Source organism: Notamacropus eugenii, chromosome 5 (assembly GCF_028372415.1).
Source record: "Notamacropus eugenii isolate mMacEug1 chromosome 5, mMacEug1.pri_v2, whole genome shotgun sequence".
Taxonomy (NCBI): Eukaryota; Metazoa; Chordata; class Mammalia; order Diprotodontia; family Macropodidae; genus Notamacropus; species Notamacropus eugenii.
Window position 1 is genome coordinate 447,531,625 of NC_092876.1, and position 72,089 is coordinate 447,603,713.

Consider the following 72,089-nt stretch of genomic DNA (forward strand, 5'->3'; position numbering starts at 1 on the left):
TATGATAGAAAACTGAATGCTGAAACATTTACAAGTGTGGAAGTGTTCAAAGCATGATTGAGAAATTGTTCTGTTCTGTGACAAGCATCTCCTTTTATTAAATGGACAAATTAATGTTGTCATTCTATTTATTTGCTTCACTGAGCTTATTATCAAATAAATTGCAATAACAATGACAAATTCATTGTTTAAGATGTAAAGATAAAGTTATTATCCTGCAGAAAACTTCCTAGTTTCCCTCTGTGCCTCATTGTTCTCAGCAGGAATAGTGCTGCTTTGCCAATTTAAATGTTCCAGAGCTTTATGAACCCATAGAGGCTGGAATGCAGAGGTCATTTGGGCCAAAATTCTGGCTCTAGAGAAAAACCAAAGGAAAATTATTCAAAGCAGATAATTATCTATTTCTAAAAGACTTTAATGGAATCTCTCCTACTACCTATGAGGAGAGAATTTCCGATTTTCAGCAACAAAAAAAATGATCCAAGAGTTTAAGACCATTAACTGACAGGAAATTTCTTCCCCTTTATTCAAAATTCCTTTTGCTGTGTTAAAGCTGCTGGTTATAACCTCAGAGAAGAGGAAAAATATGTTTTGGGGAAAAGTTTTGGAGAATATGTAAAATCTGGTAAGGGGGAAATGAATGCTGGTGGCTGAGAAGTCAAGACCCTCGGATTAAAATCAAGATCAAGCATCACCATCATATTTATCTTACATTTGTTTTATATTTTACAAGAAAATTAATATTAATAGCAATAGTGATGAGTAAACAATAATAATAAATCTCTCCACAATCCAGGTCATCATCCATTCCATGAGCTGGGAGTTAGAGGAACAGGATGGCAAAGTATGGGATTGCCAGGCAAGGTGACATACTAAGCCAATTTGTTATGTCCTTCAGCTATTACAGAAGTTGGAAATGCCTGGTCAGGATCTTGAAAGGTGGGTGAATAATGCTCTGGTGGCATCACTGATTAGGATAGCGCTCTGGCCAGTATGATGATGTGACTATTCCCAAGAGTCAGAAATAGTGGTGGCATGGGGCTGCAGCCAGGTTCTAATTAAAACCAGCAGGTCAAACAGCTTGGCATGGAGCATCACAGAGTGAAAGGAACTCTTTCATGTTTTAGTACAATGAGAAGTCCAGTGAAGTCATCATAAATCAGAGCTACTAATAGCCTCTTGTTGAAAATGCTTCATTGAAGAGGGTAGATGGTGATGACCATTAAAACAGGCCAACCTTGAGTATGCATGAAATGAATTCGAAAGGATTACTTCCATCACATGCATATATTATATCATAATGAAACTGGAAACAGACCATATCAAATAACAGATAGAGGACTTTCTACTGCTTTTTGTCAAAAAGAAGTTAAAAATTCTACTAGTTCAGGGCAGGCATAAGAAATAATTTTCTCCTTAAGTGCAGGTTTGATAAAATAATAAATGAAATCAAGGAGTCACTAAAATGTGAAGAGGGAAAATTTAAAGTACCCAAAGTCGTTAGAAGTTTCACTGAAATTCAAAAGTAACATTCTATTTAAAAATGAAATACATGACAAAAGTAACATATCTCCAATAATTTTGGAAAAGGAGATGCCTATGCCTAGACTGGAATTTTGAAAAGCACTGAGTTTGATGGCATGAATTCAACTAGCAGACTAATTTTTACAAAATAAAGTAATTCAGAAGAGCCTGTATTTTTTTATAATCATCATGGACAAATATGATTTCCTATGATATTTGACAAAAATATAAAAATATTACGGGACTTCCACACTACAGTATATGTGTGTGTATGTATGTATGTATGTGTGTATATATATATATATATATATATATGTATATATATATATATATAGAGAGAGAGAGAGAGAGAGAGAGAGAGAGAGAGACAGAGACAGAGAGACAGAGAGACAGAGAAAGAAAGACAGAGGGAGAGAGAGAGAGAGAGATACTCTTGCCAAGGTAAGAATCCAAAAAAAAAAAAAAAAAGAAAGGTGAAATTATCATGCGGAAAGATAATTTGAATTCACTATGATTCTTCCTCACTTTAAATCTGTTATCACCTCCCCTATGTAAAACTACATGTGGTTTCCAAATTGAAGAGAAAGTTAAACCAAATCATCTGGGTAAGTATTTGATTTGCAAGAATAATGTGAAATCATATATGTTTCACCAAAAACATTTCTTTATGACTCTGGAGGCCCCTCCCATCTACCTAGTCAAGCAGGTTTACAATTTAGGTGTCATTTTCAATATTATCACTCAATAGTCTCATTCTGCACTCACCCACAAGTACACTGAATTGGGAAGTCCTGATCCTACCTCCGGAATATCTTATATATGTAAGGAATCCATGTGTATGTTGTATTTTCTCCATGTAGGTTATGTATGTCCACATGCTTCTGCCTAGGGAGGCCCAAATAGATATCTCTATAATCTTCTCCACAGATCTTTCTCTAAGAGAGACTTTTATTCCAGCCAGGAAGGGTATGAGAAGTTAGGACCAGAGGATGGCCACTCTGCTTTCCTCAAAGAAAGAGTAACAGGTTAGAATTACACCTATGAACATCATGAATATTATTAATCTAGAGAAAAATTTAGTATTAAATTGAGCTCTTTATCACTGTCCCCTCAGATGACTTCCTCCCTACAAATCTAGCTTCACAATGAACTCACAGAGCAAAGAGCAAATCAATCCTTTTATCTAAGCAGATGATAATCTCATAACAAAGAGGGTAAACAGGTAATATACAGAGAATGTAAAAGACAAAACAGAGTGTCCTATTGGGAGAGAGATATCTCAGCTCAACCTAAAGAACCCCAGAAATCACCTTAAGGAAAATTCTCTGAAATCTCTAGTTTATTAAGCTGGGGATAGGTATATTTTGGAGATCTTCTGCATGGTATCTTCCTTCCAATAACTTTCTCTCTTCAAATATCTGAAGAGAATTTGAATTCATTTTACTTCTCTCTCAAAACTGGAAGCCAGAACACCATGATCTCTTTGCTCCCAAACTCTTTCCAAATTTACCACTCATACGAACGTTGAATAATCAGTCTCCACCAGCAAGAGAAGAATGATGAAAGTATGCTTTAAGGTGCAGATGACATATACAACCCCATCTCTCCACTAATATAGCTGTCATCCTGCTCCATGACCTAATCACCTCATATCTGTACTATTGCAAATAGATTTCTGGTTATTTTCCTGCCCCAATACATCTCACCACAATCCATTTTACACTTTGCTGCCAAAATGTTCGTCCTAAACCACAAGTCTGACCAAGTCACTCTTCATTCCTTACTCAATAAATTTCATTGTAAGCTTATTACCTCCAAGATCAAATATAAAGCACTCAATTTAGCTTTTAAAGTCTGTCAGAAACTGGCCCCTGACTACAGTTCTCTACAATCCAGCTATACTGACCTTTTGGCAGACATTTTTTTTTCTGATTCCAGATCTTTTCACTGACTGTCCCTAAGTCTGTTTCTTCAAGTCTCAGATCAAATCTCAATTTCTGCAAGAACTATTCCCTGATGCAGCACTACCACTCCCCAATGTCTTTCCCCTAATATTACTTCTAATTATGCTGTATATTTCTTATTGTATAGATGTTGTTGACATATTGACTCTCATTAGGATGTGAGCTCTTTGAGGGCAGGAATTGTGTTTTTCACTTTGTTTTTTGTATTTTCAATCTTAGCATAATACCAGAACCATAGTAAATGATTAATAGGTGGATATTAGATTTGAATAACTGTTATTGTGTAGGTAATAGCTATTATTGTTCAATTTTATTTTTAATTGGGGAATAAAACAAGCATTTCCATAACAGTACAATAAAAAGATGATTGTTCATGAAATTCCAAATCTTGTACAACTTGCTAATCTTTTTAAATACATAAAAATATTAACATGTAAATTTCTTTTTTTCTTCCCTTCCCCCCCTTTAGAGATGGCTACCATTAGACACAAACAGGAAGATATGTGTGTATACACATATGTAAAATTATGCTATATATTCTTCTATTTATCAGTTCTTTCTTTGGATCCAGATAGCATCTTTTTTTCCATATGTCTCTTATAGTTAATTTGGATACTTACATTAGACAAAACAACATTTGCTCAGTCATTCTCAAAACAACATTGCTGTTACTGTATATTATTATATAGCTATTATTATTAATAAATATTTGTTGATTAATGAAATAGCTCCTTTCTTCCATGGAATTTTTCTAATAATTGCTAAAATTTACATGGTTTTCTAAAGTTTGCAAAGTATTTTATAATTTATATATATATTATACACACACATATATACATATATATGTGTATGTATGTGTATATATACATATGTGTATAATATATATACATATATATACGTATGTATGTATGTATGTATGTATCTTTAGACTTACAACTCTGGGAGGTGGCTCCCATTATCCCCATTTTGCATGTGAGGGAAGTAAGACAGATAAGGGTTAAGTGATCTGCCTGTATCACACAGCTAGTGTTTGAGGCCAGATTAGAGTTTTTGTCTTCCGAACTCCAGAGCCAGCCTTCCATCCATTATATCATGTAGTTGCCTTACCTCTAATGCCTCTATTGACATGAAAATGATATATGATCTCAAAAAGAATAAAATTTTTAATACAAACCAAAGAAGATAAGGACTTTAAACTTAGAGCTTGATTCTTGGGGTCAATTTGAACCAATGACTAAAGGAGATTTACAAATATATTCATTTAGGCTGGACACATGGCATATACATTTTTCACAGCGAAAGTTGTGGCTAAATTCATTAAGGAATTCACTGGCATCCTAGAGTCAAAGCTTAGTTGTGATAATACTTTCAAATAAATGAATAACAATACAATGACAATATTAATGTATACTTTTTGAATTGTACAATGAATCTTAACAGATTTAAGAAGCATCTTATAACAGGAAAACCCCAAATAGTACTGACAAAAAAAAGAGGATCCATCACTCTATGGTAATTAGACCAAAAATAAAAATCTCATGCCAAAAAAAGATAAAATTGATTCATAAACATTCTCAGAGCACATGATAAATGGAATATAAACCTACAGAAATATTTTGGAATGAATAAAGATTACTTCATGGATCAATAGTAAAAATTACATAGTTGTTGTAGGAAATATTGAGCAAAGTTTGAATCCAAAATAAGTGTAAGTTACTAGAGCTGTGTTAACAAAATACATAGATTCAAAGAATGCCACAGATAAATGCCTCTTTCACTTCAAAAAATTAAATTTATGTTTTATTGATCTTATTTTTGCATCACCTTCCTTGCCCAACATATCTCTTCTCACCTTAAGTACCTAATGAGCCATCTATAAGAAAGTCAACAAAGAAAGATAATAAAAGCAACATAAGAAAGTCAACAAACATATGAATCATGTCTGGAAAACTCTGCAAAGAAAAATTTCCTTTATTTCTAAAAAAATCACTACTGTTCCTACATATTGGCTCCTTTGCATTTATTTTCACCAAAGCTATCACTTCACTGGTACTAAGTACCCACTAGTAAGGAAATCCTCTCTATCAATACAAATGAACAGATTCTCTACAACTTATAGTTTTAAAGAGTTGCCTGGGTATAATGAGAGTGTGTATAACAAGTGGAACTTGGACCTATGTCCTCTTGACTCTGAAGAATGTTCTCTATCCACTAAGTCAATTTGCCTTTGGAGAATTATTCAATATAATGGACATTTTCTTATGTCATAATATATTAAGTTGACAGGCACATTCTTTTAAGGAAGAAGTTCCTACCCTGGGGAGCAAAAAAATTTTAAAAATTATTTTGATAACTGTGTTTGAATATAATTGATTTTCTTTATAAACATATATTTTATGCATTTAAATATCATGAGAAATCATTCATAGACTTTATCAGATTGTTAAAAGGGTAGATGATATAAAAAGGGTTAAAATTTTCTACTTTTGAACTAGATATTGGCTCAAATTTCATAACTGAGGAGAATAAAATAAATTTCACATGAATTATTTGAAAGTGTGCTCATTTATACTAAAATAAATGATGAGATCCAAAGATGTCTATTTCAGAACATTTCTTTTATGGTTTGTAGTTTGGCAGACACACAGGCAAGCCCAACTACTATAATCTTCTAGGGCAAATAGAAAGTAAGAAAGGAGTTGTTTACTTTATCTTTCCTGGGGGAACAAGAAATCCCTTCTTCAAAGATAACTGACTTCATTTTGAATTGGACTGTATAGCATTCATTGTATCACTTGTATCACTTTTTTAACAGTTAAAAAGGCAATTAAACCACTTTTATAGCAACTCAATCTAGAAATGTGAGACCATAATTTTATCAATATATTAAACATTTACATATTTTTTGATTGTCAGTAACCATGCTCTGAAAAAGGAATTTGACATTTAGCTATTTATAACATCTCAAAAGTACAGAAGATATATTGTCTATATGTGCTGCCTGTATTTTTCTTTTGTAGAAAGGCACACTAAACACAAATGGTTTTAGTAGAACAATAGGCTTATTTTTGGTGCTTCCTGTTTTTCAAAGGTCAGCATACTCTTAAACATAAGTTTAAAGGGAATAAAATTCAGGTTGTTAAGTTCCAAAATATATTTTCAAATTCTATCAGCATAGTATTGCAGTTTCCTCAAACTTAATTGTATGGTTTATTTTATTGTGTAAGAAGATTTTCTGATTTTGTCAGCAAGGCAAGATAATAAGTAAGAAGCTTTTTACTATCTCTTACTATCAGTGTTTAGTGCTGTGGAAGCCAGAAAAATAAAGATATACTCATATTAATGTAGTTGGAAATACTAAACTTATTTACATATGATGAAAGAATTTTGCAAGACAATATTTAAACAAATTTTGAACTGTAGGATTTTAAAGTACTCAAGAAATTTACAATAGTAATGACGTATATGAAATTCAATACTTGGGAAAGCTTGCTTTTTTTTTTGTTGTTGTTGTTCTTTTGTTAGTATTGAGAGGTGGTGCCTGTATGAGCTAAGCCTTGTGAAAGATTTCAATTGGAAAAGTAAAGAAGAAATATTATGAACAAAGAAGCATGGATCGAGTAAATTTGGAAAACAATGTAGAGATCAACCTGAGAGAGATAGAGGGTTTGTATTTTAGAACAAGGAGAGTCAAGGATAGATAAGCAAAGTGTACAGTTAGCATAACCTCACATTTCAAATAAAGAGTTTAAATCTAACTTAGCAGATCATGCTAAACCACTATGTGTTTGTAAGCAGAAGAGCAACATGATGAAAATGACATTTTAAACCAGTTAACAATTGGAGGTAGGCATGGTCAACAGATAGTTAGACTTGGTGACAAGAAGTTCTGTGTTCAAAACTTACTCAGGTAATTTCTTATAATTGGTTGATTGACTGTTGTCCTTTGTTCTTGAAGTGGACCAAAATGATGTCACTTTTTTAGAGTCAAGTTTCAGTGTGTCCAATTGTAGCTGATCAGAGCAATACAAGCTCAGAATATTCTACCACAGGGTGGGCACACATAGTCCATGTGAACGTTTTGGGAGGATTATCTCAATTTGCACATCTTGTGCTTCTTTTCAGTTATTTCAATTCCAGTTTTCTCGTAGAGCACAGCACCTTCTCTGATGTGGACATGTCATGCTTAGCAGTCCTGTGCCAGTGTCTCCTATGTCACACAATCAATTCCAAAGTTTTTAAGAGAGACCTTGAAAATGTCCTTGTATGGCTTCTTCTGACCACCATGTGAATGCTTGCCCTGTGTGAATTCTCTCTAAAATAGTCTTTTTTGGCAAGTGTTTATTTTGCATTCAAACAATGTGGCCAGCCCATCAGAGTTGCACTCTCTGCAATAGAGTTTGAATGCTTGGCAATTTAGTTCAAGAAAGGACCTTCGTATCTGGTATATTATCCTGCCAGGTGATTTTCAGAATCCTTCTAAGGAGAGGCAGAGCCAATATGGTGAAGCAGAAGCAGGGACCTGCTAGAGGTCTTCCCCCAAACCCTTCAAAAAACCTGTAAAAATTACTCTAAACAAATCCTAGAGCATCAAAGGCCACGAAATGATAGAGTGGAGCAAATTTCTAGCCCCAGACCATCTGGAACGGTGACAGAAAGGATCTACTGCACCAGGTTGTGAGTGGAAGTCAAGTTTGGTGTGGGCTGCACCAGAAGGAATGAAACTGGAACAGAGCTTAGGGGACTGAATTGCAGGCAGCTGCTTTTGTTTCTAGACTTCTCAACCCACAAAGGCTAAAGACATCTTCAAAGATAAGTGAGAAGGGTCTCTCACTTGGCTGAGACAAGAGTTGGTCTGGTCCCAACTGCAGCCCCAGTCTCAGGGTGACAGCAGCCCCTGTTGAAGCCAGTGCTTCCTCTGGAACCCTATACATAATGAAGACCTCAAAAGCTAAGTAATTGACTGAAAAAATGAAAAAAGAAACAGACTATATATTCTTACTTTCTCAGTGAACAGGTATTTTCTCATGTTGTTGGTGATGAGGAAGATCAAAACATACAACCAGAAGGTAAAAAAGCCAAAACACCTGTATCTAAAGCCTCAAGAAAAATAAGAATTGGTCTCAGGCCATGAAAGAGTTGAAAAAGGATTTTTTTAATCAAGTAAGAGAAGTAGAGGGAAAAGTGGGGAAATGAGAGTGGAGCAGGAAAAATCATAAAAAATGAGTCAACAGCTGGCTAAAGGAAACCCCCAAATGCTGAAGAAAATGACACCTTTAAAATTAAAGTAACACAAATGCAAACGAGGTCTAAAAATTTATGAGGACAAGAATGCCTTAAAAAGCAGAATGGGCCAAATGGAAAAAGAGGTCTACAAGCTCACTGAAGAAAATAATTCCTTAAAAATTAGAATGGAGCAGATGGAAGCTAATGATTTTATGAGAAACCAAGAAATTTTAACAATAAAACGAAAAGAATGAGAAAACAAAAGACAATGTGAAATATCTCACTGGAAATGAGTGTCTCTAAAAAATGGATCTAGAGGAGATCATTTTTAAAATCATTGGACTACCTGAAAGTCATGATAAAAAAAATAGCCTAAACATCATCTTTCAAGAAATTATCTGCAGGATAGTAAGTTTATTCTTATGTTATTCCAGGTGTCTTACTTTTCTCTTTGTATTCCCAACACTTAGCACAGTGATGAGAACATAGTAAGCATTAAATAAATGCTTTATGCATTCTATAAATCTAGCTTGTAACCACTTGAAATGTCAATCAAAGGAGTTTATATTTCAAAAAAACTGAAAGGAGGAAATCCCTCTAAAACAGTTCCAGTGGAAGTGATTCAGTTTTCTGGGATGATGTTGCTACAGCACCCAGGTTTCACAGGCATACAACAATGAGATCAGCACAACAGCTCTGTAGACTTTCAGTTTGATAGTCTAATAACTCTCCTTTCCCACACTTTCCTTCAGAGCCTCTCAAACACTGAGCTAGCTCTGGCAGTGTGTGTGCTGATCTCATTATCAATGTGTACATCCCTGGAAAGTCCACTATCAAGGTAAATAAACTAATCCACAGCATTTAAAACTTTTTCATTTGCTGCAACCAATGGCTCCACATATGGATGGTGTGGTGGAGGCTAATGGAGCACCCATGTTTTCTCAGTATTAATTGCTTGGCCAAAATTTGCATAAGCAGCAGAAAATCCATCCAGACTTTGCTGCATCTCAGATTCAGAGGATGCATTGAATACACAATCATCTGCAAATAGAAAATAATGCAGTAACATTCCCTCCACTTTGGACTTGGCATGCAGCCTTTTCAAGTTGAAGAATTTGCCATCAGTGTGGTAGCTGACCTTGATGGTGTGTTCAACCACCTTGGAAACATTTGACACCATGGCTGAAAACATCATTATAAAAAACATGGGAGCAAGCACACAACACTATTTTACTGCACTGGTGACTGGGAAAGCATGAAAGCATCGTCTGTTGTCATGAAAACTGACATACATAGATGGAACATGTTGTCATGAAACTGACATACATAGATGAACTTCTCTGAGCAACCAATTTTTTTTAAATTTATTTCTTTATTTAACTTTTTAACATTCATTTTCACAGAATTTTGGGTTCCAAATTTTCTCCCCCTTTGTCTCCTCCCCCCACCCCAAAACACCGAGCATTCCAATTGCCCCCATCACCAATCTGCTGTCTCATCTATCATCCCTCTCTGCCCTTGTCTCCATCCTTTCCTCTGTCCTGTAGGGCCAAATAACTTTCTATACCCCTTTACCTGTATTTCTTATTTCCTAGCGGCAAGAACAGTACTCGACAGTTGTTCCTAAAACTTTGAGTTCCAACTTCTTTTCCTTCCTCCCTCCATACTCCCTCCCTTTGGAAGGCAGGCAATTCAATATAGGCCAAATCTGTGTAGTTTTGCAAATGACTTCCATAATAGCAGTGTTGTATAAGACTAACTATATTTCCCTCCACCCTATCCTGCCCCCAATTACTTCTATTCTCTCTTTTGATCCTGTCCTTCCCCATGAGTGTCGACATCAAATTGCTCTCTCTTCCCCATGCCCTCCCTTCCATTGTGCCCCCCACCCTGTTTATCTCCTTATCCTCCACTTTCCTGTATTGTAAAATAGGTTTTCATACCAAAATGAGTGTGCATTTTATTCCTTCCTTTAGTGGAATATGATGAGAGTAAGCTTCATGTTTTTCTCTCACCTCCCCTCTTTTTCCCTAAACTAAAAAAGTCTTTTGCTTTCCTCTTTTGTGAGAGATAATTTGCCCTATTCCATTTCTCCCTTTCTCCTACCAATATATTTCTCTCTCACTGTTTGATTTCATTATTTTTAAGATATGATCCCATCCTCTTCGATTCACTCTGCGTGCTCTGTCTCTATGTGTGTGCGTGTGTGTGTGCATGTGCGTGTGTGTAAACCCACCCAGTACCCAGATATTGAGTAGTTTCAAGAGTTACAAATATTGTCTTTCCATGTAGGAATGTAAACAGTTCATCTTTTGTAAGTCTCTTATGACTTCTCTTTGCTGTTTACCTTTTCATGCTTCTCTTCATTCTTGTTTTTGAAAGTCAAATTTTCTTTTCAGCTCTGGTCTTTTCATTAAGAATGCTTGAAAGTCCTCTATTTCATTGAAATACCAATTTTTCCCTTGAAGTATTATACTCAGTTTTGCTGGGTAGGTGATTCTTGGTTTTAGTCCTAGTTTCTTTGACTTCTGGATTATCCTATTCCACGCCTTTCAATCCCTTAATGTAGAAGCTGTTAGATCTTGTGTTATCCTGATTGTATTTCCACAATACTTGAATTGTTCCTTTCTAGCTGCTTGCACTATTTTCTCCTTGACCTGGGAACTCTGGAATTTGGCCACAATGTTCCTAGGAGTTTCTCTTTTTGGATCTTTTTCAGGTGGTGATAGGTGGATTCTTTCAATATTTATTTTGCCTTCTGGTTCTAGAATATTCGGGCAGTTTTCCTTGATAATTTCATGAAAGATGATGTCTAGGCTCTTTTTTTTGATCAAGGCTTTCAGGTAGTCCTATAATTTTTAAATTGTCTCTCCTGGATCTATTTTCCAGGTCAGTTGTTTTTCCAATGAGATATTTCACATTATCTTCCATTTTTTCATTCTTTTGGTTTTGTTTTGTGATTTCTTGGTTTCTCATAAAGTCATTAGCCTCCATCTGTTCCATTCTAATTTTGAAAGAACTATTTTCTTCAGTGAGCTTTTGAATCTCCTTTTCCATTTGGCTAATTCTGCTTTTGAAAGCATTCTTCTCCTCATTGGCTTTTTGAACCTCTTTTGCCAATTGAGTTAGCCTATTTTTCAGGGTGTTATTTTCTTCAGCATATTTTTGGGTCTCCTTTAGCAGGGTGCTGACCTGCTGTTCATGCTTTGCTTGCATGTCCCTCATTGCTCTTTCCAGTTTTTCCTCCACCTCTCTGACTTGATTTTCAAAATTTTTTGAGCTCTTTTTGAGCTCTTCCATGGTCTGAGCCCATTGAGTGGGCTGGGATACAGAAGCCTTGACTTCTGTGTCTTTCCCTGATGGTGAGCGTTGTTCTTCCTCATCAGAAAGGAAGGGAGGAAATGCCTGTTCATCAAGAAAGTAACCTTCTATAGTCTTGTTTCTTTTCCCTTTTCTGGGCATTTTCCCAGCCAGTGACTTGACTTCTGAATACCCTCTTCACACCCACTTTGCCTCCAGATCCACCCAGCCAGCACTTGGGGTCTGAGATTCAAATGCTGCTTCCCAGCCTCAGGGCTTCCATGGGGGCAGGGCTGCTAGTCAGTGTGAGATCAAGTTGAGGTGCTCAGGTGAGAGCAGGGCTGCCTCTCAGGCTCAGTTTCCTCAGGGGGTTTATGCAGAGACCTTGAACAATGGATCCGGGCTCCTGCCTGCTTGAGTAGCCACTGTCTGCTCCCACCTCCCCTGCTGCCTCCCAAGGGGGCCTGAGTTATGGGGGCACCCCACTCCCCTCTTGACCCACCAAAGAGACCCTCTCACCAACCCTTGTCACCTGTGGGTGGAGGGACCCGCACGGCTGCTGGAGATTCTGTCTATGAAACCTGCTCTGATCTGCTCCTCTTGGCACCGGGCAGCCAACGCAGGGCTGGGCTCTGCTCCACGTCCACAGTGTGAAGAACCTTTTGCGAGAGGTTTTCAGTCTCTCTGGAACAGAAATCTCATCTGCTCTGCTGTTCTGTGGCTTCTGCTGCTCCACAATTTATTGGCAGTTCTTTCTTGCAGATATTTTATGGGCTGTGGGTTCGGAGGTAGCATATGTGTGTGTTTCTACTCCACCATCTTAGCTCCGCCCCCTGAGCAACCAAATTTTGACCTTATTTTCCATAAGCCCTAATTACTGACAGTATCAAAGCCCTTGATCAGGTCTACAAATGATGTTTACAGATGTCTGTTCTGCTCTTGGGTTTTCTCCTTGAGCTATTGGGCAACAAACACCATATCAAGCATTCTTCTCCCATTTCTGAAGCCACACTTGAAGATGATCATCTTCCAGGTTGAGTATAAACTTACTAAGGAAGACTCTGGCAATAATTTTGCTGTTAATAACTAAGAAAGAGAATTCCTCTTCCATCCTGTGATTGTCACAAGTCAATCTATTTTCTTTACCTTTACAGAGATGGACAGCAGAACTGTCTTGAACTCCTGGAGGATAATCTCCTTTTGCCACATAATCTGGAAAATTTCAGTCGATCTTAGACCATCCACCTTGTGAATCTCTGGTGGAATAGAATCAGTACCAGGTGCTTTGCCATATGAAAGGAGCCTAATGACATTTCAAATTTCTGTTTAACTCAGCTAGGGAGGAATTGATTAACTTTAACCTGAGGTAAAAAGTCAATAGCCTCAGCATTGATTGATGATCATATGTTGGAACCACTATGGAAGTGAACTGTTCAGCCCATCTCTCTAGGATTATGTCTTTGTCACTACTCAATGTGGCTTCATCAGAACTGAGGTTACCTGAGATGCACCATAGGTCTTTGGCCCATAAATAGCTTTCAGGGCATCATATAAATGTTTTGGATTGTTGCTATCAGCATAAAACTAAATTTCATCTGCCTTCTTACTGAACCAGGAATTCTGCATCTCTCTAAGTTGTGCTTGTAATTTTAATAGAATTAAATGTTGCCTTCTTAGAGATGAATGAACTATGCTGCTGCAAAGTTCTCATTTTTCATTTAGCAGCTTCTGAATTTTCCCTTCATTCTCAACAATTCTTGATATTTGCAAATGTTCTGACCCAAAGGAGCAAATGCAGTGCTATACACCATATCTCTTAAAGTTGTTCATTCCTTTTCTGCTCCACTGTTGCCAACTGTGTGTTGGCTCAACTTTCCCTCCAAATTAGCAACAAACTGTTCCCACTTAAAGAACTCTAATCTGTTTACTTTAATTCTTCTAGTGGCCATTTTGCCCTAGGGACACCAATTTTGCTGAATGCAAATGTTTAGCTTGGAGAGGATATGTCTATGATTAATCCAGCACTGCACCACACATTGGCTTCATCACTCTTATATCCTCTCTGTCTCTTCTTACCATCAAGTATATTAACAAGTCTATTAAATGCCAATGTTTGCTGTGATGGTGCATCCACAAAGTTTTACTGTGTTTAGGTAAACAGAAGATAGTGTTGGTGATGAGGTCTTGAGATGCATAAGTCTTCAGTACTAAGTGACCATTTATATTGCTGTTTCCAACTCCATTTTTCTCTAGGACTCCTTCCAAAGTCTGGTAGTGTGAGCCTACTATAACTTTAAAGTAACCCAGAATTATGCTTGTTCTCTTTTGGCACACTGATGACAAGAGTCTCCAGGTTTTCATAAAATTTTTCTTTGACCTCATCAGAGTTCATCAAGGTGGGAGAATGGGCACTGATGACAGTGGTGTGGTGTTTTCCTGAAAGTGGCAATCACATTGTCATGGGTCTGTCATTCCCTCCTTTTGGCAAGCATACATGCTAGTTGATTAGACTAGTTTTGATTGTAAAATCTACACCAGGTTCACATCATTCCCTTCACTGCAACCACTCCAGAAAAAATGTGTATCCAGTTCTAACTTCAGTAAGTTGACCTTCATTTGTCAACCTTGTTTCATTCAAAGCTACTTGAAGGATGTGGTACATAATGAATTATCTTGGAACAAGAGCTATTTGTCTTTCAGGTCTACTGTATTTTGTATTGTTTATAAGCCTGTGCACATTTCATATGCCAATGGTGAGTGGAATCATCTTTGCAGATTGTTTTTACTTTTTTTGTGTTTGTGTTTCAACTTCTGATTGGGATCCCCACCTGCAGTGGTAATCAGGCCAGGGTTGGGTAAGCAGACAATTTTTAGAGCCCATTTTTCTAGCCCCTTCCTCACACCAGGAGGTGAGCAGTGTAATCCTTAAAAGGTCTCTCAGACACCCAGGGGGCTGACAAATCCCACTTCTGCTTCCAGTGAGAAGATAACCCTAAGGCCTGGGTTACCTGTGTGCCGTATTGTGATGACAGTTCCCAGTGTATCTGCACCTGCTGCTTTGTCATTTACCTGTTCCCACAGGACTTTGAAATAGATAAAATGGTAAAATTGTATGGGTGATGTCTTTTGTTTCATGCATAATTAGATTTAAGTGAGGCAGAGTTACACTAAGTCGCCAGGAGCCTCTCTTCTCCGGAGTCATCACAGCCCAGTTTCAGTACAGAATCAAAATCACTGGTAATGGTTCAAGATTCAATGGATGACCTCGGTGTCTTTAATGTCTAAACAGGCTTTAAGCACTCCATAGCACCTGCTTCATGGTTGTTGGAACAGATTGTTCTCATCTGCCCATTCCACCAGGAGAAGTCTTCACTTGTTTGGAGTAGACACTCCCCTAACTCAGTAAGGGGTGTGAGACCCTTTGATGACCTTCAATCTCATTTAGCCCCTCTGCTGAAATGGTTTGCTGGGGTGTGGCTGCTGTACATATGACAACATCTTGGAGTCACAGGTGAGAGTTAGGTGAAATAGGTGGACCCCAAAGGCAGAAAGCAGCCCTGACAGGTCTTAGCAGTCATCACATCTCGTCTTCCTTGGATGTAACCTATACCCCAATTTCTTATTATATGATCGTAGGAAAGTCATTTAAATGATTTATTGTGATGGCTATCATTGGAGGCACTTTCCAAAGCAATGTAATCAAAGAACCTTGACTTGCTAGGCAAATGGCTGGCACATGGAGAGAGCTCTAGGCTGGAGTCAGGAAGAGCTACTTTCAAATAAGTTATCAGATACCGAGAAGCTCTATTACCCTCAGCAAGCCACTTATTCTCCATCTGCCTCAGTTTCCTACCTCCCATAGTTTTTGTGAGACTCAAATAAGATAAAGTTTGCAAAGTACTTAGTAAATCTTAAAATGCTGTGTAAATACTAGCTTTTGTTATTAATCGTCTACTCTTTAGGAGCCATGCAGGCTGATTTGGAGGGAGAAGACGCTGGAGGTAGAAATCCATTGTGCTTACCAATCCACGAAATGTTATAATCTGAAGCTATGATCATACAATCAAAGATTTAGAGGGTAAAAGAGACTTTTTACTTGTTATTGTTCAGTTGTTTTAGTCATACCCAAGTCTTCATAACCCAATTTAGGGTTTTACTTTGCAAAAATGGGAAGTGCGTTGCAATATCCTTCTCCTGCTCATATTACAAATGAGAAAACTGTAGCAAACAGGGTTAAGTGACTTTTCCAGGGTCACATAGTTAAAAAGTGTGTAAGACCAGATTTTAACTCAGCTCTTCCTGCCTCCAGGCTCAGTATGCTATCCACTGTACCACCTAGCTGCCCAAAAGAGACCTTAGCGATTGTATGTTTTAATTTCTTCCATTTTTCAGAAGAGAATATTAATGTCCAAATCAAGGAACTTACCCCAAATCACAGAGATAGAAGCTTAATCAATTAGGTGGAGCAATGGAAAGAAAGTGGGCCCTATAGTCAAGAAGATCTGAGTTCAAATTCAGCTTCAGACACTTACTGGCTATAGCTCTGAACAAGTCACTCAATTTCTGTGTTCCTCAACTATAAAACAGAGATCATAATAGTACCTCCCACAGAGTGCTGTTGTGAGAATAAAATGATGGAAGACTTATAAAACAATTAGCACAGAGAGTGGAACATGGTAGACACATAATAAATGTTTATTCCTTTCTCATTCTGCTAAGTAGTAAAACCAAGATCTCAGCCTAAGTCTTCTGATTCCTTTGATTCTGAATGAGAAAGGACTGGATCCAAGATAGCTGGATGAAGAATCAAAACATAGGAAAGTGAGGAGTCAGGAATGGCTCCAACGTTTCCCGATAACATGATCTTGTCATTCATTTGAGATCTCCATAATGAGCTAAAATACATTTTTAATAAAATGTCAATTAATGTGAACCCCAAAACTATTTCTCCCTCATATTCCACTTTTAGGAGATAAAAGGATCTCTGTCAAATACCTACAAACATTCATTCATAATCACCCCATAAATTTTATTTTTTAGGTCAGAAAGATATTATAGATAATTTCTTGGAATAATTAATTTAAAAAAAAACATATAAATGCTCATAGGACTTTAAGATTTTCAAGGTATTTTCCACATAATACCTCATTTGATTTTACTATTATCCCCATTTTACAGCTTAGAAAGCTGAGACTCAAAGGTTAGTAACTTACTCTGGATGGAGCATCTTCTCTGTTTCATGCACTGTTCAGTGACACTTGATAGTCAAAATACATACAAAACTGTCCTTTCTCAAATAAGATTAAATTTTATAAAACATGTAACAAGGCATGGACAATGACATATTTCTTCAAAATTTTTTAAAAGTGCTACAACAAAAGGGGATGTAATGTTAACTCTAAGTTAATCAGAAATTCAATTCATCAAAACATCACAGGTTCCCCAAGCATTCTAGTTAATAAAGGCTTCTTAAATTTTATTTTAAAGCATTTATGACTGTCTAAAGGATTGCAGTTGGGAAATATGCTGTGCTCACGATGATCCCAAGCTGCTCTGCTAAGCAGCTACTGACACAGAAACCTGTCTTGTTAATACCAATATTCTCCTGCTGATACTATATGACTGTGTGTGAGTCATGGAACAGCACAAACTTAGAAGAATCATATTTTCAGAGCACCCAAAGGATGATGAAAAGATGCGTGATGAGTACATATAAACATTAGAATATTACACACAACTAGCAAGTAAAACAAGGAATAAAATACATAATTATGGACATACGTAAGTGAAAAAGGAGGTATGTCAATCTTGTACTGAGAGTGAGGGAAAACAGCTACATAGCTCAAGCAATATAATGGTTGTACCACAAAGACAAACTTTATGTAGTTCCCAGAAAAGATAAACCAGCTTCACAGCATTTTGTAGTCCCATATCAACACAAATATCATAGGTCAGAACCCTACCGATTGTTTTAAACTTTACTTGTCAGCCAGAGGACACAAAGAATTTTTTTTAAAAAGCTTTTCATGAAACTGTACAGAAATCAAAGTATCATTCTAACACTTTTATCATATAATTGGGGCATAGTCTCCAAAATTATACATATTATCGGTGAGAAGAATGATCTTGCCTAGGAAGCATACATGGAAGGGACTGATATAAGCAATATGTATGGTCAAGGAACATGTGGATGGGCAATTAATATTTCCAATGTTAACTGGAAATTAAATCAAGCAACTGATGTGTTCATGTTTGGACATTGTTCTGCTCCTACTGGAACTGTGCCCAATATGGTTTAGGTTTCCTGGAATAATTCTCTAAGAGAAAAAAGGGTCTAAGCATATAAACTGACTTCTCCGGAAAAGAAACTGAAATGATCTGTAGTCACATGGGGAAAAAATCTCCAAAGCATTGATAATTTAAATAAATGAAAATTAAAACAATTATGAGATTCAACCTTATACCTATCAGAGTGGAAGATAAGAAAAAAATAAAATGGCAAATGTTGGAGGGAATGAAGAAAAATAGAGATATGGATGGTAGACCTATGAGTAGTTACAACTATTCTGGAAAGAAATTTGGAAATATATACAAAATGATATCAAGAATGAGTTTTTTTGACCTAACTATACTACTTCTAGACTAATTAACTCACAAAAGAACAAAGAAAAAAGAAAAGATCTTTTAAATACAAAAATATTTATAGCAGCTTGTTCTTGTTGTGACCAAAAACAAAACAAAACAAAACAAAACAAATAAACAGACAAAAATAAAGCAACCAATATTCTAGAATCTAAAAGTATATGTAAAAGTTAAGGAATGGCTAAGTAAAGTTGTGCTATATGAATGCAGTGGACTACCCTTGTGGCATAAGAAATGATAAAATAAATAATTTTAGAAGACATGGAAGGTTTTAGATGAAAAATTTAGATTTAAAGCAAAATAAACAGGACCAAAAGAAAAGATGATTCTATAATATCAATATCAGAGAAATAAAGAACTATAAACTGATGAATGAAATAAACAGAAGCAGGAGAACAATTGATATGATAAAAACAATATTGTAAGTACAAAAACCTTTGAAATCTTTAAGAACTACGAATGATGCAATGACCATTCATGATTTAGAGGAGTAACAATGAAACATACTATACATTGCAGAGAAGAGATGTATTTAGGGTGTGAAATTTTGGGATATATATATATATATATTATATATACACACTCACATGTAGAAATAAATGGATGATACAGAACTAGATTAGATAAAATAGATATATAGATATAGACAGAATACTACTACTGAGACTTTTTTTTACTTGACTATACATATTCCTTACAATAAAATTGCTTTTTTCTTTTTTTCCCAATGAGACTGCGATGAGATGAAGAGAAAATAGATTTTTTACTAGTTAAAAAATCAGGTGGAGAAAGTGCTACAGGCATGAAATGTTGCATTCATTTTCAGGTGAGGCCACTGTATTATTCATTTTACTTAACTGTTCTTTGTTACAAAAGATGTCTCACAAAGTGAGAGTGATTTGTAAATATTTATAATATAAAAGAAAGCATGTAAATGAGACTTTTTAGAAATAAAGTCTGACTTCAGATACTTAACAAACTCAATGTCTCAAGTTTCATTGCCATGAAAATATCATAATGACAAAATTGGGGGGAGGGGAGTAGAAGGGAGTCCTCTATGGACTTTGGGCTTTGCTAGTTATGCCCAAGTAATTTTTTTTTCCCCTAAAGACTGTCAAGTTTCCTTTTGACTAAAATCCTCAGAGGAGGAGCTATTGACTTTCCCATAAAAGGAATTGTAACTCTGTCTCTTTTTTTTTTATAGTACATCTTCCCATATTCAACTTTTCTTCTTCTTCTTCTTCTTCTTCTTCTTCTTCTTCTTCTTCTTCTTCTTCTTCTTCTTCTTCTTCTTCTTCTTCCGAGAGAGAGAGAGAGAGAGAGAGAGAGAGAGAGAGAGAGAGAGAGAGAGAGAGAGAGAGAGAGAGAGAGAGAGATTTCTCAGTTCCCCAAATCCCTCCAAACGACACATAGTATCCATGAGAAGGGTAGGCACAGTAATAGAGAGATGCACATTTAGGGAACAAGTGATCCAAAGCAGCTCACCTCAGGTAGTTCATGTCCTTGATTGCTTTCTCTTCTTGTGGTGTCTTCTTGTTTCTGTCCCTAAGCCGGTCAGTACTGCGCAGATTGCTCATTTGAGCTCCCTTTTCATCTCTAGAACTTAGTTCTAGATTGCTTCAGGCTTCTTAACCTAGTGTTCATGAACTTTCAAAAAAAGAAAATTATTTTTCAATATAATTGGTTTCCTTGGAATTTTGTATATAACTGATTTCCAAAGCCTTTTGGCATGGAACTTTTCCTGCATCTGGACTATGCGGCAGAGTTGATGAGATCAGGTGCGAGTTCCACTCGCTTCAGTCTCTTCATTTTCTTTTAGTCTCCTCAGTTTATTTTGGCCCTTCAGTTACTTTGGATGCCACTGGCTTTCATATCTGAGAGTAAAGATGGATGATGCCATGTTCTTGATGGGAAAAAACCAACATGAGAGGAGCTAGTAGTCTCCATCATATCTCTATCTCCAGTTTGCTGGGAAAACCTCCCCTTGGGTGATATGTGGGACTCTATCTTAATTTAGTTTAGTTATTTCACTCTCAATGGGAGAACTCCTTCTCTCCATTGACTGGTACATATTCTGATATATATTCTCTATATTTCCTTTCTCTGATTTCTATTTTACTATTGACTTGGTTAGATGGGTTTCTTTTCTTCTTACTATGTTTGTTTGTAATGGAATTAGTATTTGGTAGGAAGGGAGTCAATTCTTGAATATAAAGCTTGATTCCTTTTCCCCAATTAATGAAGATTAATGAAAAACTTATCATGATTCTGAAAATCACATCTCCTGGACTAACACTTTTTAAGGGAACAGATAGACACAATTCTAGTCTTTTCCCCTTCTCATTGAGGAGATCAAAGTGGTCTAGCCTTTGATCCCAACCTCCTGCTTCTACTCCTTGGAGAAGGATAAAGGAAAAGAGGCTAGAGATATTTATTCGGTGTCTCTTCAAGCTACAGAGTGATATCTCCATGCTTTATCTCAAGGAACATCCCTCACTATACACACACACACACACACACACACACATATATATATACATATATGTACATATGTATCTATGTGTGTGTATATATGAGTGTATGTGTGTGTATATATGCATATGCATGTATATATGTATATGTGTGTGTATATATATATATACATATATACATATATATGTATATATATATATATGTATATATACAACTTTATTCTGGGAAGGAGTCTGTAGGCTTCACCTAACTACCAAAGGGGTCCATAACACAAAACACAGTTATGAGTTTCTGCCTCATTTTTCAAAGGGCTACGCATGGACATGATTGACCCTTGGCCAGTCAATGATGACTTGCCTTCTAATTTACAGGTTCACAGATTTATAGCTGGAAGGTATTTTCAAAGTCATCAAATAAAACCAGAGAGATTAAGTAATTTGACTAGGATTACACAGCTACTATGGGTCAGAAGCAGATCTTCCTGAGTCTAAGATCCATTGTTTTGTTCATTATACCTAGGCTGTATCTCTATTTTGAGACAAATTCTTCACACTCCATAAAGGGATAACATTATATTGTCTCTACTTCTTGCCCTTTAACATCTGTGATTTCATCAATAACACCAAGGGAGAAATCAGGGTTCCCAGACCACTCCCACCCCATCCATTTCAAACATAAGCAGGACCATGTTATTTCCCAGCTCAAGAAGATTCATCGGTTTCCTAATGCCACAAGAATAAAATATAAATTTCTCTGATACCTTTAGTCATTTATTATAAGTTCTACTCTATCTTTTCCAGTCTAATTATACTTTCTTCCCCACTAACAACCTCAATGATTGAGGTAAACTGGCTTACTTTCTGTTTCCCATCCACAACAGTCCATCATGAACCTCCATGACTTTGCACAGCCTGTTTCTGAGTACCCCAAATACTCTCCCCCTTTTTCTCCCCATCTTGGAACAGCTAGCTCCCTACAAGGCTCAAGTGTCTCTGTGCAAGAAATCTTTCCCAACATCCAGAGCTGTTAGTGTTTCCCCAGAAACTGTCATATTTATTTTATATTTACTTATCTATAGGCATTTTTTTTAATCTCAAGTATGTCAACTTGAGGACATAGGGACTCTTTCGTGTTTAACCTTCAAACCCTTGCACTAGTTCTATCTATCCCTGGGAGAAGTAAGCATTTAGTGAATGCTTGCCTACTTGTTTGCTTGCTTGCTTGTTTGCTGAATGAATGAGTGGATGAGTGAGTGAGAAGGAATGAAGAGAAAAATAAAAGCAAATCCAGCCACTGTTAGAGGCAGAATACCTCCTCAATCTTTGTTTCAGATTCCTGACTTTATGATGCTTACGTGAATGACAACAAACATTCAGGCACTTTATCACTTTTTACAAAACATATTAAAGAAAACAGTGAGAGTTCTATAGCACATGGGGTAGATTCTCTGTGAAGCATTTGTAGAAAGGCAAAGATCACAATTGCACAGAATGAAATTTATTGATGGATTGTGAACCACCCTGATGGAAGGAGTAACTATGCAATGAAATCAAAGGTTCACTGAAATATTCAAAAGTAGATCAAACTGATGAAGAAAGATGATATCTGATCTCTAGGATTTATGATTCCCAAGTGTCATTAGGACACATTAAAATAATGGGAAAGGCACACACTCCTGGAATGACTACAATATTGATTATAGAAGTCAGGATTGTTACTATATTGGGGAGAATATATAGGTACCAAGACTGTCATTGGTTACTGTAAATATTCAAATTATTCTTTATGAATCCTTGTTTATGAGATCCTTACCTTTCTGTCTTTTCTTTCTTGTTGCAATGAGGAGGCTGATTTTGAAATAAAACAGATATCAAGTATTTCCCTTTGGTTACTTTATATAACACTGAGGTCTTAAATAATACATTACTTTATTTAAAATCTATTTACATGGTAATTGCGACTGTATAATGTATGAAGGATCACCTCCCTGAGCTTAAATTGAGTTTGCTATGTAGGAATGGCGTACATTTTATTATTTAAAGCAATCTTAAATTATGCTCTGCATTTCTACAGATTAATTAACTATTTTTAGAAAAATAAGTCACTCTTACTGTTGCTAACCTGACTTGTAGTCCATGACTTTCTGTAGTTGATGACCTTCCTAAAATGCTATTTGCCTTTATTTGTTCATATTATAGTTTTTAATTCGATATAAAATGCGGGTAGAAGCTGGAGATTCCAAATTCTGCCTAAGAATATGTTATATTTCATATTCTAATCTGTTTCCTAAATGGATAAAATCAAACTTTTAAAAGAATCTTGACATAATATCTATGCAATTTAATGACACTTTATAATATGGAAGTGAAGGTTTCCTTTTTTTGTATAAAAAACAAAACAAAAAGGCCTTCCTTTAGTTGAGCATAGTAGTGATTGACATATAAGGAGATAACCAATCAAATAAAGCCTTGATCAGCAAAGTTGAAAAGAGTGTTGGATGTAAACATCTAGTCAATGAGGATAACTCTTTATTTAAGTAGATAAGGCACTGTTAACCTCTGCTAGCCAGATAAATTAGTTAAGTTGGTCCACTGGTAATTGTAAAATTGTTTAGTTAGTTCCACTATATAGAATATTCTTTCTACAAATTTATAATATTTTATTTTTCTCAATTGCATGTCAAAACAATTTATAAATCTTTAGTTGTTCTTCTTCTCATTTTGATTTCCAAATTTTCTGTTACCTCTCTTCCTCTCCCCCTCACTGAGAAAGTAAGCAGTTTGATAAAGGTTATATATGGAACTAAACAGTATTTTATATTGTCTGCAGTCATTTTAAATTAAATTTCGCTATTTCTTTCTGCTTGACTCTGTTGATAATATGTAGCAATGATGATCTAAGTGGTTTTGGTTTATATTCTGCAACTTTGCTAAAGTTGTTAATTATTTCAACTAGGCTTTTAGTTTATTCTCGAGGGTTCTTCAAGTATATTATCATATCATTTGCCAAGAGTGACAGTTTTATTTCCTCATTGCTTCCTCTAATTTCTTCCCCACCCACCTTATTTCTACAGCTAGCAATGCTGGTACAATATTGAAAAATAATGGGGATTATGGGCATCCTTGTTTCACTCTGGTTGTATAGGAAGGCTCCTAACTTCAACTAAACTTGATGTTTTTATATAAGTACTACTTAGCATTTAAAGGAAAGTTCTATTTATTTCAGTACTTTTCAGGGTTTTTAATAGGATTAATGGTTGCATTTTGTCAAAAGCTTTTTTTCTGCATCTATTTTGATAATCATATGATTTCTGCTAACTTCTTTTTAAGAATATGGTCAATTATGCTGATAGTTTTCTTAATATTGAACCAGGCCTGTATTCCTGGTATAAATATCACCTGCTCAGAATATGTGATCTTCATGGTAGGTTGCTATAACTTCCTTGTCAGAAGTTTATTGAAAGTTTTTCATCAATTTTCATCTGGGAAATTAATCTATCATTTTCTTTCTCTATTTTTGCTCCTCTTGGTTTAGGCATCAGCATCATATTTGTCTCTTAAAAAATTTTTGGTAGAACTCCTTTATTTATTTTTCTAATACTTTATATAATATTGGAATACATTTTTCATTAAATGGTAGAATTCACTTTTGTATACATTTGACCATGGGGATTTTTTTCTTAGAAGTTCACTGGCGGCTTGTTCAATTTACTTTTCTAAAATTGAGTAAGTATTCTATTTCCTCTTCTGTTCATCTGTGCAATGTGTATATATAATACATATGTATATATGCATTATTTATTTATTTAATATAAATTTTACATAGATACAATTTTATATATGTTATGTACTTTATAGGTATACATTCCTTTCATTAATATTGTCAAATTCATTGGCATATAATTGGACAAAATAGGTCCAAATAATTGTTTTAATTTTCTCTTAATTTGTGGTACTGGTAATTTGGTTTCCTTCTTTCCACTTTTTAAATCAAATTAACCAGTGGTTCATCTATTTTATGGATTTCTTTCTCAAAACTGGCTTCTGGTTTTATTTATAAGCTCAAAACATGACCTGCTTTCAACTTTATTAATCTCTCATTTGATTTTCAGAATTTCCAATTTGGTGTTAAATTGATTTTTTTCTTTGTTCTTTTTCTTTTTTTTTTCAGTCATTTGTCTAATTCATTCATTTACTCTTTCTCTACTTTACAGATATAAACAATTAGGAATATAAATTTCCTTCAAAATACAGATTTTGCTTCATCCCATAGATTTTGGTGTGTTGTCTCACTGTGTTTCATGAAATTATCAATTCTTGGGTGGAGCCAAGATGGTGGAGTAGAAAGACATATATACTTTAACGCTTCCCCCACAGCCCACAAAATACCTATAAAAATGACTCAACAAATTCTAGAGCAGCAGAAGCCACAGAACAATAGAGTGAAAGAGGTTTCCAGCCAGAGGTAACTTGGAAGGGCAACAGGAAAGAACTATCTCACAGGACCCTGAGAGGAGGGGAACCCAGCCCTGGATATGCAGCACTGGGAAGAATAGGACCTGAACAGACCTCTGGGGCAGAATTTCCAGCAGGTAGGGTCCCAGATCCCTCAACCCACAAACAACAAAGAAAGCTCCAAAGGTCAGTGTGAGAGGGCTTTCCCAACTGGGCGAGAGGGGAGTGGAGTCTCCCCAGCACTGGCCCCAGATGGTGGCAGAGGCAGTGTCAGCAACAACAGCAGCAGGTGGCAGGCAACTATGGTGGCCACAGAAGCAACCTAGGTCCATTCTCTAGGAAGCTCAGCTTAAAGCCTCTGGGTGAACTGAGCAGTTGAACCGAACCTCAGCCCTCAGTGGCAGCCCTGCTCCCACCCAAAGCCCCTGGAGGAATTGAGCAGCTGATCTGAATCTCAGCCTTGAGCATGGTACTAGGGGGAGGAGGAACAATAGAGTAAATGGCTGGGAAAATGCTCAAAAAGGGGGAAAATAAATAAAACCATAGAAGGTTACTTTCTTGGTGAACAGATGTCTCCTTCCATCCTTTCAGATGAGGAAGAACAAGGCATACTGTCAGAGGAAGTCAAGGTTTCAGCATCCAGTACTTCCAAAATGAATATGAAATGACTTCAAGTCATAGAAGAGTTTGAAAAGTGAGTCAGCAGCTTGCTAAAGGAGAACCAGAAAAATGCTGAGGAAAAAAACACTTTTAAAAATAGGCTAACAATTGGAAAAAGAGGTCCAAAAAGCCAATGAGTAGAAGGAGGCTTTAAAAAGCAGAATTAGCCAAATGGAAAAGAAGGTTCAAAAGCTCACTGAACAAAGCAGTTCTTTGAAAGAAAGACTGGAGTTCAGGGAAGTTAATGACTATGAGATAAACCAAATAGTTAAGAAACAAAATGAAAAGACTGAAAAAAATAGAAGATAATGTGAAACATCTCATTGAAAAAAAACAACTGACCTGGAAAATAGATCTAGGAGAGAAAATTTAAAAGTTATGGGACTACCTGAAAGCCATGATCAAAAGAAGAGCCTAGACATTATCTTTCATGAAATTATCAAGAAAAACTACTCTGACATTCTAGAATAAGAGGGCAAAATAAATATTGAAAGAATCCACCCATCACCTCCTGAAAGAGACCCAAAAAAAGAAACTCCTAGGATTGTTGTGGACAAATTTCAGAGGTCCCAGGTGAAGGAGAAAATATTGCAAGCAGCTAGAAAAAAATAATTAGAGTATTGTGGAAATACAATTAGGATAACACAGGATCTGACAGCTTCTACATTAAGGGAGTAAAGGATTTGGAATAGGATATTCCAGAAGTCAAAGGAACTGGGATTAAAACCAAGAATCACCTACACAGCAAAACTGAGTATAATACTTCAGCGAAATAAATGATCTTTCAGTGATACAGAGGACTTTCAACTATTTATGATGAAAAGACCAGAAGTGAATATAAAATTTGACTTTCAAACATAAGAATCAAGAGAAACCTGAAAAGGTAAACAGGAAAGAGAAATCATAAAGGACTTTCTAAAGTCGAACTGTTTACATTTCTACATGGAAAGATAATATTTGTAACTCTTGAGACTTTTTTCAGTATTTGGGTAGGTGGAGGGATTATACACACACACACACACACACACATACACACACATTTATACAGACAGAGAGTACAGGTTGAGTTGAATCAGAAGAGATGACATCTATAAAAAAATTAAAAGTATAGGGTGAGAGAGGAAAATACTGGGAGAAGAAAGGGAGAAATGGAATGGGGCAGTCTATCACTCATAAAAGAGATAAGAAAAATCTTTTTCAATGGAGGAGGAAAAGGAGGAGGTGAGAGGGGAAAAGTGAAGTTTACTCACATCATTTTTGGATTAAGGAGGGAATAACATGCTCACTAAATTTGAGATGAAAATCTGTCTTACACTACAGGAAAGCAGGGGAGAATGGAATGAGTGGGGTTAGGGGGATGATAGAAGGGAAGGCAAATGGGAGAAGGAAGTAACTTTAAGGAAACACTTTTGGGAAGGGACAGCATCAAATGAGAGAAGAGAAAAAGAAGGGGTGGGGAGAGGGTAGCATGGAGGGCAATATGGTTAGTTTTACACAGCATGACTATTATGGAAGTCTTTTGCAAAAAGACACATATACAAACTCTGTAGAATTGCTTGACTTCTCAGTGGGAATGGGTAGGGAAGGAGGGAGAGAGAGAAGTTGGAATTCAAAGTATTAGAAATGAATGTTGAAAATTATTATTGCATATCACTGGGAAATAAGAAATACACTGAACGAGGTATAGATACATATCTTGCCTTACAGGAAAAGAGAGAGGATGGGGATAAGGGAAGGGTGTGTGTGAAGGAAGGGAGGATATTTTGAGGGAAGAGGTAATTAGAATACAAGGTGTTATGGAATGGAGGGAGGGGAGAGATGGGGAGAAAAATTGGAACTGAAAATTCTGTGGAAATGAATGTCAAAACATAAAAAATAAATGAATGAATGAATAAATAAATGAAATGAAATGAAGGGGCTGCATTATCCAACTGATCTACTCAGGGCTGCATGGAATGGAGCACCCAATGAGAATTTATCTTTTAAAATGTTGCTTGTATATTAAAGATGTTTAAAGTGCTATGCAGAAAAGAAAGAAATATACATTGCTTCTATGATGTGTTCTTTGACCCACTTCTTTTTTTAAAAATTAGATTATTTAGTTTTCAATCAATTTTTAATCTTTTTTTCCAGTGCCCATTATGGAATGCAATATTTGTTGTATTATGACCTTTTAATATTTCTGCTTTTCTGCATTTGGCTGTGAGGTTTTTATGCCCTATTATAGGATCAATTTTTCTGTAGGCACAACATATTGCTCAGAAAGAGTCATATTCCTTTTTATTCTCATTCAATTTTCTCCTGAAATTGATCATATTTGACTTTTCCAGAATTCTGTTCAACTCTTACCTTCTTTCATATTTATTTTGTGGTTAGATTTATCTAGTTCTGAGAGGAGAAAGTTGAGGTCCTCCAATATAGTTTTATTGTTTTAAACACATTCAATTTCTTAAAAAAATTATATGCTTCACCATTTGGTGCACATATGTTTACTACTAATATTACTTCATTGTCTATGGTATCTTTTTGCAGAATAGAATATATTTCCTTGTCTCTTTTAGTTAGGTCTATTTTTGTTTTTGTTTTGTCTGAATCATAATTGCTACCATTCCTTTTTTATTTTCTTCAGTTGAACAATGATAAATTCTTCTCCAACTCCTTACCTTTGCTCCATGTGTGTTCCTGTGCTTCAAATGTGCTTCCTGTCAACACTATATTGTAGGATTCTAGTATTTTATCCATTCTGCTATCTGCTTGCATTTTATGGATGAGTTCATCTCATTCACATTTATAGTCATGACAGTTAACTATGCATTCTCCTCTGTCTTATTTTCCCCTTATTTACACTTCTTCTCTTAACCTCACCTTGTCCTTTTTTTCACACTTTTAATTAATTTATTTATTTTTGGTTTTCAACATTCACTTCCATAAGATTTTGAGTTCCAAATTTTCTCCCCATCTCTCACCTCCCACCACCTCAATGAGGCATGCAGTTTGATACAGCCTTCACATATACATTCATATAGAACCTATTTTCACATTAGTCATGTTGTAAAGAAGAATTAGAACCAATGAGGGAAACTACAAGAAAGAAGAAATAAATAAAAAGAAAAGGATGAGAGCAAACAATATGCTTCAATCTGCCTTCAGACTCCATACTTCTCTCTCTGGATATGGACAGCATTTTCCACCTTGAGGTCTTTGAAATTGTCTTGGATCCTTGGATTGCTGAGAAGAGGTAGGTCTATCAATGTTAGGCATTGCACATTGTGGCTGTTATTATTTATAGTGTATTCCTGGTTCTTCTCACTTCACTCAGCATCAGTTCATATAAGTCTTTCATTTAAGTATTTTTTGAAGTCCACCTGCTCATCATTTCTTATAGCAAAGTAGGATTCCATTACATTAGTATACCACAAATTGTTCAGCCATTCCCCAATAAATGGGCATCCATTCAGTTTCCAATTCTTTGCCACCACAAAAAGAGCTGCTATAAACACTTTTTGTACATGTGGATCTCTTTCCCATTTTTATGATCCTTTTGTCACCATCCTCCTTCACCAGTATTTTACTTCTCATTACTGCCTTCTCCAATTTACCCTCCCTTCTATAAGTCCCACTCCTTGCCTTCTGTATTCCTCTTTCTTTTTCTGCTTCCTTATAGGGTAAGATAGATTTCTGTCTCCAACTGAGTGTATATGTTACTACCTCTTCTAATCAATTCTGATGAGACTGAAGTTCAAGGCTCCCCAACTTTCCCTTCATTATAAAAGCTCTTTTGTGCCTATTTTAAGTGAGATTATTTATCCCATTATATCCTACCCCACTTTCTTCCAGAGTAATCTTCTTTCTCACACCTTTATTTTGCTTTTTTGTGATTTTAGGGGAGTATCATCCCATCTGAGTCAGCATATATCTGCACTCTCTGTCTATGTATACTCCTTCTGAGTGTCCTTATAGCAATAAAGTTCTGAAGAGTTATCTGTATTATTTTGGCAAATAGAAATATAAAGAGTTTAACCTTATTGAATCTCTTATTTTTTTCTCTTTCTTGTTTCTTTTTTTAACTTTTTATGTTTCCCTTGAGTCTTATATTTGGAAATCACTTTTTTCCAGGTCTTAACTCTTAATTAGTAATATTTGAAAGACCTCTACTTCATTATATATCTATTCTTTTCCTTTGAAGGATTATACTCAGTTTTACTGGATAGGTGATTCTTGGTTGTAATCACAATTCCTTTATCTTCTAAAATATAATATTCCAAACCCTCTGGTTCTTTGATGTGGACGTTGATACACCCTGTAATCCTGACTATAGCTTCATCATATTTGAATTCCTTCTTTCTAGTTAATTGCAATATTTTCTCTTTGAACAGGGAACTCTGGAATTTGGCTATGATATTCTTGGGAGTTTTCATTTTGGCATTGGTGGATTCTTTTGGTTTCTATTTTGACCTCTGGTTCTAAGATATCAGGGCAATTTTTCTTAATAATATTTTTTTCAACACATTCAAACTTTTATTTACATTATAGGAAAAGAAACAAACTTTGTAGAAAAGAAACAGATTTCCTCATCTTTCATAAACAAGCAAAGGAAAAACTTTCAGAAGTCTATCAATCGGTGACTGGAGAAAAATATAAAAGGGAGATTTGACTCAGAGCATGCTGATATCAATAAGTCAATTTGCCTTCCCAGTGAAAATGAAAAAAGAGTCATTTGTGGTTAATGGGAGAGCAACAGCTTGATGGAATTAATCTTCTTTCAAAATGAACCCAGTTGTGAGGACAAAACCGAGTTAGCATGACTTTCACAATATGAGTTCATTCTTGACCAAGTTTTACAGTTGTCAGGGTCAGATCATGCCCGACCTTTCATCACTCATTTCTTTTAGGAACACAGTTTCACCCAAAAAAGCATCAGGGAAAGAGAAGACACTAGAGGCAGCCTTGTGCCTCCAAGCAATAAACCATTCTACTTTAGTCTGGGGTCCTCTCCTATCAGAAGTTTTGTCAGTTTGAAGGTGGCAGCTGTCAACAAAATATCATTACTTTACTCTAGTAAATGACACCACACATAACCTTGCTCTCTCCTCTCAAGTTTTCATTCTTCTGGTTTTACTCTTCTGCGTATAAGTAGACACGCAAAGTTACTGATTGACCTACATCTCTAAACCTAGTTTCACTGATAGATGGAAAAAAGGGAAAAGAGATGAGCTTGGAAAGAAGCAAAATTGACAGCGATTCTATAATGATCTTATTGCTATGAAAATTAATAACCTGCATTAGTTTTCTTTCATCACTTTGGCTAAAATTTGACCATTGAGCAACACCTTCAATGTTGGTTTCATGGTGTGCATAGGTATTCAGGCCAAGCCTGTCATAAACATGAATATATATTAATATTAATGCTTCAAGCAATCAAGCTCCCCTTCTGGTCTTTCCTTTTACATTGTCCTCAACTTCTTTTTTACCTTACTTATTTCATTAAGGTTGGAATTCATCCAAAACAACGTGAAAGTCGAGGTCTCCATCTGGTGTTCAAGAGATCCACTTGAGTATAAGGTGACATTAAAAAAATTTATTTTGGAACATTCCTGTATTTTTAGTCTCATTGCTGCCAATAGGCTATTCCTGCGCGGGTGTGAGACCCATGACAAATCAGATAGTGTTCCCATAGCAAAATGACTACTTAGGTAAAATCAAGCCAACATAACATCACAGCTTTTTAAGTACTCACTTGGAATGTGTTTGTGTGTATATATAATTCAGGTTTGGGAGTCTGGGTTGTTTTTTTTTTGTTTTTTTTTTTTTTTTTTTGAAGAACCAAATGGCAATATTCACTTTTCTGCTACCTTCCTTCAAGAAATTCTGTCTACTAATAATAAAGCCAAACTTTTTACTTCTAACTTCCCTTTTTCCACCAGTCCTATCACTCTCTTTTACTTCTCTATTATCTCTCTTATTTTTCTTCTCTCTTTCGTTCTCTTCTCTTCATTCTCTTTCTTCTTATCCTTGTTACTCTCTTGAACTTACTCATTTACAGAATGGAAAGTCAGAATCTCTTTGTTTTAACTGCCCTGACCCAACCCCAACTCGTTCCCAACCCAAACTACCTCAGTCTTTAGCTTGTACTCTGCTGCCTTCAACAGAGAGTAAAAACAAGGGACTTCCTGTAGAAATTGTGGGAGAATACAAACAGGAGATAGCATCCTCTGTAGGGCATTTCATCCTCAATAATGGGATGACAAATGGGAGTTGTTTCCATTTTGGCCAGTCCAGCCTTAAACTGGCTGGTGTACACAGGTAAAAAGCCCTGAGCACACCTTCAGATTAAACAAAGAGCTCCTCAAACAACAAGTGACCTTCCTGAGACCTCCAGGCTTTGTTCAGATCTCACCTTTCAAGTCAAAGAGAGACATAGTCCATCATAGGCATTTCTTAAATTTAAATGATAGCCTCAAATTCATCAATGCTGCTTTCAAGATAATCTCATTCTTGGAAATTCATTGCCCCTCCCATTGTTTCTCACAATAGTAACTAAGCTTTCTGCAACAGAAAACCAGAGGACAAAAGAAATCTGCTCCCCTAATGAGGGCAACTGGGGAGATGCATTGCATAAGAACTTCTGACTACAGGATTCTAGGTGTTCCGTAAAAGTTATATATCAAATCAAGATTCACTCAGAGAAAGGGTCACAGAGCATCCAATTCTTGGCCAAAATTTCTCCCCTTTTAAATTCACTGGGAGTCTCCTTCCTATTAAGTCCAGTGGCCTGAATTCTACCTTTCTTGTGGCTTTCCTTCAGGCTGCTGAGCCACAGAATCAGGATTTAGCAAACTAATTTATTTATAACTGAGAATCTTGTTTGAGGGAAACCTCAGTTCATCCTTTTAGACCTCATATGGCATTGTACATGTTTCCCCCTGACCAGGGTTCCACTGATGGCAGAACACTCCAAAGATGAAAAGCACCAGAGAGCAGGGAAGGGACTGATTCATTAACACCTCTCATTCACCTCCCTCACTTCCATTTGAACTGTCTCAGGAAGATTCTGAAGATCCCCTGGCAGGATAAGGTACAAGACACTGAAATCCTTGCTTGATCTGAACTGCCAAGCATTCAAGCTATGCATCAGAGAGTTCAACTCGTATAGACTGGCCACGTTGTTTGAATGCAAAATATATGCTTGCCAAAAAGACTATTTTATGGAGAGCTCACATGGGATAGACAATCCCAGGATGGTCAGAAGAAGAGATACAAGGACACTCTCAAGGTCTGTCTCAAGAACTTTGGATTTGACTATTTAACATGAGATACACTGGCACAGAACTGCTCTGCATGGTGTGCCCACATCAGAAAGGACGATGTGTTGTTTGAGCAAAGCAGAATTTAAGACAGCATAAAGTAAATGCAAGATGTGCAGATTTGGGATATCCATCCCAAATATTCACACAGACTATCTGTACCCAACCTGTGCTAGAGCATTCCAAGCTCATATTGGTCTGATCAGCCACAGTTGGATACACTGAAATTTCACTTTATCATGGAGATGTCATTTGGGTCCTCTTCAAAGATGGACAACAACCAACCAGCTGTTGACTTGCACTGAAGGAAGGGGGTGTTTTCCCTTCTTACTTGTATTTGGGAGGTTCCTTTCTGTTGGACTCCCCTGGCTGTGGGATTTTTCTGCTGGCCTGCTCCAGTGTTTGGACCTTACTGCTGTGTTGCTATGGAGGTAGGTCCTCTCTGCTGTCTGACACTGGGGAATGGTCTTACTGTTGGCATGCCCAGGGGCTGGGTCTCACATCCCACTGGCCTGGCATTTAATTACTGATCAGCAATAGGGACAAGGCCTTTGATGGAGTGGGGCTGCTGGCATGGATCCCTGCTCTGTAGCATAGACTGCTGCTTTTCATGGGGGTAAGGGTCAATGGTAGATTGCCTTCAGGTTTGGATTCTTGCTGCAGGTTCCATGGTATATGGTTTATAGATGCTGCTTTACCTTCCTTCCTTCCCACCCCAGTGAGACAGACATTTCCTACTGAGCTGGCCAGCTGCTTCCCCACTCTTAAATCAGTTCTGAGGTAGTTTTCAAGTTCTTTAGAAGGGAATTTGGAAAAGTTCCAGAGAGTTTTTCCCTCACTCTGTTATCTTGGCACCTATGTTTACTTCTACATGCTTCTCTTGAGTCTTGTACTTGAAAATCAGATTTTTCTATTCATCTCTGGTCTTTTATTTTTCAGGAATGTTTCATTAATATCCATTTTTCCTGAAGGATTATACTCAGTTTTTCTTGGAAGATAATTCTTGATTATAATCCTATATTTTCTGTTGGTTTTATCGCTCCACAATTCATTTCAAGGCATTACTTTAAAAGTTCTTTGGAAGGGAATTAGGGAGAGGCCAGGTGCTTTTAATTCATCGTCTTGTCTCCACCTCCTTCATGGATCATTCTAAGTGAAGCAAAGAATACATATGGATACATGTCATTCTTTGCCCAAGGAAGAAATTTTGGAAGTATTTATGAACCAAAAAAACCCATTTTATTTTGCTCAAAGACATTTTTCTATTTTAACTTCTCTGTTTCTTGAGTGTCCTACCACTATCAGAACAAAAAGCTAGCTCAAGTCAAGTTCTGTCTCTGGCACCAGATGTGTGATCCCTTAATGTTCCTGAATTTTGGTTTCTTCATCTGTAAAATGATGTGTCTAGGTAACTTAGATCATTTCTGATGTCAGTTCTACGTCCCGATCTATGATCCTAAGATCTTTCTAATCATGGAAATTTGAAACTTTGGTATCACTTTTGACTGCACGTTCCTCAACTAACATTCCAATCAAGTTTCATTTTATTTTATTTCCTATCTTTTCAATCCCCCACAACTTCTCAAATCTATTCCCTTCTTCAACTGAGAAAGTCACTACCTTAGTTCAGGTCCTCACCACTTCTCAACTCCACTGTGGCAATAGTCTATTTTTCTCCCTGCCTCAACTTTCCCTCTCTAATTCATTGTCCACATAGCTGCAAAGCTATTTTTCGAAAGTGTAGATCTAATCATGTCATTTCCCTATTCATTAAACCAGAATAATACCCTATTGCTTCAAGGATCAAATATCAATCAATCAATAAACCTTTATTAAACATTTACTGTATGCCAGGCACTGCTCTAGGATAAATATAAGCACTTCTGCTTATCTTTTCTTCCACATAATGAATTCTTATCCAACATCTTAAGTCTTTACATTTGTAAAATTAAAGGTTATATATTTTTTGCTACTGTAAATATGTGTCTACTCTGTTCCCCTAATAAATAGAAGTAGGTATACAATAATTTTATATATTTCTGTTTAATGGTAGCCATCTCTAGGGTGGGGAGGGGTGAGGGGGGAAGAAAAAAGAGGAAAAAAGAAATTTGCATGATAACTCTATTACATATTTAAAAGGATTAGCAAATTGTACATAACAGATTTTTAGTTTTATGCGTAATATCTTTTTTATTTTCCTATGTTGTGGAATTGCTTGTTTTATTCCATGAATTAAAAATAAAATAAAGTTCTTCCATAAACTGCTCTCTTCCTATAATTTTTCAGTCTTCTTACACATTACTTCTCTTCCTCTACTGTATGATTTTCCAAGTACTTTAATATCCCTGGGCTTCAGTTAATTCATCCTGCCAATGAAGATGACAGGGCTTATGCTACTTAATGATCAATTACTAACAATTAAAAAGCATTTATTAGGTACTTTCTACAGGCTAGACATTTCTAACCCCTGGGAATGCAAAGAAAAAAAGAATTCTATTTTATATCTATTCTAACTTTGGGGCTTAGGTGTTAGCAGCTGAGTACACAAAGAAAAGCCTCCTGCAGAGATTGCAGAGAATTTGCATCTACAGAGAAGTTGGAACTCAATCTTGGAAGAATCCAGAGCATACCAGGCATGGGAACAACCTATGAAAATACAGAGAAGAAAGATGAAGCATTATGAATGACGGGTGGCAAGTCTGGTCAGGATGCCTGAACTGTAGAATTTTGAGAGAGGAATAATGTGTAATAAGCCTGAACATATGGGAACAAGCCAAGTTTTAAGGATCTTTAAATAACATATCAGTTTCTAGCTGATCCTAGAGAAAAGCATACTTTTTCTCTCTGGCTTCTTCCATATTTATTGCACCAATCAATCTTAAATACACCTATAGGGTATCCTGAATGTGTTAGTGCAGTTTTAAGTTATTAAAGCTTTTAAGTTATTAAAACTATTAAGACTTCTTCATATTCTGTAAATACATACGCATATGTATATACGTATGTGTGTGTATGTGTGTAAGTGCATAAACACATATGTGTATTCCTAATTTTTATATCTGATATCTCAGTAGTCAGTATTTTAGACACTGCAGGCTAGCATCCTATGTTATAGTAACATTGTCTAGAAATGGCAGAACACAGTCAAGTAGATGACGTGAGGTCCATTCTAGCTTTGCTTCAAGAAGAACTGCAAACTGGGTATTCAGTACCACACATGTCAGAGATGTCACCCTCTGTAAGAAAGGTTATTTGCCTTCTAACTTTATTTTATTTATCCCATTATCAATTTGCTGATGATCAGACCACAATGCTTTTTGTAAAAAAGGGTTTTATACCCAAATACTATATTTTAATATTTTAAAAATTGTATTCTAAATACCCCACATATGGAATATATTTCAATTCCTCTCTAAATGGTATATGATGTCATAGGCTCCAATAATATTTGTCACTGGTGGAAATAGTCCTTTTGTATTATTTGTGTGGCCATTATAATGTTATTCTCTCTGGATGGTTTCTATTTCTTTCCGTGTTCACCTATTCTGACATTTTTCATCTCTCACTATTGCACACATACCTAAGATATAGTCAGTGTAGAAAGTAAGAAGTAGGTTGATGCTGGTGTCATTTCTGAATCATTTCTTTTCATAACGAGAAAGCAAAAGTAGACTTCATCTACCAGGCTTGCTTTAAACCAGGCTTGTTTATTAAACCCTGAAATTCACTCGAACTGAACAAGTAATAGGTTTTCCTCAGGGAGAACGTGTTGATGATAGGATATTTGTCTATAAACTAGAAGTTGAGCTCTAAAGTTAACTAGTCTTAAACCTGAAATAGTAGCAAGTCAGACTTTTGAAATTTCAGTCATTTATATAGTTAACATAAATACACTGCTTACCACTTTTAGAGCTGATTCATAATGTTCCGGCTTTTTTCCTCCCCCTTCCCTCCATTTACTTTCCTTTTCATTCCCTTCTAACCATTTCTTTCCTTCCATCTTCCCCCTCCTTTTCCTTCCCTTCTCTTCCCTTCCCTTCCTTTCTAATCTTTTCTTCTTTTCCCTCTTCCCCTCCTTTTCCTCCCCTTCTCTTCTAACTTTCCCTTCTCTTCCCTCTCTTTCTTCCCCTTCCTTCCCTTCTTTTCTCTCTTTCTCTCCCCTTTCTTTCTGTCTCTTCCCCTTTCCTCACTCCCCTCCCCTTCAGTTCCCTTCCTTTCTCTTCCCTTTCCCTCTTTTGGATTTAGACACTTTCATTCAGAATTCATCCCCAAATTTGGTTCTCCAGTTGATATATCTCACACCCTGGATAGTGGCGAGGCATGCTGGTCTTTAAGGAAGAATTCTAAAACTAGCTTTTTATAGATGAGCAATTGGAAGAGCAGAGAAGCAAAATGACTGGCCTAGGATAAAACAATGAGTCAGGTTCCTTGCAGGAATAGAACAAGAGCCCTGAATTTAAGACTGTTCACTTTTCGCATAAGAAAAAATTCTTTGGTTTAATGTGATGTGAAACTTGAGAGGGAAAAAGACAAAAGGCATCTTTTCAGCTTTATTTCATTTTCATTTCTATTTTCATATCTATGAGACATTTTTGTTACTAATTACACATAATCACATTATATAAAGACCTATATCTGAAAGCCCTAAGAATTTTACTTTTTATATATATATATATATATATATGTGTGTGTGTGTGTGTGTGTGTGTGTGTGTGTGTGTGTGTGTGTGTATGTGGGCACACACATGTTCCAAAGTGTACTCAAGCATGCTAAAAGAGACATTCAGTTACTTGGTGACATAAGCAGACTTTTCTGTTCATACTTCCAATGTTTTTCCTTATCATGATCATACACATATCTATCTGTATCAACCCGTATATTAATTGGGTCTCAATTGCCTCATTTATAAAAAAAGAAGTTTAGGACAAATGGCTTCTGAGGTCTCTGGCCTGCTCCATAGATAAATGTATGATTGCCCCTCCCTCCCTCTCCACTTTCTCTCTCTTTTTCGTTTCTTTCTCTCTCTCTCGCTCTCTTACACACACACACACACACACACACACACACACACACACACACACACACACAAGAATTTTAAGGATAGAAAATCCATGCACCAATTCTACCATTGTGAATCAACAACTGATCCTAGAGAACTTTTTGGGGACAATTCAAGATTAAGGGATTTGCCCATGGTCACAGTGTATGTTAGGGACAGAACTGGAACCTTGGTCTTCTGACTCCAAGTCCAGTACTCTATCCAAGATGCTTCACATGATTGTGAAAATAATCTAAATAAAAATAAATAAGTAATCTGATTGTCAGTCTCCAATGAATGGTCACCTCTTCAGCTTTTTATTCCTTTTCCTCTTTCTTCAAACTCTGTAAGGGTAATGCATCTGTCTTTCTGCCATCATTGATATTATTGTAGTCTTATTTTGAGCACTCTTTATTTATATCCTTTGATTTTATCCATTGGGGAGATTTTCCTTTCACTTTTAATATTTCAGTGCAATAAATATTGAATGGGGACTACAAATGTGATGTACTATTACTATTATTCTATGCTAACACACTACTAGAAATATCAAGTTATTGATTTTGCTTATTGCATTGTTATAAATGAGGGCTAAATGATAGTTGTAAGTTGTATCCAGCAATGACCATGATAGAAAAACAAAAGCTCTCAAAATCTGCTATTAAAAAATGTTACCTCCATTGTGCAAAACCCCATATTGCATGATGGGAAACTTTCTTTATTTCCTCCCCATTTTTCTGGCATTGCTTTCTGACTTTTAGCAGGAATCCTCTCTCCTTCCCATACCATGTCTTTGTTAGAGAGTACACTCCTTGAGAGCAGTCTAGATTTGTTTTTCCAATGTTGAATATTGAGCAGAGTGCTTGCTACATATTTAACAGCTAAAAAGGTTTTTTTTCATTCATTCATGCAATTTTTACAGTATGACAGACAAATAATGTACTTTCCTTTTGTCATCATTTCCTTTTTCTATTTTCTTAATATCTTAGAATGAATTTTGCCCACACATTCTAGGTCATCTATCTTATTTTTCATTCCCTCTTCCGTGCACCCACGCAGCTCTCATTGGAGCTTTTGGCACAATATAGTGCTTAGCAATTACATCAATGTCACTTCAAAAATGCCTTTTTTTCCACATTAAAATATATGAACATGAATCATACTAAACAATATTGATACATTGGATCAACACAAAATGGGGATAAAGGGTTTCCAAATCATGTCTAAAATAACCACTACCAAGATATCTATGGTTCTGAAGAAATTCTTATTTGAAAATACCCTCTTTTTAAAATTTCCTCATATAGTAACTCCTATTCTTTACAGAAAAAGCAGAATTCACTGTGATGATTGTGGGCTCAGTTGGAGAATTGTCATTTGGGGCTAACAAGTGAACCTGGGGATTTCCTTGACAGGGATTTCCTGAGCACTGCTAAGCCCCCAGTGTCATTTCAGCTTTGTTTCTGTTTAGCAGACATTTACGAAGTATCTGTAATGTGCTAGGCACTGGGGACATAGTACTGAGTAGGATTCAGAAACTGTTTTGAAGGAATATATAGTTCCTTTATTTGTTCCTACTTTTGTCAGCTTGTGTCTACCTACTACTGATTGTTCTTCTTTCTTTTCCACTATCCCCAGCTCATCCATGCACTCTCAAAGTATAGATGTTCCTGAACTCTACTAAACATCAGAATACAGTCATTGCTTGTTCCATCCCACTTCTAATTCTACTTTCCCCCTAGGATGGCTCCTACTCACCACCATCCTCATTGTCATAGACCCAGATTGAAGCCAGAGATAACAGATGGAGAGAAAGAGAACTGTGAAGAACCAAGGTCATGAAGCTGTGGGGACAAGAGAGAGAAGCACTCTTCTTTTTTCACTCTTTCATCCATTAAATTACATGATCTAATACTCTAAAGCAAGTCATTCCTAATCTGTTGGAGAGGTCCCTTTTGAAAAGAATGGGGGGTAGGGGAAGGGAAGGAGGGATGAAGAGGAACTGCAGGGGTACTACAAATTCATATTTATACCAAACATTGACATTTTGATCCTTATTTTGCTCCAACAAAATATGTACATGATTCAATCTAATGAATAAAGATTATAGATATGAGTTTTTAAAGAACTTGAGACCCAGAGATTTCTTTAAGCTCTCTTGCTAGCACAAGGTCCAATGGGACAAAGGGGGGGGGCAGGGCTAGAAGTACAAACACAGAAGACGAAACATTCTCTACTCTTAAGTTCACATTCTAGCTCAGTTTACAATCTCAAGATCTTCTTTGGTTGGGCATGCAAATGAATTTTAGTGAGAACAAAAGATAAGCTAGGAAGGAAAGGTCCTTGCCCTATGTACATTTGTCAGTCACAAAACCCCTTTTTACTGTCTCCCTACAATTATCGTTTTCTGGCATCACAATTTTGTGACCTAAGCACTACAGTTACAATTACCCCATTTTACAGATGAGAAAGCTGAATCTCAGTGAAATTACTTAATTAAAATATCTCTAATCACAATTAATTAGCTCAACGTCAGAGACAGGCTTCAGATGGAACTTCTTATGCCAAGTCCAGTATCTTTTCCACTATATTTGGCTGATTAATAAAATACAAAGTCATTTAAAACTGTTACTGAATGCATAAGATCTTCTTGCCATCCCACTTTTTCAACAGCTGTTGAATCACAAAATTGTTATCATGTGTGAGGGTGAAAAATTTTTATGCTAAAAACAGGGTGCTCATACAAAAACAAAAGATTAAGCATCACTGTTCCATGAGATATATATCCTAAAGTTTATGAGTAGAAAGATATTTTAAATAACCAATAATGAGGGGTGGGGTAATTGTCTTCAACAAAACCATCAGGCAGTAAACAAGCAACTTTTGCACACTGGTAACTGAAAGTTGTAATTGTTCCTAAAAGCTGAAAAATATACTCTCTGCTTATCTATTGGATTTTTGATATGGTTCTGATGTGAAGTTTACTATTTCCTTTAAATAATATTCTAGTTGAGAAGCAGTATATTATACTGGATGGAGAGTCCATCTTGGAGTCAAGGAAGTGACTTGGGTTCAGGTCTTTCATCCGAGGTATAATAAACTGTATTACCTTAAACAAGTCACTGAGCCTCTTCTGCCCAACTCTGGGACCATGAGCTTTAGGTGTATTGCTCATTTGCATCAGTAGAGTTTTTTTTTCACACAAATAATTTCCCACAGTGAAAAAAACAGTGGAAGAAACAGACAACAGAAATAATAACCATAGAGGCAATTTGGTATAGTGTATAGAGAGCTAGACTTGGAGTCAGGAAGAAGTCCATCCAAGTAACCTCTTGTGACATATATTAACTGTGAGATCCTGGACAAGTGGCTTAACCTCTTAGTGTCCCAAGCAATTCTCCAAGAGAATAAATTGCAAAACACTTTGCTGATCTGAAATTATAGAAGGAATTTCCTTACCAGAAATATTCTTTTTCTTTCATTTTTAAAATACGTTTTCAAACTTAACAAACACCAAAAAGAAATGAGCATCTACATATACATTGTAGAACAGATAGGGATGATCGTACATAAAACTGCAGATCTCTGTCATGTAGAGCTTTCTTTTCATTGTAAGAATATAATCAGCTCAACATTTAACATTCAAAGCTATCCTACTTGTTATGATAATAATAATAGTAGCTATATTTCTGCTTTTAAAGTTTAGAAATATTTTACACATATGTGATCCCTTTTTTCCTGCTTCCTCTGTCTCTCTGTCTCTGTCTCTGTCTCTCTCTCATTCCCACATTGGCCTTGCTCAAAACGGATGTGTCATTCTGCATATGAAGACTATTATTTCTTTGTCAAGAAGTGGGTAGCACTCTTCATCATTAGCATTCTTAAACTCTGGTTCAACAGTTCTTCATAGCCGTAAAATCACAAGTCCAATAATTTGAAGTTAAAATAGTATTAAAAAATGTATAATGGTAACATAGAAATGAATTGCATTTTTTTAAATTAAAGTCTTCATCTATCCAATGCATTCTTACCATATTGGGATCATCATGAAATACCTGCACTATTAAGTGTCAATGAAGAACGGTGATATGATTGTTAGGTCAAAAATTCCAAGGACATTTCACATTATAGCACAGAGAATACAGATAGATATTTTCCTTTGCAAGCAACTGCAAACCTTTAAACAGAGCATATTACTGGTTTAATAATAGTAATATTATTACATAAAGTGCTTATTTAAGTCATCTAGTGGACCCTCAAGAAAATTCTGCTCTCATTCAAATATAATTTGCGTTTGATGAATGTAGAAACTGAAGATCAGAAAGCACGTTGTCACTTTCTCAGGTTCACATAGCTAATAATTGGCAGAGTTGGGCCTAGAAAGCGATTTGCTTCTATTCTGGAGTTCTTTTCACAATACCATGGTGACCGCACAGCAGTTGTTCAGAGATTCTTATTTTCTCTCCACTTGCCGATCTTTTATAGATATTTCTAAGTCTTTACCCTAGAAAAAAACAAAAACAAACAAACAAAAACCTTTGATACACCTTCCTACAGTGTGGCTCATTCAACACCTTGACCTTTGTTATTAGACTGTTGCTTATACAACTAACCAAGTTAACCTTTACTTTTAACATTTTTCTTCTTTAATTTTTATAGTGACACTGGAGACCTATTGATTGAAAGACAACATAGCACAGTGGTCACAGCGCCACCTGGTGTTGGGGTGGTCCATTCTTACCTCTAACACTTTATAGAGACTGAGTAAATTACTTAACTTCTCTGATCCTTCCTCATCTGTTTAATGGGAGAACACAGAACTTGTCTCTCAGAGTGGCTGTGAGAAAATCAAAAGAGCGAATTTATGTAAAGTGGTTTGCAAACAAAGATATACATATATATATATATATATATATATATATATATATATATATATATATATATATATATATATATATATATATATATATATACATAAATGAATATCTCTAATTATTCGTTTGTCACTAGGATCTGGTTAAGCAATACTTCTGTAGGTCTGGTATATGAATCTTTTACAGAAAAATATTCAGGAAGTTTTTTAACATGAAAATTTTTCAAAGCTTAAGCTTTATGGCACACAAAGGTCAGTTGCTATGAGATGACCACTAGACCATCATTTTTGAAGAACTGCATGTTTTCAGATCATGCAAGCCATGATTATATATATTTTAAAGTACTTAAGGATTGTCTGAACTTCTTGAAGAGCCATTTCCTATTAAACTAGTGGAGGGAAAGTGAAGATGGAAAATTGTTATAACCACTTAACTCTGCTTCTAAGATATCTGAACAACTCATATAAAAGTTGAATTAGCAGTCACCAAATGCTTTTGAAAAAGCCCAGTGATTTTCGGTGCTTATGAAAGTAGTTAATTCACTTGTGAATTTAGGGGATTTTTCTAGTGGTTTGATGAAGACCAAGCCCAGAAAACCTTATGAAGCAGATAAAGTTTGTCTTCTGTACTATTCCTGCCTCTCAGCCTATCCTTATTGCTACGTTCTCCTCCTATTTTCACTTAGTCCATTACAATGCAGCCAATGACCTTGTTTCGGTCAAGCTCATTGAAAAGTTTCATGTCTCCTGTACCTCATCCCTTGAGGGTTGAAACTGCATTTTCTACTCAGTTAATCTGATAAAACACTACATACCAGAATTTTAAAGATAATAACAGTTAAACATGCTTTTAAGAAAAGTTTGAAAACACTTTACAAACATTATCTCATTTTATCAAAATAAACTCTGTGAGACAAGTACTGTTAATATTCCAGATTTTTGAAATAAACTGATACATAAACTGACTTGTCTGGAAATCACACAGCCAGTGAATGTGTTAAGCAGTCTTTAAACTCAGGTCTTTTTTAATTCTAAATCCAGTGCCCCCTCTACTGCATGACTTAGCCACAACTTCCCTCCAGCTCCAGAGTAACAGGTAGAATTTATCTTAATTTAGCACTTCTGCTGACAGTGTTCACACCTTTGTTATCTAATCTATTTGTGACCAAGAGGAGGAATTTTAGCAAAGGTAAGAAGGGAGTGAAATATTGGGAGCTGGAGGAGACTTTTGTTCCCTGTATGTCACTCTGTATCAGAAGCACCCCCTCCCCTACATACATGGGGGGCAGAGGGGAAGGCTGCTATCACATGTTCTTAGATCTGCATTTATGAAAGGAATGGCAACTTTTGAGGGGTCAACAATCACTTTAATTACATTCAACATAACAGGGACAAACAGACAGACTTCCAATTGTATAACCATTACATATACGCATACATAGCTACCAGAGAGGGAAGCACCAGCATCTGAATTTTCAAAGCTGGGGGGTTACTTAGCTGCTTTCCAGAGTCTCATATGGCATACAAACCTTTTTTTTCCAAATCTAAGCCCCAAAGCAAAACCTCCCCTCAGAGTACATATTCTCTTTTCAGAGTCAGAGGGTATGACCCCTCCCAGCCTGATGCCTTTCTTTTTCTTAACCTCATTAAAGGTGCCATGCTCTGGCTACTTCTTAAACAAGCCTATTCAATGAATGGGCATTACCTCACCCTAGGTGAGTACCTGCAAAGACCTTGGCCTAAAGGGCCCAAGGTCTCCCACTGAGTGCATCCTGGGTCATCTCCAGTCATCCAGTGGCTCTGGAGGAGAAGTGAGGCTGGTGACCTGCACAGCCCTCCATCACTCAAAACAAAGTCAATTGCAAGTCATGTCATTGTTTCTCTGATGGCATGATCTTCTTTGGCAATGAAGGATGTTCACAATTCTGTGAGTTATCAGCAAAATGTGTGGACCTTCATAGGAAACAAGCCTCCCTTAATCAAGCCTCCCTCAATACTCCACCTGAGGTCTATCAATATGCTACTAAGATTTTTAACTCCCATTATACACTCACAGATAAAGGTAGCCCAGGCAGAGGTTTTCTCCAAAGCTCTGATTCATACAGCCCAGTGAAAATAATAGTGGAAACTCAGCCCTAAAAAGGGGAGACAAGGATTTTCTTATACTCTTTGGCTGCAATGCCTCAACTAAATTTTCCCCTGGTAAAATGACTTAAAATAAAGTTTAGGTTTTATTTATTATCTAGGCATTTCCCAAAAGAGATTAATAGGTTTCTTTCTTGAAATGCTACTTAAATGTTGAATATATGACAGCTACTTATTTCCTCTACAACAGAAGAAATGCTTAGTACAAATGTTCATGCACATACTCTCAAAAAAGAACAAACAAAATCTTCTGATGGAGATGAGGAAGGAAGCTAAATTCTTTACTCCTTGTTGGGAAGTCCAAGAAAGAGGCAACAGTAGCTATAGCCAAATAGAAGAGAAAGAAACTTGAGAGAGAGAGAGAGAGAGAGAGAGAGAGAGAGAGAGAGAGAGAGAGAGAGATTGAGACTTTGCCTTTTCTTGTAAACTTATTGAGTGGGTGGCTCTTACTGGCTCAATGTCCAACCTCTTTGGTTCAGGATCAATCCTACCTTCCCTCCTATTACCCACCTACCCAGATCCAGGCACAGAGATCAAGGGACTAATGAGGAGTGTGGTTTCATGTGCCCTTTATAAGGAGGTCATAGACATATGTGCACATCACCATATCTGCTCCCATTTCTTCCCTCATCCCAAACCATAAGTCCACTGAGACTAATGATGTTTGCAATATTCCAGAGCTAAAATCCTTCAATACTGAGGAGATAATAGTCCACTGAAAAGAACCAGTGCTCAGGACCATTATCATAGTTCATAGGATAGCGCTTGAAAGGCCTATACAACAGATGAGGGGTTTCTCCTGATTACTACCAATAGATATAGATGTAGACTTGACCTCGGATTAGTGTGACTTTGTTTTTATTTTCAGTGTTCTAGTTAAACTTTAAGAAATGGAACTGATTTTGAATTCTTACTTTCTTTTATTCCTATAAATTAATTAATAGAAAACTGCCAGTGAAGAAACTTCTTTATGCAATGAATATTGGCAACTGTTCTATGATTCATAGCCTTAGAGAGTTTCCTGGGGCACTCAAATGTTAAGTGACTTTCCTAGGATCATACAAAGCAAGTAAATGTTAGAAGTAGAAGAGGGAACTGAACCCAGGTCTTTCAGACTCCAAGACTGGTCTTCCATCCACTGTGTTGTACTGTCTCTCATCCTTGGAGTGGGGAGGGAGAATGAGGAGTGGCTTGAAGTAGTATAATTTACTGTTCTATAAAACTCAATTAAAATGTATTTCTAATTTGCTTTCTCCATATGAAAAGCCAAACAGTCCTCTTATTCTAATTGAAATCTTGGAAAACTTTTTCCTAGATAAAGGTGCTAAATCCTTCAGGGATCATGCACAGACTTTCTAGAGCATTCCTCACCAAGTTCAGCCAAATGCCTGTAAAAAATGGCTCTAAACAAATTTTGGAGCTGCAGAATCCACAGAATGATGTAACAAAGCAAATCTCCAGTCCAAGACAGTGTGGAAGTTTGCCAGGAAGTATCTATCATGCTGTGCTGGGAGCAAAGCACAGTCCAGTACAGGCTATGACAGCATAGACAGGACCTGCGCAGACCCCAGGGAAAACTGAATCTTGGGCACCTATGATGGTTTCCAGACTTCATGACCCCAAAATGCTGAGGACAAATTGAATGGACAGTGAAAAACCCTGTGTGACCAGTGTGAGAGAGTAGAGTGGTCTGGCCCCAGTCCCAGGGAGACAGACAGGGACGAGTCAGAGGAACCCTCAATAGCCACAGCAGCATCAGGAGCAGCAGCAGTTATAGCCAATGTTTCTGGAGCTCTAGGTCCACAGACTGTGGGAGGATCTAGATGCTGACAGTACACTCACCACCACCACTGGAAGCAGAGATCTACCTTGACAAAGAGCTGAAAAGTCAAGTAAATAGCTGGGGAAATGAGCCAAAACCAGAAAAGAATCAGACTGTAGAATCTTACTTTGGTGACAAAGAAGACCAAAGCTTACGAACAGAAGAAAATAAAGTCAAAGCCCCTCCATCCAAAGCCTCCAAGAAAAATACAAATTGGTCTCAAGCCATGAAAGAGCTCAAAAAGGATTTTGAAAATCAAGTAAGAGAAGTAGAGGAAAAATTGGGAAGAGAAATGAGAGAGATGTATGAAAATCATGGAAAACGAGTCAACTGCTTGCTAAAGGAGACCCCCAAAATGGTGAAGAAAATACCATTTTGAAAAGTAGACTAACACAAATGACAAAAGAGACCCAAAAGAGCCAAAGAGAGGAAGAATGCCCTAAAAAGCAGAATTGGTCAGATAGAAAAGGAGATCTAAAAGCTCACTGAAGAAAATAATTCCTTAGGGATCAGAATGGAGCAGATAGAAGCTAATAACTTTATGAAAAATCAAGACATTATAAAACAAAATCAAAGGAATGAAAAAATAGCAGATGATGTGAAATATGTCATTGGAAAAAACAACTGAGTTGGAAAATAGATCCAGGAAAGACAAAATTATGGGACTCCTGGAAAGTCATGATCAAAAAAAAAAAAGAGCCTAGGCATCAACTTTCATGAAATTATAAAGGAAAACTGCCCTTATATTCTAGAACTACAGGGTAAAATAAATATTGAAAGAATGTGCTGGTCACCTCCTGAAAGAGATCCCAAAAGGAAAACTCCTAAGGATATTGTAGTCAAATTCCAGAGCTCCCAGGTCAAGGAGAAAATATTGCAAGCAGCCAGAAAGAAACAATTTGAGTATTGTGTAAATACAATCAGGGTAACAGAAGATCTAGTAGCTTTTACATTAAGGGATCACAGAACTTGGAATATGATATTCCAGAGGTCAATGAAGCTAGGATTAAAATGAAGAAGAATCTACCCAGCAAAACTGAGTATAATACTTCTGGGGTAAAAAATGATTATTCAATGAAATAGAGAACTTTCAAGCATTCTTGATGAAAATATCAAGGCTGAATAGAAAATTTGACTTTCAAACACAAGAATCAAGAGAAGCATGAAAAGATAAACTGGAAAGAGAAATCATAAGGTACTTACTAAAGTTGAACTATTTACATTCCTACATGGAAAGTTAACATTTGTAGCTCTTGAGACTTTTCTCTGTATTTAGGTAGTTGGAGAGATTTTATATATATATATACATACATATATATATATATATATGTATATATATATATATATATGTATATATATATATATATACATATATATATTATGTGTGTATGTGTATGTGTATGTACAAAAAGAGGGCACAAGTTGAATAGGAAGGAATGATATCTAAAAAAATAAAATTAAGGGATGAGAGAGGAATATATTGAGAGGAGAAAGAAAAATAGAATGAGGCAAATTATCTCTCACTAGAAAAGGCAAGAAAAAACTTTGCAAATGGAAGGGAATAGGGTGGAGATGAGAGAGAATAAATGAACCTTACTCTCATCACATTTGACTTAAGGAGGAATAACATGAACACTCAATTTGGTATGAAAATCTATCTTACAATACAGGAAAGTAGGGCAGAAGGGAATAAGCAGGGTGGGGGGGATGATGGAAGGGAGGGCAAATGGAAGAAGGGGGTAATCAGAAGCAAATACTTTTGAGGAGGGATAGAGTCAAAGGAGAGAATAGAATAAATGAGGGGCAGGATAGGATGGAGGGAAATATAGTTAGTCTTTCACAACATGACTTGTATGGAAGTCTTTTAAATAACTACGCATGTATAATGAATCAAATTGCTTGCCTTCTCAATGGGGATGAGTGGGGAGGGAGGAAGGGAGAGAAGTTGGAACTCAAAATTTTACAAACAAATGTTAAAAATTATTTTTACATGCAACTAGGAAATAAGACATACAGGTAATGGGGTACAGAAATCTATCTTGCCCTACAATAAAATAGAGGAGATGGGGATAAAGGAAGGGGTGAGTATGATAGAAAGGAGGGCAGATTGGGGAAAGGGGTAATCAGAATGCATGCGGTCTTGGGGTGGGTGCAGGGGAGAGATGGGGAAAAAATTTGGAACTCAAAAGCTTGTGGAAATGAATGATGAAAACTAAAAATAAATAAATAATTTTCTTTAAAAACATGTCACTCGAATTGCATATCAGTGCTCTTAAAATGGTCTCTGTATACAAGAGTCCCTGTAAAGGTTGAGCACAGATGAGAACTAACTTTTCAAAGATCACCACAAGTACAGAAAAAAATGAAATGTCATAATGATTTGGGACGGAAAAATAGGGCATTGGAATAAAATTATGCTGCAATATGATTCAGTCTTTCACCCTGTACTTGCCTCTTAGTATAGAACACCAGAGCACTGTGAACCTAAGGAAAGATTTGGGGAGCAGGAACAATATGTACAGGCTCACAGTGCTCAGAGACTTTTCTTGTATTTATTTTACATTCTCAGGCCTACATTATGCCTCAGAATAAACAAGACATTCAAAATATTTCAATATTGAACTCCTACAAAGGATTACACAGCGGAGAGATTTTTAGCATCAGCAATGAGGTGTCAAGGAGATGGTTTACAGACAAGATATTGAGATGTCAGAACCATGAGACCACCGGCACATTTATCTGATTACCCTCCACTTTTTAACATTCAGTAAAAAGGAGGATGATATTTCAAAATGGACAAATTATTTTTTATAAGGGAGTGAAGTGGAATACATTTCCCTTGAGGTTCTCTTATAAATTTTTAGAATTCATTCAATATTAACTAAGGGAGAAAGATGTAGAGAGTTCTTTTTTCCACCTTTTTTGTGTGTATGTGTGTCTCTTGAAACCTCATTAGTGAAAGATAAACCCTTTTCAACATGACTGATCTGTTATTCGTAATAGAGACTTTGAACTGGTCTTACATTCTGTTGTTATATATTTCCCAAGATAAATTAAAGAGGATTTCAGAGTGTTAAGTTATAGAAACTGATATGCTTTTAAACAAAAATTAAAGGTGTATTCATGAGAGAGAGGTCTATGGTGTTGTGGATCAAGGGTCAAACTGGGAGTGGGTACCGCTATGTCTAGACTCTGACACTTCCTAGTGTCTAATCCTGGACATTTACGTAACCTCCCCATTCCCCAAGCATTTAAGATTGCAAATTAAAAAAAAATGTGGCCAATCTGAATTGATAGAGAGAATTTCTTCAATGGGATATCTGTCAACAGATGAATTTGTAGAGTTGAAAAAAATCCTAAAGACACTGTAGGGCTAGGTTTGCCATAAAATTCTCAACCATAGGGGATTAAAAAGAAATTCTTGTGGGTTGGATGGGCATGTGATTTGTAAGCAGAAAGTTACAGAAAGTATCCTTTATACAGACAAGCACAAAGTGAGTTGCAAAAAGTATTAACTTTTCCTTGCTATCCCAGAGAGTAACCCTACTATTGAAGACACTGTCATCCTTCATGCTTGGGATGCTTTCCTTCCTAATCTCTGCCTTGCAGTTTATTCAAGTACCAGTGAAAATTCTACATTTTCAGGAATCCTTTGCCAATCCCTCTTAATTCTGAGCCTTCCCTCTGTTGACTATTTCCTCTTTATCCTGTATATAGATTATTATTTAAATGTATAATATTTCGTTTTTCCCTAATTACACATTAAAACTATATACATATACACATACATACACATACACATATATATTTATATAGTTTTGAGATCTAGTTGTTTGCAAATTATCTTTTTCATTTAGTTGTGAGCCCCTGGGGACAGGTATTTTTCCTCTTTCTTTATAACCCTAGCACTTCACACAATGTCTAGCACATACTAGTTGCTTAATAAATGCTTCTCAGCTGATTAGTACTCCCTGTCAGATGTCTTTACCTTCCGGCCATCCTTCAAGGCCTGGCTCAAAGTTAATTTTCTTCTTGAAGCCCTCTTTGGTGCTCCCCATCAGGACAGGACTTTCCTTTCCTTGACTGCCCCCACTATTCTTTTCAAAAACGTTTCTTATACACTTAGGTTCTATATTTTGTTTGATACAATATTTTTGTAATACCAAAGCAACTAGGTGATTAAGTGAACAGAAAGCTGGAGTTACAGTCAGCGAAAACCAAAATAAAAATTCTTCCTTAGGCATTTACAAAGTGGATTGCCCTCGGCCAATCATTTCATCTCTCTTAATCTCAGTTTCTTCGTCTATAAAATGAGAATCAGAGCAGTAGCCATCTTGCACACAGGGCAGCTAGGCAGCACAGTGGATAAAGTGTATGGCCTGTTCAGGAAGACTCATCTTCTGAGTTCAAGTCTGCCCTCAGAAACTTACTAACTATGTGACCTCGGCAAGTCACTTAACCCTATTTGTCTCAGTTTCTTCTTCTGTAAAATGAGTTGGAGAAGGAAATGGCAAACTATTCCAATATCTTTGCCAAGAAAGCCCCAAACAGGGTCATGAAAAGATTGTTATTATCATTATAGTGAGAAGATAGAAACTGTCTCATCAGCAGCTCAATTAGCTCAGATTTAATAAGCTTTTCAGAGAAACTGAAATCTTCTACATGAACTTAGCAAAAAATAAAGCAGTCATGAACTATCCTGTTTAATGGGTAAAAGGAGAGAGAGAAATTTAAAATGCCTACTCATTGTGCTGAATCAAGTCAGGTTGGATTGAATAAATAGCCTGTACATCTTGACTTCATAATACTCAAACACAGGTCTTCCTGAATTCAAGTTAGAAATACTTTCCATTCGATCACAGTGCCTTAAAGTGATGAGAGGAAAGAAGAATGTAGAAGAATGTAGAAGGTAGGAGAAAGAGAGACAGAGGGAGATAGAGCCAGGGACACGGAGACAGAGACAGGCATGGAGCAAGCTCATGAACTCAACAAGTGGTAATGGGATCAGGAGTACATTGGTTGGGTTCACCTTGGCAGGGAGGGTCAACTCATATGAGAATATTGGAAGAAAGATAGAGCTGGACTGAAGAAGCAAAATTAAGATTCATAACAGTATTCTCTAAAGAGATATGTAAAAAGCTTGATTGTAAATGGTATTATGGAAGGAGTCTCCTGATATCTTGTCATTTAATTCAAATGCAGAGTTTAGCAAGATAGAAACACTTTATATTGATTGATAATTGTGAGGAAATGAACCAGTAAGTGAGGTTTACAAAGCAAGAGACCTGCTGCTTAATAGACACATTCATACTTTAACACCATATCCAAATACTCTAACACAAAGTTGGAGGTAACAGGTAAATGATAACTAGTAGCCCTATAGTTCTGATTGAGGGGAACCCCTAAATTGCCTAAAATTCATAGTGACTCCTGTGGCTGTATAAAAAAGATGAAATTTAATAGAGATAAACGTAGTATTCTACTTCCACATAAAGATTAACTGCACAGGTACAGAATGAGGGAGAAGTATGAAGACTACGATATTCAAAAAAGGTTTTAATTGTCTATAAGCTCAGTAAAGCTTGACATCTTGATGTAAATTCCAAAAGAATTAATGAGATTCCAATCTCTCACAGTATCCAATATGTTATAACCATAGCAGGTGAGAGTCCTGTTGTATCCTACAAAAGGTTAGATCATACCTGGAGTATTTTGTTTAGTTTTGAAAATGTCTGTACTTAATATTTACCCAATTAATACTAGTTGATTGACATATTATGAGGAGACATTGGAAATGGAAGTATTTATAGGAGGACAAGTAAGATTGTGAGGGGACTTATATAAGGATCAATTGAAGGAAGCAGTCATTTAATTTGAGGACAAGCTTTAATGGGGGAAATTAATACAGATATTTGAAGGATTGACATGAAGAAGTCTAGTTTAGTCTTATAACCCAATTTCTAAGTTTGCTGTTAGCTTTAAAAAATCTTTCAGTTAACTGATTAAAATCCAAATCATGATTTTACCAGAAGAGTACATTAAAAGTAAGATGACAGCTCAGCATGGCAAAGAGGAATGTCCTAAACTTGGTAGATGGACTCAGAGATCTCTTCAAGTTCTAAATCTATGACCTTATGATCCTCACCAGGGAAGTCAGAGAACATTCTAGGCATGGGAGAATAGAAAGAAAAAATCCTAGTCACTGAGAGATGGAATGTCTTGTTTGTGGAACATCTAGGAAGGCAAGGTCACTGCATCAAAAATTATGTCTCAGGGTAAGGTTCAAGAAGATTGGAAAGGTAGGATGGACCTACGTTTTAGAGGACTTGGTACTTGATCATGGAGACCATAGGGAACCACTGAAGTTAACTGAGGAGTTTCTCTTTATCAAGACAGAGAGGACAGTAAGAGGCAACACAGTCAAGTCCCTGAGGTGTTTCTCTTCTCTCAGTCTATAGATGGAACTAAAGGGTAACAAGCCCAGCCAGCACTTTATGCAACAGCCAGATTCCATGTTCCTCCAATCAGGTCCCAGGACATTTGCATAGTCTTTTTATTCTCTGTCAATATTTATGTTCTAGATGGGATGAGAAAGCAATAAACTCAGCGTACTTTTCACACAGCAGGAGGATTCAGATTCCTTCAATGAGCAGATAGGAGCTAAAGCCAGCCCAGGCTTCCCTCAGCTTTCTTTGCTGGTTCTGCCCACTGCAAACACTCTTATCTTCTGTTTTTCTTCTGTTCAGATTCTTTCAAGTGTCAGGGAGGGAGTCTCCATGATCAGCCTCTTTTTTGTTTCAGGTGACTAGTATGGCTGCCCCTTCCTCTGATCTCTGACTTTTTATCTTCTCATCTGCTGAAGTTTCTGATTACTCCTCATGAATCACGACCCCTCTCTAACTCAGGCTGAAAAAAAATCTAAACCCACAGTTCTATCAGTTCTAACCCCCTGAATTCCACTTGGGGATCTTATCAGCTCCCAAAGCCTTCAATTATCGTCCCTATGCTGATGATTTTTAAATCTACCTATTCAGCCCTAACCACTCTGATGACCTTGAGTCTTACCTCTCCAACTGTAGATCAGACATCTTGAACTGAATGTCCTGCAGACATCTGAAACTTGTCATTTCCAAAAAATGAGCTCTCATCATCTTTCCCGTGAAATCCTCTCTTGTTCCAAAAGTTCCCTATTACTATTGAGGGCACTATCATCCTCCTAGTCCTTCAGCCTCAAAACCCAAGTATCCTCTTTGACTGTTCACTGTCTCTCACCTCTTTTGGCTTTTCTGATACTGACAGTACCCTTTGTGCTGGACCTCATCATCTCACATCTTCCTGCCACAAGTCTCTCCCCTCTCTGTTCTATCCTTCCTTCAGTTGCTGAAGTGATTTTCCCAAAGCACACATCATAGAAGGCAATAAATACTAGTGGCTCCCTATCATTTTTAGGAGCAAATGAAAAATCTTCCATTCATCAAAACCTTTCCTTATCTACCCCCACACACATGCATTTCTCTCAAGTCTTTTTATGCAACCCTCCACTCCACCCCCACAATCCCCAATCTGCTCTTTGGTCCAGTGATACCAGTCTCTTTTATTCCTAGACCAAGATGGTCTGTCTCCTGGTTCCAGTAATTTTCATTGGCTATCTCTTGATAGTATTCCATGCCTGGAATGCTGCTCCTTCTCACCTCTGCCTCATGGTTTCCCTGAGTTCTTTAATATCCCAGAAAAATTTCAACCTTTTCCAGAAAGTCTTTCCCAATACCTCTAATTCTAATGCCTTTCTACTTCCACTTATATATCATATTATATTCCTAAATAATATTTTCTACATTATACTACATATGAACATATGTGTATATACATGCATGAAAATGTGAGTACACACATGTTTACATATATGTATATAAAAGCTTGTTGTGTAGATATATAGTTTGAATATAGTTATTTGCATGTTCTCTACCCTACTAGATTATGTATTCCTTGGGGGAGAGGGATCAACCTTGGTCTTTTCTCATATCCTTAGTGCTTAGCATAATTCTTCCCACATAGGCACTTAATAAATACATATTGCCAAACAATATGCATGTCCCTCGTATTCTAAACAGTGCTTTCTTTGGAATTTCTCAGCTATATTCTTTGAAACCCTGAAAACAGTAATATGTAAATGAGCTGATGGTCAACAAGCATCTGTGTTAACATAACTCAGCGATCTTGCTTTTGGGTTGCTTTCAAAAGAGGCCCCTCTTAGAACTTGCATGTGAGAGACTGTTTCATCTTACAACTGTCTCATACTGCTTTACTCATGTAAATATCATTTTTCTTCAACTTTCAGTTTAAAAAATGACTACATGTAAGAGGGACGATAACTTATATATGTAAATTGTGTGTTTGTGTGCACATGCCCATATACACATGAATAACTGAGGCCCGAACTGAGATTTCTCTCTGATCCAATTTAGTTCTATCTCTTACATCTACATCTGAGCTACTGATTTTGATTTCTCCGTGTTTCTTCTATTTATACCCTTTTTCATTCATACAGTCACTATTCTCCTTTTGGTGTTCCTATCATAATGGAAGTCTTGTAATAGCATACTAACTGTCCTCCAGTCCACTAATTTACTTCCTCTACAATTTATCCTACATACAGGAACCAAATTACTCTTCTGAATATTGAATTATTACTGTCACTACTCAAAAATGACCAATAACTTCTTATTTTCCACACAATGAACTCTTCAAAATAAAGTTCCAACTTATGAGCTTGTCATTTAAGGTTTTCCATGCTCTGTCATTAATGTTACTGCTGTTCACTTATTTCAGTCATGTCTGACTATCCATGACCATATCTGAGATTTTCTTAGCAAAGATACTGCAATGGCTTACCATTTTCTTCCCCAGATCATTTTAAGAAACTGAGGCAAATAGGGTCAAGTGACTTGCCCAGTGTAGTAAGTGTCAGATTTGAACTCATGAAGATGAGTCTTTCTGACTTCAGGTCTGATACTCTGTTCACTGTACCACCTAGCTGCCCCTTCCATTGATCTACCATCGACTAAAATATTAACACATTTCACACTACCCTTTTATACAAATAGGGCACTTTGTAATCTTGGCCTGCAATCTCTTGCATCTAACTTCTCAAAGCCTGCACCCGAAATCTACAATTTTTGAAATCTTGTTCTTCCTTCAGTGCCTGGCACAGAGGTTATTTTCTCAATGATTCCAATCCCCCCCACTCCTCCCAAACTCCCAGGTGCTTCCTGTGTTTCTATCCTCAAATGTTAATAAAAAAATATTACCCTATCTCTCCTTTGTCTTTCACCTTGTATTATACTTCCTTATTAGGCTGTAAGCCATTTCAAGAGAGCGATTGTGTAGTTTTTCACTTGGATAGCCCTAGTGCCTTTCATCACTTAATTTTGTTCTTTTTTTAATGAATTGAGTTTTTGTATATCTTATATCACCTAGTTATGTATAGTATATTATATACAGTAGATATTTAGTAAATGAATGCTGCATAGTGAAAATTTGGAGGGATTGATAGAGGAATGAATTAATCAATGAATTAACAAATGAATTGGAAGATAAGGTGTAAAGAATAGAACTAAAAATAGTTCAAGAGGGTTGGGGGAGCAGAAGAAAGGACCAATACACAGGGCAAAGAGAGGCAGTATGATATAGTAGAGGGCTTGACAGGGAGTACGGAAAGTCTGAGTTAAAATCTTGCTTTATACACTTACTGTAGAAACCTAAGAAAGTCTCTCTAGACCTTAGTTTCCTTGTCTGTAAAATAAACTGATGGCATCTGAAGTCCCTTATGGCTCTAAATGAATGACTCTGTTTACCTTTGATGAAGAAGAGAGTGAGTATATTTTTACCACAGGAATTACTAATCTTTAAAAGTAGCACCTATACTGGAAATTAATTTCTGAGTTTGTGAAGTATAGTGCTTCTTTAGTCAATATAAATGTTTAACATTACTGTTTTGAACATTTTAATTCAAAGGTGAAACCTATTAGACTCCTCAGAGAACTGTCTTATAATCCCATAAATCATATTTGCTTTATTTGGTATAACATTTATTGTACTGAAATGAATTTTTAAAATGAGGATACTGAAGCAGACATAAGTTAAAGCACACAAGGCTAACCAAGTCTAAGTCAGGATTTAAAAATGAAGTCTTCTTATTTAAAAGTTAAGGTTTCTTGATCAAGCACTCTCTCCACTGTATCACCTAGCTACTTCAATTTCCATGCTCTACCACTACAGTTACTTGATCAGCAACTAACTCATCTATGCATGCTGTAATCCAGTTTACAGTTCTTTGTCTTACCCAAAAGCATATCACTCAGAGATTTTGTCAAATCTCTTATTAATATCATGACAAAGAAGTTTATTGAATCATTATTCTAGGACCACATGAAATAAAAAAAATCAGATTTCTTTGACATGTCTTGTTCTCAGTGAACCTATATTGACTTCAAATGACAACTGCTATCCTTTCTGAAATTACTCACAAATCTTATGTTTAACAATTCACTCGTAAAATTTTTAAAGATAAAAGCTCTTTGATCATATTTTAAAATTATTTCAGTTCCTTCAGATGTAATTTATCTGGGTCTGAGGTAAACTTATTTAAAATAGCTTGGTGTCCTTTTCATATATTCTCACATACTTGAGGCTTCAATATAATTTTAACTACATCAAATCTACCTTCTCAAGTGTTAACCTGATTTTGCTTGATAGAAACAAAAGGAGGAAAATAATAGTTCAGTAGTTATATTTTTTCCCTTCCATCTATTACCATTAAAGCATCTTCATCCAACAGTAGGCTTATTAATTTCCTCTTTTCTGCTTGTTCAACATATATTTATATATAAGTGTGTATATATATACATATATATATATGTGTGTATGCATGTATGGGTATATGTGTGTATAATATTGAGCCAACACTGACTCAGTATAGAATTTTTTTTATTTTAATAATTAAATTTATTTATTTAACTTTTAACATTCATTTTCACAAAATTTTGGGTTACAAATTTTCTCCCCTTTTCTCCCCTCCCCCCCAAACACCAAGCATTCTAATTGCCCCTGTGACCAATCTGCTCTCTCTTCTATCATCCCTCTCTGCCCTTGTCTCCGTCTTCTCTTTTGTCCTGTAGGGCCAGATAGCTTTCTTTACCCCTTTACCTGTATTTCTTATTTCCTAGTGGTAAGAACATTACAGTTGATCCTAACATTTTGAGTTCCACCTTCTTTACCTCCCTCCCTCTCCACCCCTTCCCTTTGGAAGGCAAGCAATTCAATATAGGCCAAATCTGTGTAGTTTTGCAAATGACTTCCATAATAGTTGTGTTGTATAGGACTAACTATATTTCCCTCCATCCTATCCTGTCCCCCATTACTTCTATTCTCTTTTGATCCTATCCCTCCCCATAAGTGTCGACCTTAAATTGCACTCTCCTCCCCATGCCCTCCCTTCTATCATCCCCCCCCCACCCTGCTTGTCCCCTTATTCCCCACTTTCCTGTATTGTGAGATAGGTTTTCCTACCAAAATGAGTGTGCATTTTATTCTTTCCTTTAGTGGAATGTGATGAGAGTAGACTTCATGTTTTCTCTCACCTCCCCTCTTTATTCCTCCACTAATGAGTCTTTTGCTTGCCTCTTTTATGAGAGATAATTTGCCCCATTCAATTTCTCCCTTTCTCCTCCCAATATATTTCTCTCTCACTGCTTGATTTCATTTTTTTTTAAGATATGATCCCATCCTCTTCAATTCACTCTGTGCACTCTGTCTCTATGTATGTGTATATGTGTGCATGTGTGTGTGTAATCCCACCCAGTACCCAGATACTGAAATGTTTCAAGAGTTACAAATATTGTCTTTCCATGTAGGAATGTAAACAGTTCAACTTTAGTAAGTCCCTTATGAGTTCTCTTTGCTGTTCACCTTTTCATGGTTCTCTTCATTCTTGTGTTTGAAAGTCAAATTTTCTTTTCAGCTCTGGTCTTTTCATCAAGAATGCTTGAAAATCCTCTATTTCATTGAAAGACCATTTTTTCCCCTGAAGTATTATACTCAGTTTTGCTGGGTAGGTGATTCTTGGTTTTAGTCCTAGTTCCTTTGATTTCTAGAATATCCTATTCCATGCCCTTCGATCCCTTAATGTAGAGGCTGCTAGATCTTGTGTTATCCTGATTGTATTTCCACAATACTTGAATTGTTTCTTTCTAGCTGCTTGCAATATTTTCTCCTTGACCTAGGAACTCTGGAATTTGGCCACAATGTTCCTAGGAGTTTCTCTTTTTGGATGTCTTTCAGGCGGTGTTCTGTGGATTCCTTGAATATTTATTTTGCCCTCTGGTTCTAGAATCTCAGGGCAGTTTTCCTTGATAATTTCATGAAAGATAATGTCTAGACTCTTCTTTTTATCATGGCTTTCAGGTAGTCCCAAAATTTTTGAATTGTTTCTCCTGAATCTATTTTCCAGGTCAGTTGTTTTTCCAATGAGATATTTCACATTATCTTCCATTTTTCCATTCTTTTGGTTTTGTATTGTGATATCATGCTTTCTCACAAAGTCCTTAGCGTCCATCTGTGCCATTCTAGTTTTGAAAGAACTATTTTCTTCAGTGAGCTTTTGAATCTCCTTTTCCATTTGGCTAATTCTGCTTTTGAAAGCATTCTTCTCCTCATTGGCTTTTTGAACCTCTTTTGCCAATTGAGTTAGGCTAGTTTTCAAGGTGTTAATTTCTTCAAAATATTTTTGGTTCTCCTTTAGCAGGGAGCTGATCTGCTTTTCATGCTTTTCTTTCATCTCTCTCATTTCTCTTCCCAGTTTTTCCTCCACCTCTCTAACTTGATTTTCAAAATTCTTTTTGAGCTCTTCCATGGCCTGAGCCCACTGGGTGGGCTGGGACACAGAAACCTTGATTTCTGTGTCTTTGCCTGATGGTAAGCATTGTTCTTCCTCATCAGAAAGGAAGGGAGGAAATGCCTGTTCTCCAAGAAAGTCACCTTCTATGGTCTTATTTCTTTTCCCTTTTCTGGGCATTTTCCCAGCCAGTGACTTGACCTCTGAATATTCTCCTCACACCCACCTTGCCTCCTGATCCTCACAGCCAGAGTTTGGGGTCTGAGATTCAAATGATGCTTCCAGCCTTAGGGCTTTTGGCGGGGGCAGGGCTGCTATTCAGTATGAGATTGTGTTCAGGTGCTGAGGCTGGGGCAGGGCTGCCTCTCAGGCTCAGTTCCCTCAGGGGGTTTATGCACAGACCTTCCACAATGGATCCAGGCTCCTGCCCCCTTGGGGAGCCCCGGTCTGCAGCCACCTCTCAGGTTCTACCTCCCGGGGGGGGCCTGAGTCATGGGGGCACCCCACTCCCCTCTCCACCTGCCAAAGAGACTCTCTCACCAACCCCTGTCACCTGTGGGTGGAAGGACTTGTGTGGCCGCTGGAGATCCCATCCCTGAAGCCCACTCGGATCTTTTCCTCTCGGTGCCGTGGCCACGGCAGGGCTGCACTCAGCTCCCAGTCCCGGCGCCCAGTCTGCAGCGCGAAGGACCCCCCGCGAGAGGTTTGCAGGTCTCTCCAGAACAGAAATCTCCCTCGCTCCAATATTCCGTGGCCTCTGGGTGCAGAATTTGCTGCGAGTTACTCCCCTGTAACCGTTCTATGGGTTGTGGGTTTGGAGCTATGTGTATGTGCCTCAGTATAGAATTTTAAAAACCACACTAATGTTACATACCTCATCTCATTTTGAGCTCTAGCCCTAATAGTTAATCCTAAAACAACATTTAGACTACCATTCAAATCTTTTTCAAGTATTCTTATTTAAATTTCATTTTTTAAATTGATGTTCTTAATGATTTTTTAATTAGAGAGTTTCCTATGAAGTCACATTGATTTAGTTAGATAACATCACAATATTTTAGTGCTGCAAGGTACCAGAGCACTAATTTTATTAATAGTACTCCCTTGACAGAATTAAGTCTAGCTTAGTAACTTTTTTATTGCTTCCTTTACCCTGTGAAAAATGAAATGAGAAAGTCAGTCAAAAGCTCTGTTTTAAACTTTTATTTATTCTTTCAACACATTGTTTAATGAGCATATCTCATGTGCTAGGTTCTTGGGGGAAAAGAGATACAAAGAAGCAATGCAATTTTTAACAGAAGCATGGATAATTCAAATAGCTCATTACAGCTATGTGCATCAGGAAAATTCATCAAGTTTTCCCTGACTAGGAGATTGGTTATATACCACTAAACATGATATTGCTTCTCTTTTTCTTTTCATTTATCATCCACAAATGTTGTCAATGATGTTTCCATCTCAACATTCAGGAAGTTCCATATAAGACCCATATTTTAACATGCAATATTCAACTACTTAGGATATATGTTCCTTTTGAACAAAGTATATCCTTTTATATCTTGTATTATGTTCATGTGGAACACAGAATCACAGAACAAACACATTTTTGATGGGGGAAATGCAGAGCTTATGCCAAGTTTAGGAGTATGGGAAACTACCAAGAATCAAACATGTATAAAGAAGAATTGGGGATATATTACTTACTACTTTTTATTAGCACATTTGTTTTTATTGTTGAAAAATGACAGAGTCCACTCACAATGATAATTATTTTTGTAAATTTTCCCCCACAGCCCATAAAATACCTGTAAAGAAAGACTCTTAACAAATTCTAAAGCAGCAGAAGCCACACAAAGATGGAGTGGAGGAGATTTCCAGCCGAGGGTGACCTGGAAGGCTGACAGGAAAGGTCTGTCGCACTGGATGCAGAGCATGATACAGCCCAGCCTTGGCCATGTGGTTCTGGAAGGAGCAGGGCCAGAGTAGGTATCAGGGGTAGAATCCCCAGAAGCAGCTGAGGTTCGCAGATCCTTCAACCCACAGGTGCCAAAGGCAGCTTCAAAGGTCAATGAAAGGGCTTTTTCACCTCCATGACCAGGGAGCAGGGTCATCCCTTAGCCCTGGCCCCAGGCAACAAAAGCAGCATCAGTGGGTGGTGGTGGCTGCAGTCTGCATCCATTGCTCCATTGTTGGAGCCTCAGCTTAAAGCTCCTGGGGGAATTGAGCAGCAGATCTGAACAGCAGCCCTGAGTGATGGCCCCATCCCTGACTACAGCCCCTGGAGAAATTGAGCAGCTTATCTGAATCTCAGCCAGGAGCCAGGCCAGGGAGTAAGCCCTTCTCCCTTGATTGTGCCACCTTGGAGGAACTGAGAACTTATAGGTCCCCAGAATATATCCTACTCTTGACAAAGAATCTAAAAGCCAAGTAACTAGTAGGGAAAAAGGCTCAAAAAGGGGGAAAAATAAGACTACAGAAGGTTGTTTTCTTGATGAATAAGTATTCTCTCCCACCCTTTGGATGAGGAAGAACAGTGTTTAGGGGAAGACATAAAAGTCAAGACTTTTGCATCCAAAACCCCCAAAATAAATATGCAATGGTCCCAGGCCATGGAAGGGCTCAAAAAGGATTTTGAAAATCAAGTAAGAGAAGTGGAGGAAAAATTGGAAAGAGAAATGAGAGTGATGCAAGAAAATCATAAAAAAACAAGTCACCAGCTTGCTAAAGGAGACCCCCAAAAAGCTGAGGAAAATGACACCTTTAAAAAGTAAGCTAAATCAATTGCCAAAAGAGGTCCAAAAAGTCAATGAAGAGAAGAATGCTTTAAAAAAGAGAAGGAACCAAATGGAAAAGGAGGGTCAAAAGCTTACTGAAGAAAATAGTTCTTTTAAAATTAGAATGGAACAGAGGGAAGCTAATGACTTTATGAAAAACCAAGAAATTACAAAACAAAACCAAAAGAGTGAAAAATAGAAGATAATGTGAAACATCTCATTGGAAAAACAACTGACCTGGAAAATAGATCCAAGAGAGACAATTTTAAAATTGTGGGACTACCTGAAGACCATAATAAAAAAAATCCTAGACATCATCTTTCATGAAATTATCAAGGAAAAGTGCCCTGATATTGTAGAACCAGAGGGCAAAATAAATATTGAAAGAATCCAGTGGTCTCCTCTTGAAAGAGATCCAAAAAGAGAAATTCCTAGGAATATTGTAACCAAATTCCAGAGTTCCCAGATCAAGGAGAAAATATTGCAAGCAGCTAGAAAGAAACAATTCAAGCATTGTGGAAATACAGTCAGGATAACATAAGATATGTCAGTTTCTACATTAAGGGATCACAGGTCTTGGAATATGATATTCCAGAGGTCAATGGAGCTAGGATTAAAATCAAGAAAACCCTACCCAGAAAAACTGAGTATAATACTTCAGGAGTAAAAAAAAAGTGGTTATTCAATGAAATAGAGAACTTTCAGACATTCTTGATGAAAAGACCAGGTCTTAATAGAAAATTTAACTTTCAAACACAAGAATCAAGAGAAGCAAGAAAAGGTAAACAAGAAAGAGAAATCTCAAGGGACTTAGTAAAGTTGAAGTATTTACTTTCCTATATGAAAAGATAATATTTGTAACGCTTGAAACTTTTCTCAATATCTGGGTAGTTGGAGGGATTATATACAAAAAAACACACATACATACTATATATATGTATATACATATACATATATTTATCTATATATGGAGAGAGACACAGAGAGACAGACAGAGACAGAGAGACAGAGGGCACAGAGTGAGTTGCATAGGAATGTATCATATCAAAAAAATAAAATTAAGTGGTGAGAGAGGAATATATTGGGAGGAGAAAGGGAGAAATGGAATGGGGCAAATTATCTCTCATAGAAGAGGCAAGAAAAAGCTTTTCCAATAGAGGAGAAAAGGGGGGAGGTGAAAGGGGAAAAGTGAACCTTATTCTCATCATATTTGGCTCAAGGAAAGAGCAACATGCACAATTTGGTATGAAAATCTATTTTCCATTACAGCAAAGTATGGGAGAAGGGGATAAGCAGGGTAGGGGGGATGATGGAAGGGAGGGCAAATAGGAGAAGGGAGCAATTAGAGGTAAACACTCTTGTGGAAGGACAAGGTCCAAGAGAGAATAGAAGAAATGGGGGCAGGATAGGATGGAGGGAAATGTAGTTAGTCTTGCAAAACATGACTATTATGGAAGCCATTTGCAAAACTACACATATATAGCCTACATTAAATTGCTTGCCTTCTCAGTAGGCATAGGTGGAGAGGGAGGAAGGAAGAGAAGATGGAACTCAATGTTTTAGGAACAAATGTTGAGAATTGTTTTTGTGTACAACTGGGGAATGAGAAATACAGGTAATGGGGTATAGAAATTTATCTTGCCTTGCAGGACAAGAGAGAAGATGGGGATAAGGGAAGAGAGGGGTGTTAGTAGGGAGGGCACATCTGTAGAAGGGGCAATCAGAACGCAAGGTGTTTTGGGGTCGAGGGAGGGAGAAAATTTGGAACTCAAAATTTTGTGAAAATGAATGTTGAAAACAAAATAAATAAGTAAATAACTAAAAATGAAGTTTGCAAAAGAATAAAAGAATTCAGTATCCCTTCTTTACTTGTGTTCCTTTTATTACATTGGTCTACGTGCTTTATAGTCAGAAAATGTTTGGATAAAGATACAATAACATTTACTTCTATTGTTTCCATAATCATACTGTTTTCAGTAAACATATACTCTCATGTCAATAGAACTCTTATCACTTCTTATTTTTAGGTAATACGAATTTTCTTCTCATGGTGGAAACTTGGTTTGCATTAAACTTGGTATTCATTCTTTTTTGTTTCAGATTTGTTTATTTCTTTGCTTCAGAATATCAACACTTCCTCAATTTAGTTTAATAATTTTAAAGGTCATGGAGCTTGGAGAAAAATGTTGAGTCTTCTATAAGTTGATCATATGAACAATGGTTTACTGTCCAAGATGGATAAACTATTAAAACACACACACACCCATGCACACAAACACACACACACACACACACACACACAAAACACACCCCTCAAAACTAGCAAATTGGCAAAGATGACAAAACATCAGAATGTTTAATTTGTTGTGGAAAAATTGACACCCTAGAACATTTTTGATGGAGTTATGAATCAATTCAAAATTATTGAATAATAATAATAATGTGGAATTAGGTGAATAAAGTGACTAAACCCACACTGTTTGATCCAGACATCCAATTACTAGGCTTATATCCCAAGAAGAATATTGATGAAAACAATATCTCCTTGAAAAACACAATATTTAGAAGAACATTTTTTTTTTAAATTGGAAGGAATTAGAAACAAAGTAGATGACCATTGTTTGGAGAATGGTTAAGCAAACTATGGCAATAAATGTAAAGGAATATTTTATTTCCATTTGTATGTATGTATGTATATGTACACACACATACACAGACACAGACATAGACACAGATATGTGTGCATGTGTGTGTAGCACCTAAAACAAAGACTAGCTATTTGCATTCTTTGAATTACTTCAAGTTGTCCATCATCTTCTAAAATTAAGCATTCAACATTCAGTCTGAGATCTCTGTAAAGATTTGATTGCAAGGAGCAGGAAGAAGGGTATTCTAGAAAAGTATAGAATATATAAACTGATGCAGAGTGAAGTAAACAGAGCCACAATGGAGAAAACAATATGAACTATAGTAACAGTATTATAAATAGAAAGAACCATACATATAAAAAAATTCAAAGTACCTAAATTATAAAGAGCAAACGGTTCAAAAATGAGATGTGAGAAGACACCCCAACTCCATTCTTTGCAGAAGTATGAGGTCTACTAGTCTTGTAAATTACATATATTTTCAGACTTTTTCAATGTATCCATCTGTTATTTTCACCTTTACTTTTGACTATATGAGATGACTTTCTGGGAAGAAGAAGACATAATGGGGACAATATAAAATCTAGATTTTTGATCTAACTCTCTTTCTACAGATGACAGAGAGATAGAGAGAGAGATAAATATAGAGCTAATATAGATCTAGATATCTACATAGAGATATGCGGATATATATGTATAGATGCATATATGTACATACGAAATATGTGTGCATTAAGATCTATCTTTTCAAAAATCTTATCAATATATTATAGAATATTTTACTTCTGATATTAAAAACTACCAAACATTTTTGGCTTGGCATTCCTGAGTTCCGGGTATCATACTGTCTTAGTATTTTTTCAACACTAAAGCCTTGTTCTCATCTTTTTTCTTAATTAATCTTATATAGGGATCCTTATTTTTTAACTTATATATCTAATGCAAAGACACTGGCCATGTCAAGATATAAACTTCAATGTTTCTGAAATCATGTAACATTCTCCAGACCATAAAAGGGGGTTCATGGCATGTAGTAAGAATGATCTTTATTTTCATTACAATATGTGAGTAATACAATTGACTTCAATCATTCAGTTTTTCCTCTTTTTTGTTACTGAATTTTGAGTAAAACAAGAAGGAGGAAGAAAAAGCTGGGTTCAGGAGTAATCTAAAATGTGGATGATCTGTCCCTCGATAAGAGAGACAATAGATACAGCAAGATTTTCATGCTATTGTTTTAGCACTCAAAAGAAGCATGTATTGCAAGAAGCAACAAGTTAAACCCTTCAATATTGAATTCCATTTTAGCATTCAATAATCATATAACACACAGTTGCTAACGGCAATCAAAGATTCATGATAATTTATGATTTATAAAATAAGTTAACAAAATGAGTAAATAGAGCTATAATGTTTTTCAGGTACATGACCAACATCAGCTGTTTTGAGAGGTTATAGGAGGAACATAAAAATCCCTGGTCTTCCTTTTGAAAACACTTTCAATATTTACAAATCAATGATTCAGGCCCTGGTCGTTGATGCCTATGAGCATGAATCTTTATAATATGATAGTAGTGAAATGAGCACTGGATTTGAAATCAGTGGACCTGGGAACCAGCACTTTATTATTTTGTGACCTTGAATGAGTCAAATGATTTTCCTAATATCGCCTGCATGTTTAATTTGTGTTGGTACATGTTATGTCTTACGTGTAGTTGTGCAATTAATATATGACACAAATAACACATATAACAAGTACGTGCCATATATGCCATGTAAATGTATAGTAGATACGTCACGTATGTGTCATTTATGAGATATATCAATTATGACACATGTGTGTGGTTGTGTGATTGATATATAACACATGTAACACCTACAATATATACACAGAATATATATTTAACAAACATGTGTGTAACAGTGTAATGTATGTCCATGTCATATGTAATATGTATATGATGTACATGTGTGTGGATACATCATCAACATGTGGTACACACAACACATACAATACATGCATACTATATAACACATACATGACATATATGATATATAATACACCTTTAACATGGAGCATATTTTACATAGCCTGTATAACACAGGAGACACATATAGCTTATATAATATAGTATGATATATGACATGACATGACATAACAAAAGATAACATAATATAATATAATACGAACATGCATGTCATATATAATGAAAAAATCCCTTAGTAAACTTTGCAATGCAATATAAATTAACACTTATTTTATCTAACAATTTTTAAAATTAAGTATTGTGACATCACTGACCACTAATGCAAGATTTGACATGACATAAAATATCTGCTTTCTGGAAATAAAATAACTGCACTAAATTAAAATCAATTGCAGATTTATAAGTTAGATATCTTTCTGTAAGAATATCCCCCTGTTCCTTCTCACATCTTCTCTGACCCTCCAATAAAACCTTTTCAGAGATCTGAGACTGATTGAATATTTGATTCCAGAAACTGAAGGATAGCTTGAGGTAATTCAAAGAAAGCATATAGCTAATCTTTGTTCTGGGTTCTATATATGGCCTCAAATAAATATAGCGTACTATATTGCTTTTCTTAAGACTGAGTGAATGGTGGGTTATACCCCCTCCCCAACAAACCTAATTAGTTAATTTAAAATTATTCTCACCTATTTAGCATAGTGGCCAGGCTCCATAAATTTTGTGGTGATGCGATATAATCCAATTAAAAGGCCGCTTCTTTCCTACTGTGAGGTAAGCTGCACCTCTTTTTGTTCCAATTTTCTGGTATTCTACCCGATGGGTTCCAGCCCTAGATTAATTAACAACTTTGTTAAGCCTTCTTTCACTTAAGTGACTTGAATGCAGCATGCTGAGCCATTCTGGGATCAGAGGACCAAGAATTCTTCTTTCCTTCCATCTATGTTCAAATGGAGGTTGTTGTCTTCTCCCACACTCATCTAATTAGAAATAATAAAATTACAAGTCTGGATTATAACACTGTATCATGAAATATACTATCCTATTAACTCACTAAAACCTATTAAGTTAGTCAGAGGAAAGAGTCTCTTTTGGTTTGTGCTAGTGTTACATTCAAAAGTATTTAAAATTAGAGCTCTGACCAGGACATAAGACGAATATGTTACGTCGATTTTAATTAGTAAGTAGTACCTCTGTGAAGAAAAGTCTGCCATCTAATTGGGGCATTCTTTCCGTTTAGCAGCTTGGAAAAGTTGCTGTTATCAAAGTTTGCCATTTGGACAGAAGATTTAAATGTATTAGGTGCCATTTGAGCAACATTCATTTTTCTGCTTCATAGAAATCTAGGCCTTCTCAAAACAGCTCTTACTCAGATAAAATGAAAAGTATCACCATTTGCTTTTCCAATCTTTCCTTAAACTTTTATTTTATACCTTGCTTCATATCACATTGGATAAAAGGTGTAGAAGACACACTATCTAGGTGTAAACATAACCCATTAACTACAGACAAAGGAATAAGCCTCAGTGATTTGAGATTAAAACTTCCATACAGAGACAGAAAATCTCCAAAGATGACAGTTTGTTTTGAGAAAATAAAAGGATAAAAAAATCTCTATATCTCTATATTCACTTAGGTAAGGTTCTAGGAAGCACAGGTGTCAGAGGTCTGGACTTAGAGTCAGAAAGACTTCTGTTCAAATCCTAACTCAGGCGTTTACTACTTTTATGATTCTAAACAGCTCATTTAGTCCCTCACTCATTCAGTTTTCTCATCTGCACAATAACAAGCATTCTTGTAACACCTCCTTCATAGTGTTCTTCTAAGGATCAGATGAGATAATATGCACAACTCTTTGTAAACTTTAAATCATTTATAGACAGATGTATATCCACCCATACGTGTGTGTGTGTGTGTGTGCATCTGTGTTAGCTATTATTCATATCTTAAGATCAAGATTAAGGTCGGTCAAGACATATTTATTAAAAGTCTTTTAAGGGCAAGGAAACGTACTAGGCAGTTGGAACGTAAAGATAAACATGAAATTGTCTCTGGCTTTCAGAACCTTATACTCTCCCGGGGGAGGGATATAACATATGTAAAAATAAACTTATAAAAGAATCTATGCAAAGTAATTTATGTCAAGTGATTTAGAAGTCCAAAATCTGGGGAATCAGGAAAGGCTTCCTCTAGGAGCTTTCCTTGGAAGAGAAGACAAGGATAGCAAAAGAAAGAAGGTAACAAGAAGCCTTTCCTGAAGTCTGAACTTGCACCCCCCTGATCCTCCCATTAATATGGCATTTACTGTGTCTTTATGGGTGCATATGTGTATGTATGCATGTATATGTATATACACACACACTGTTTTTTGAATCAGCAAGCTTTCATTTTCTCTCCTTCACACATCCTTCTCCTCCTCAACTTGGGAAAAAATGATACAAAAACAAAAAAGAAAAACAAGCAAACAAAGACATCAGTCCGGTAACAAATAAGCATAGTACGTTGAAGCAAATTTCTGTAATTGGCCATGGCCAAAAATGTGAGTCTATTCACCACATTTATTCTATCATCTCTATCAGGAAGTGGGAGACATTTTTTTTTTATCATCATTTGTCCTCTGGAATCATGGTGGATTATTTATTTTATCAGAGCTTTAAAATTTTTTCTAAGTTGTATGTTTTTACAATTTTATTGTTATTTTATGAATTGTGCTCCTGTTTGACTCATTTCACATTGTATCAGTTCCTACAAATCTTCCCAGGTTTCTCTGACACTGTCCTCTTTGTTATTTTCTTAAAGCCCAATAATAGTCCATTATATTCATATATCACAATTTGTACAGTCACTTCCCAAATGATAACTACCTCTTAGTTTCTAGTTCTTTACCACCACAAAAAGATCTGCTACAAATATTTTGAACATAATAAGACCTTTTTCCCTGTCTTTGATCTTTTTGAGGTTATAGGTCTAGTACAGGTATCACTGGCTCAAAGTGTGTACACAATTTACTAACCTTTTTTATTCTGTATATATTTCATATTTGCATATTTATATCCATATTGTTTCCTTCCAGTAGAATAAAGTTCCTTTATACCAGGGACTGTTGTCTTTTTTGCCTTTGTATTTTTAGTACCTAGATCGGTATGTTATATATGGGGTTCAGAGGGGATTAACACTTCTGGTGTAAGATTATCTGAGTCCTTTTTAGGGCTACTCACCAACCTTTGGTGTCCATCATTCACCCAACTCTAACACCACAGGGAAACCTCTCAGTAGAGGGGCTAAACCAGTTTGAGAGCAGCCCAAAAGCCTCAAACCCAAAAGTAAGTTAGGAGAAGGTTTTGCCCAAGACTTCCTTCAGGAGAATGAGCTATTATTGGAATTTGTTCCAACAGCCATGAAAGTGGCTGAAGAGCACTTAATTGTACTCTTGTACATTGTAGAGTACTTACAACTTGGGAAGATACCTGAAGATGTCAACATCATCCACTGAATCCCAGGACATCTCAAGTCATTCTAACTTTTGACCTGCCACTGGAACTGAGGACTCTAGAAGAGAAAGGCTGACAAGTTAGTGCAATTTCTGCCTCATTTAAACCTAATTCGCAAGCAAGTCAAGTTGTCATCCTGTGATGTTACACTGAAAACGAAGGGCTAAAAATACCAAGTCAGAGGACTGCCCAGTTCATAGTAGACATACAATAAATGTTTGTTAAATTGAATTAAATTAATCATTCCTTATAACCCACTCAATTGAATTGGACAGTTAAAGGGCACCTACTTTTAAGGTAATTTCTCCATAGTTATAATTTTTTTCTGAGAAATTTTAGATTTAAATGAATTTGTCCATTTGAGTTATTTTTGAAAAGTTTTGACCATTGACCAAAGATTTAGAATACTTGAATATAAGTCTAAACTCCTAGATCTGATGGCCATTTGACTTGGATCATTCTGTTCTTCAGTTTGCTCATCAGCAAAACGGGTATGATATTTAAAATTGCACTATCAATTTTATAGTGTCATTGTAACGAACTTTTTAAAAGATTATTTAATGTACTATTTGAATGTGAATTATGAACTCCTGTAGATTTATTCTTCATAATGTCAATTTAGAACTGTGATATGATAATTAAGGTACTAGAAGAGTCAAGATAGTTTGCATGGATTCTCTCATACTTGGGAATAAAACGCTGTGAATGACAAATGAGTCAGAGAGAAATGGGAAATACTGCTTTCTTGATAGAGGAATTCATACCATAGAATTAATGCTAATAATTGTATGAGTGTGGTGACTCCAACATGCTAAATCAAAAGGTCCCATGAAGTTAAAAAAAAATGTTAGTCACCCAGTTTTAATAAAACC